We start from the raw sequence: 72,089 nt of genomic DNA, 5'->3' as shown, positions 1-72,089 counted from the left end.
CTCGTCAGTTCTATGACAAGCTGCTCCATGAAGCAGTCCTGTATAGTCCCCTTCATACAGGCTTTTTGTACAGTCACAGCAGAATTATAAAAAGTTTTATTAAATATGTATCAAAACTGAACTTCAGGGCTCCCAAGGGTTTGTTTATCTGAAACTCTAGTGCTTGCAAGATACTCATACTCTGTGGGAGAGCATCATATATATGGTTTTTCTATTCCCCTTTACCTTTTGTTGTCATCTTTTTTGTTCTTCCCCATAATATATTGTAAATCTTTCCTTCCCTTTATAGCCAAATTATTTTTGTTTTGTCATGGTTGATTTACCCTGTTTGTCCTTATTGATTTTATAATTTTTAACCCTTTTCATTGTAAACTGCTTTGGTTTAACAATCTTGTTAATAATTGCGGTATATCAAATAAAGTAACTGAAACTGAAACTCTGGAGTGCAATCCACTGCTGGCAAGTAACATTTTGCTATTTTGTGAATTTAAATGTCTCTATCATATCTCCCTTCTCCCACCTTTCCTCCAAAGTATACATATTGAGATCTTTAAGTCTGTCCCCATATGCTTTATAATGAAGACCATGCACCATTTTAATTGCCTTCCTCTGGACCAACTCCGTCCTTTTTATATATTTTTGAAGGTGTGGTCTCCAGAATTGTACACTATTCTAAATGAGGTCTCACCAGAGTCTTATACAGGGGCATCAATATCTCCTTTTTCCTCTTCCTATCCTTCTAGTCTGCAGGTTGCTGACTACCATAGTAAATGAATAGCGCAGCTTACCTGTTACCCCAAAAGAAACACTATTCCAGCAGCCCAATACTCCTGGTTGGGACTTCCAAGCCAGGTCCTCCACTTATCTGCCAGCCCCCATTAAAAGCCCTACCCTGATCAATAGACCCCTCTGAGCCCCTACTGATTCAGGCCCACCTTAGTAGATGCCTATCCCATATGGAAACATAACTTCTTGTGGTAGTCACATGAGACTACCAACAGAGGCACCATTTTGACAAACATCACTGGAAGATTAGCCCCTATTGGCAGTACCATAAAACTAGTACTAGAGTTTATGGTCACTATTTTATAGCCAGAACAGCCAGGAGCTAGTAGAGTTTGGTCCTGCCTTGATGACCCACTAGACCACTAGTAATGGTCAGGTAGGCTAGTGGGTGGAACTACTGGGATGTGGGGTGATAGTTGCAATGTTGTGTGGTTCTGGAGGGGGATTAAAACTAAATATAAATGCCATCCATTTATCTTTTAGCCTAGCACTGGAACATTCCTGAAAAATGAATTACATTTGGATGACCATCAAAATGTCTAGTCAAAAATTATACTTTTTGGTTTACAAAAAGAAAATTTTTAAATTTGTACGGTTATTTCTTAAATGCATAAAACATTTTGAATATTGACCTTTATTTGTCCTTGATCAATTAAGTCAGTGTCCTACATAGCTTTAACTCTTGCTTAAAATGTAATAATATCAATTCAGCAAATTAAACATAATTTTCAAGTAAGCCATCCACTGTTTTTGTAGGTTTTTTGTCTTTTTTAAAATTAAGACACAAGTTTATTACAATGCCTGGCTTAGTTTTAGGTATTCATATAAAAAAATGTAAACAGGTTTAATCTTAGGAAAACAACAAATCCTAATTTTAACTTTCTTCCATTTTATTAGATTTTTTTGATTTAATTTAACAAATATAAAGTCTTTGTCTTAAATTAAGCTATATGAATCTTACTTTTCCAATTTACCTAATTTCAAAACCACATAGGAAACAAATATTTTGATTAGAGCTACTAAATATGTGATAAAAATGTCATGTAAGATTTGCATTTGTTTTTATACTATAATTAAAATTATATACAATGAGGAAAGGCTATAAGAACAACCAATTATTGAAACTGCTTCACATCATAAATCACAACAATTTACAGTTCCAGACATGTATAACTACTGATTTCACATACTAATAAGTTTTGTAAAGGATCTGGAGGATAAAAATGAAGTTATTGTTGTAATGCTAGCAAAACTTAGTTTTTATGTTGCTTAAATCAATATTTATGATGTTTAACAATTTACGTTATAGGGGTAATGTAAAAACGGAGTTGAGCATGTAGAACAACATTTTACTTGCTTAAGTAGACTCTTAAAAAATTGCTGTGAAGTATATTTACAATCAAAACCGGTGGGCAGGCATATTCAGATCACTATTCAAAAGTACTTATACTGTATATTTAAGAAGTAATGTCCAACCTGTGTTGGTAAGTGGCACGTGTTAGTATAAACCACTTCCAGCCACAGGCCGACCTAACCCGAATATGTCCACTGACCCAGAAGTTAACCAGGGACCAACGATATTCAGACCAGTTCCTGGTTAGGACTTAACCTAGCTGGTTAAGGGGTGGCCAGTTAGTAGTAATACTCAGTGGCACTACCTGGTTAAATGCTGCTAAATATCGATGGCCAGCTAGATCAATATAGTTAACAGGACAGGTTAAACCCTTTTGAATAATGATGGCTTAGAAGTTGCAGCTAAAGGGGAGGTCTATAAAAGGTGCCAAATGCACACCCAAACACATAAGCAGGCATCCTAAGAGCAAGTTTCTACTCACTTAAATCATTTGTGGCTACCTAACTGCCAATATTCAGCAGTACATAACCAGGAAGTACTACTGAATATCAGTACTGAATGGCCATGTTTGAAATGGGCAGGCAATGGGCAGGATAGGGATGGAGTTGGGGAGGAGCTAGCAGTTATGCGAGTGCCATCAATATTCAGTGCCAGTGCCCACATAACTAAGCAGGTATAGGTCTGAAGATTTCCAATACCATCTCCTGGAACATCAACAGGCTCTCTTCCCTCCATCCCACATATCAGAATATCATCAACTCCTCCCCTTTGGATTCCTTCTCCCTCCTCCTGAAACATTGCCTACCATCTTTCTATTTCTCTGGTGTTCTACTGCAGTGTTTTTCAACCGCTGTTCCGCGGCACACTAGTGTGCCGTGAGATGTTGCCTGGTGTGCCGCAGGGCCGCCATCAGGGCAGTACTACCAGTCCTGCATTCAGGGGCCCGGAGCTGACAGGGGGCCCGAGGCAGGGGCGCCAGTAGCTCGCCAAGGCAAAGTGAGTCGATCACCCAGGACTCACTTTGTCTTGGCGATCTAATCTATCGAGCCGATAAGTCTTCTTCTCCCCGACGTCAATTCTGCAGTCAGAGAGGAAGTTCGGGCCAGCCAATCGCTGCCTGGCTGGGCGGAACTTCCTCTCCGATTGCAGAATTGACGTCAGGGAGAGCATGCGTCGGCGTCGGCTTTGGGGCCTGTTATCCATTGGTGGGTCCTGTTCCCCGATGGCAGCGGCAGTGGCAGTGGCTTGGGGAACGGCAGGGAGAAAGAAAGAAAGGGGGCAGGCAGGGAAACAGAAGGAAAGAAGAGAAACAGAAAAAAAGAAAGAAAGGTCAGGGAGAGAGGAAGAAAAAGTTGGGGGAGGGAATGAGGTGTGGAGGAGAGAAAGCATACAGGCTGATAGAAGGGAAGAAAGATTGGATGCACAGTCAGAAGAAGAAAGTGCAACCAGAAATCACCAGACAAGGTAGGAAAAATGATTTTATTTTAAATTTAGCAAAGTGGAGGCAGTATTACCACAGTTTTCAAAGGAATTTGCCCAAATAACTTAATAGTTAACTGGGTAAATTCCCAGAGATGAAAACTTCCCTTCACTTACTATGCACAGTTCTGAATTTATATCTGCTGTCTATATTTTACAATATGGTCCCCTTTTACTAAACCGCAATAGTGGTTTTTAGCGCAGGGAGCCTATGAGCGTCAAGAGCAGCGCTGGGCATTCAGCGCAGCTCCCTGCGCTAAAAACTGCTATTGTGGTTTAATAAAAAGGATGGAGGGTATATTTGTCTATTTTTGTATGCTATAAAAACCAAATACAGAGAGAGACTGAGAGCTGTTGACGAAGAGCTACGTGTGTGTCTTTCTTCCATTCCAGCCAGAATATCAGCTTTGTGTTCAGCCAAACAGGCCCAGGTTTCGCACTGAATAAAGTATTTTATAATTTTTCACTATTCTGTTTACTTAATATTTCATAATAAAGTAATTATAAAATACTTTCTTTGTGTTTATTTGATTCCTATTCAAGAGAATTACTTTATATATAGTCAATATAGGCAGAGAGTTAAATTTTTTAACATTTTCTAATGGTGGTGTGCCTCGTGATTTTTTTCATGAAACAAGTGTGCCTTTGCCCAAAAAAGGTTGAAAAACACTGTTCTACTGCATGTAGATTCTGACATCTTATGGTTTCATCTGTGTATATGAGTACTTTTAGTTTGTGGTCCTGTATTTGCATAGAGGTTATCTGTGTTCTGCATGTGTGACCAAGGCCAGGTGTTCTGGTAGGAAAGTATTACAGAATGACACGGGGAAAAAATTTGTCCTCATCCCTGTGACCACCGTCCCTATCACCGCGACCACTATCTCTGCCCCATCCCCATCCCCGCAACCACTGTCTCCACCCTGTCCCACAACTACTATCCTCGCAGCATCAATACAAGCCTCAGTACTGCAATATTTAGCTTATTCCTTCCTTATAAATCAAAGTTCTGGCTGCTGAACTAGAGAAAGAGATGTTCAGCTGGCAGGGCTTTGTTTATAAATTTTTATCAGCACAACTAATATACTACTTTATCCTAAAGCAAAAAAAAAAAAAAAAAAGGAAATAAATAAATAGAATTATTTTTTTCTACCTTTGTTTGGTTTCTGCTTTCCTCATCTTCTCATTCAATTTCTTCCATCCACTGTCTGTCTTCTCTCAGCATCTTCCATTTGCTCTGTTACTGTGCCTCTCCCTTCACCCTTCCCTCCAATTGGTCTGGCACCCATCTTCTTCTCTCCTCTCCCCTCATAGACTGGCATATCTGTCTTCTTCCCTTCTAGTGTCTTCTTCCCACTCTGTCTTCCCCAATTCCCTTCAGTGTCTTCTCCTCACTCTGCCTTCCTCATTTTTTCCCTTCAGCGTCTTCTCCACACTCTGTCTTCCCCATTTCCCTTCAGCGTCTTCTCCCCACTCTCTGTTCCCCATTTCCTTTCAGCATCTTCTCCCCAATCTGCCTTCCTCATTTTTTCCCTTCAGTGTCTTCTCCCCACCACCGCCCTTCAGCACCCCTTGCGCAGCCCGAGAATCTCCCAACCTCTCCTTTACCATCACGGCGCATTAGTAAAGTAACTTGCTCACAACCGGCTGAACCTACCTGCAGTCGTGTGTGTGTGGGTGGAAGCTTCTCCTCTGATGCGCTCGGCCGCAATGCGCCGTGAATGTAAGAGGGAGGGATATAGATTCAGTAGGTAGGAAGGAGGAAGGGGGCCATGCACGATTGGTGACCGCACGCGTTCCCTCCCTTAACTGCGGGGACAAGGCCATTCACCGCTCCACGGGCGATGGATAACCTTGTCCCAGTGCCCGCAGTGAGCACTTTTTCCCCCTCCACTGTTTTGACGGGTAACAGCCACTGTGTCATTTTCTAGAATGAATGTTGAGAAGCATACAGTGTGCTTTGTGTAGTTTAATTTTGTGGTTAACTATTATGTGTTGTTAATAAGATTATATTGTGTGTATATATGAAAAATAAATGTAAAAATTGGTATTACAGTTAGTTCTATTATGGGGTGGGATCTGGGGCAGAGCTTTTGGGAACCCCCAAACAAAAATAGTGTTCCGGTGCCTATGCCTCAGGTGTAAGCCTCCAGAGACAATTCATGAAGAGCAGCATGCTATTCAATTAACCTCTGTTGCAATAGGTATGTTGAACTCAACCATGTGCCTCATCTTACATCAATTTATTCAGAAGTGCACCAACTAATGCCTGGTTCTCCTTTAGCTGCTGCCTTCCTTTTATACTTTGTTTGAAATGGCTATTTTCCTGCATATTTCCTTCAGCTCTTACAAGATTTTCTTGCCTCCTTTCTTATACCCCATCCTGATGACATGCTTTACTTCCAAATGCAGAAAGTAAATAAGCAAAGCACCAAATTCTCTGGTAGCCCCCATCACTCACATTTTTAATCAAGAAGCGATGCTGTGAAAAGACTTCTAGAGAGAAAGAAAATTTTTACTGGTACTTTACCTGCTGAGAAATTGCAATTAAACATTGGAAAATGTAGACTTAGAGGTAAATAGGTAATCTCAGCATCCTAATTTTAAATTACCCTGATTATTTAGTGAAGGCAGTTTAGGGAATAGTTTTAGCATTTAGAGTCTCTGTTACAGTTTCATACACTGTATAAGCTGTTTTATAATATAGGCTAGCATTTAATGTTACCGTTTCAGAGCTTACCATGGCTTCATTGTAGAGTACATCTAGTGGATAAAGGATAAAGGAAGTTTCTGCTTAGATTATATTACATTAGTATTTGTGAATTGCTAATATGCCCTAGAGGGAGTTCAATGTGATTTACAATTTAGAAGAGCCTAGCCATAGGAGAAGAAAATAAAGATCGATGCACAGGGAAAGGAAGCAAAGACTAAAAATTACCAGGACTTAAATGGCTTATATACTAATGCAAGGAGCCTAAGGAACAAAATGGGGGAACTAGAAGTCATGGCCAAAACTGAGAACCTAGACATCATTGGGGTCTCTGAAACATGGTGGAATGAAGAAAACAAATGGGACATAGCACTGCCGGGTTACAAACTCTATCGCGAGGACAGGTCAGGGCAGAAAGGAGGAGGAATAGCTCTATACATAAAAAAAGCATACACTCGACCAGAGTGAACACAGCAGGGACAACCAATAAATTGGAATCGCTATGGGTTAAAATACCGGGAAGGAAAGGGCCCGAGATAAAGATGGGCCTGTACTATCGTCCACCTGGGCAAAATGAAACTACCGATGAAGAAATGGAAGCCGAGATGAAATGAGAATGCAAAAGCGGTAACACAATCATTATGGAAGACTTCAACTATCCTGGGATAGATTGGAATCTTGGAAACTCATAATGCGCTAGGGAGACCGGATTCCTGGAGGCTATACAGAACTGCTTCATGGATCAGCTTGTCAGAGAACCGACGAGAGGAAATGCCACTCTGGATCTAATCCTTAATGGGCTAAGAGGACCTGCAAAGGAAGTGGAAGTAGTGGGACCGTTGGGAAACAGTGATCACAATATGACCAAGTTCAAAGTTGAAGTAGGAATACCAAAGGGAAAGAGAACCACAGCGACAATTTTTAACTTCAAGAAAGGAAACTATGAAGCGATGAGGGTATTGGTAAGGAAGAAACGTAGGAACAGCACAAAGAAATGGCAGAGTGTAGAGCAAGCCTGGTCTTTATTCAAAGGCATGATGAGTGAGGCGCAAAATCTGTATATCCCCAGATTCAGAAAAGGGAGCAAAAAGAGCCGAACAAAAGACCTGGCATGGATAGCTAAAGAAGTGAAGAAAGCGATAGGTGATAAGAAGAATTCAATCAAGAAATGGAAAAAGGGCAAAACTGAGGAGAACTGAAAAGAACACAGGAAGTATCAAAAAGAATGTCACCTAGTGGTTAGAAAAGCAAAAAGAGAATATAAAGAGAGGCTAGCCAGGGAAGCACGAAATTTCAAACCGTTCTTCAGATATATTAAAGGGAAACAGCCGGCTAGGGAGGAGGTGGAACCGCTGGATGACGGAGATAGGAAGGGAGTGGTGAAGGAGGAGAAAGAAGTGGCGAAAAGACTAAACATGTTCTTTTCGTCAGTATTTACAAAAGAAGACGCATCCAAATCTTCAAAGGAGACCAAGCAGAAAAATTAACATCTATTGAAGTAAGCCTTGAGGACGTACACAGGCAGATAGAAAAATTAGAAAACTGACAAATCACCGGACCCGGACAGAATCCACCCTAGGTTATTGAAAGAACTAAATGAGGAAATAGCAGAACTACTACAGCAGGTTTGTAATCTATTCTTGAAAACAGGCGTGATCCTGGAGGATTGGAAGATAGCCAATGTTACGCCTATCTTCAAAAAGGGATCGAGAGGTGACCCGGGGAACTACAGACCGGAAGTCTGACCTCGGTTCCGGGGAAAATGGTGGAAGCGCTGATAAAAGATAGCATCGAGGAGCATCTGGAGAGGCATAAACTTATGATAACAAGCCAACATGGCTTATGCAAGGGAAGATCGTGCCTGACGAACTTATTGCATTTCTTCGAAGGAATTAACAAACGGATGAACAAAGGGGACTTAGACTTCCAGAAAGCCTTTGACAAGGTACCCCATGAACGCCTACTTTGGAAACTGAAGAACCATGGGGTGGAAGGAGATGTTCACAGATGGATCAGGAATTGGTTGGCCGGCAGGAAGCAAAGGGTAGGAGTGAGGGGTCACTACTCGGACTGGAGAAGGGTTACGAGTGTTGTTCCGCAGGGGTCGGTGCTTGGACCGCTGCTATTCAATGTAATTATAAACCATCTAGAAACAAGGACAAAGAGCGAAGTAGATGACACCAAGCTACTTAAAGATTTACAAAGGGATCTGAACAAACTAGGGGAGTGGGCGACGAGATGGAAGATGAAGTTCACTGTAGAGAAATGTAAAGTCTTACAGTGGGAAACAGAAATCCGAGATACAGCTACACGATGGGAGGGCTGTTACTGAGTGAGAGTACCCAAGAAAGGGACTTGGGGGTAATAGTGGACATGACAATGAAGCTGTCGGCACAATGCGCAGCGGCTGCTAAGAAAGCGAATAGAATACTGGGAATAATCAAGAAGGGTATTACAAGCAGAACGAAAGAAGTTATCCTGCCGTTGTATCGGGCGATGGTGCACCCCCATCTGGAGTACTGCGTCCAATATTGGTCGCCGTACCTAAAGAAAGATGGCGATACTCGAGAGGGTACAGAAGAGAGCGACACATTTGATAAAAGGTATGGAAAACCTTTCATACGCTGAAAGATTGGAGAGACTGGAGAAGCGGAGACTTAGAGTGGATATGATAGAGACTTACAAGATCACGAAGGACATAGAGAAAGTGGAGAGGGACAGATTCTTCAAATTTTCGACAACTACAAGAACGAGAGGGCATTTGGAAAAATTAAAAGGGGACAGATTCAGAACCAATGCTAGAAATTCTTCTTCACCCAACAGGTGCTGGACACCTGGAATGCGCTTCCAGAGGGCGTGATTTGACAGGGTACGGTATTGGAGTTCAAGAAGAGATTGGACAATTTTCTGAAGGAAAAGGGGATAGAAGGGTATAGATAGAGGGTTACTGTATAGGTCCTGGACCTGATGGGCTGCCGCATGAGTGGACTGCTAGGCATGATGGACCTCTGGTCTGACCTAGCAGAGGCACGGCTTATGTTCTTATTTCATAAGGGATCATATCACAGATAATTTGACTTGTGTTTGTGTAGGCATATGCTTATGGTATATGATATGATAGAGTTCTATAAAATACTGAGTGAAGTGGAAAGGGTAGATGTGAATCACTTGTTCACTGAGGCCAAGCAGATCCAAAACAGACCAGACAAACACTTCTCCATACAACATGCAATCAAACTCTGGAATTTGTTGCCAGACAACATGGCAAAATCTGCCTGCCCAGCAGAGTCTAAAAAAGGCCTGGACAATTTTGCAAACTAGAAGTCCACAGGTCTTTATAGAGATGTATTGGGAAAATTCACTGCTTATTCCCAGGACATGCAGCACAAAATCTGTTTTACTACTTGTGATGTAGCCAGGCATGTGGGACCTGGGTCAGCCACTACCAGACACAGACCCTCGGTCTGTCCCAGCATGACAACTCCTATGTCCCTCTTCTCATCTAGACAGAATACAGAATGGTTGAATAAAAAAACAGTTAGTATAGCTGGGTTTAAGGAAAGTTTGAACAATTTCTTGGAAGAAAAGTCCATAGTCTGCTATTGAGACAGACATGGGGGGGGGGGGGGTGTTTCACTGCTTGCCCTGGGATTGTAGTTTGAAATATTGCCACACTTTGATATTCAGAAATCTTGTTACTCTTTGAGTTTTTGCCAGGTACACGTGACCTGCATTAACCACTGTTAGACACAGGATACTGGACGAGATGGACCATTGGTCTGACCCAGTATGACTATTCTTATGTTATATTACATTACATTAGTGATATCTATTATGCCTTTACCTTGTGGTTTAAGGCGGATTACATAAGAATTGTTATGATATTAAGAAGTACATATTATTAAGTTTCAAGTTTCAAGTTTATTAGGATTTTATATACCGCCTATCAAGGTTATCTAAGCGGTTTTTTACAATCAGGTATTCAAGCATTTTCCCTATCTGTCCCGGTGGGCTCACAATCTATCTAATGTACCTGGGGCTGTGGAGGACTGAGTAACTTGCCCAGGGTCACAGGGAGCAGCGCGGGGTTTGAACCCACAACCCCAGGGTGCTGAGGCTGTAGATCCAACCACTGCGCCACACACTCCTCCTTAAGGTATTAAGAAGTACTTAAGGAATAGCTTGAACATTTTCTAATTTGCTAAGGAGTAGTTGATATTGCAGGAGGAGTTCGGAACATGTTTGGTTCGGAACATATTGGTTTTATGTATTTTTTGAAGAGTAGGGCTTTTGTTTCATTTTTGAAGGTTTTGTAGTCTGTGGTCGAAGTCAGCAGATTGGTGAGTTGTCGGTCCAGTTTCGCTGCTCTGGTGGCCAGTAGGTTGTCATACATTTTTCTTCGTTTGACATTTTTGGTTGGCGGGTGCGTGAATATTGTGTGGGTTCTCCTGTGTCTGGTTGAGGTGGATTGAGTTAATCGATTGTTCTAGTAGGTAGGGCTGTCTCCATTCTTATGGCAATTAGGTATGAGGATTTACACCAGGTTTTGGCAAGCCCTAAGTCTTCATGCCCAAAAATTAAGTGCAGAAAACATGCCAAGCTACTAGTTTGTGTAGCACCCTTTACAGAATACTATCTTAGTGTGGATCTTACCAGCACCTAACTTTGGGTGCCATTTTATGAATCTGACCTATATATTTTGCAGGTTAGTGAAGTTAAAAAATATTTCTTTACAAACTCCTGAGGTTTCCAAAATCTATTTGGAATCTGCAAGGTGTACAGAAGAATTTCCATGGGGTACTGTGCAGTACAGTTACCATGGAAGTTACATTGGAAGGAGGGACTCAGCTAGAGGAAGGACCCGGAGCAGGCCTGCAACGTTGCCTCTTTGTTGATGAAGCTTCTAAGAGGCTGGTAGGCCCAAGGCGGAAGGTGCAAAGTGGCTACCCGGTAGGGGAGTCACAGGGTTGTTGAGTTTTTTTGCCATTTGGCATGAGATTGGGAGTGAAGGAGGGGGGTTGTTAGACCTACAATTGGGAGGGAAGGGGACTGCCAGACCTATGAAGGACTGCTGCTGTACCTGTGAAGGGAAGAAGAGGTTGCTTGAGCTGCTGGACCAGCTGGAGCTGAAGGGACGGGAGACAGGTGCTGGATCTGGACTGATGATTGGGGGAAGGGAAAGAGGTGCTGGGCCCATGTGGTAGGGGGACTGGAGTTGGAGGAAAGGGAGAGGTGCCTAACCCATACATGGGTGTTGAAGGGAGGGGATAGAGGAGTTGGACCCATGGGAAGGGGGCTAGAGAGAAGGAAGAGAGGTTCAGGACCTGCAGGGAGGAGGAGAGAGAAGGGAAGGGAAAGAGAAAAGCTGAACCAAGGGTATGAATGAAGAGTGAATGAAATATTGAACATAGTGGAGGGAGGGAAGAAAGAGAGTGTTAGAGACACAATGGTGTAAGGGAGTAAGAGAGGGGAGAAGCTGGACATAGGGAGATATACAAAAGGAAGGAAGATGATGGGCATGAATGGGAGCATAGGAACATGGACCAAAAATAAAATGCTGCATGGGGTGGTATATGGACACAGAGGGGTAATGCCAAACATGGGAGGGTATATGGACACAGAGAGAAGATGGCTAGACATGAGGGAGAATAAGAATGCAGAAGGAAGATGTTGGATTTAGGGGAGCCATAGGGATATAGAGGAGTGATACTGTACACAGGGGGAAGGGATCATAGAATGGTGAGATGACGAAGGCAAGGAGATGGGTGCAGGGGAAATACTAGAAAGGGATGTATAGGAGACATAGAGAGATGCTGAACATGGGGAAGAAGACATATATAGAGATAGAAGATGGATGGTGAGTATGGAGAAAGAAAAAATATCAAATAGTTAGGAGACCCTGGCAAATGAGTTAAGGAAAGATAAAAGAAAACAAAGAGTAGTGCCTGAGACCAACATGAATTGAAGAATAAAAATGACGAGACAACAAAAGGTAGAAAAAAATAACCTTATTTTCTATTTTGTGATTAGAATATATCAGATTTGAAACATGTATCCTGCTAGAGCTGGTGTTAGACATAACTGGGGATTGCAAAGCCCAGGCCATGCTTCTTTAGCTTCCAGCTGGCCTAGAGCTCTCTCTGACTAGGGGACAGTTGCCCTAGTTGTACTCCCCTAACACTATTCCTGCCATGTGTGACTAAAGCATTCTGTACTAATTTGGCTTGTTCAGTTTTCTCGATAGTGGAGGGGATATTTGTGAAGGGGAGAGAAGACAGGGGTTTTGTTGATCCTTGCTTTGTACAGAATATTGTTTCTTTTTATACTTTAATAAACTAAGTTCAATATAAAATCATAACTATTCGAGGCTTGTGCAGATGGAATCAGACAGTTTGCAGGGACAGGGTTGGGATAGGGACCGAGCTTGTGGGGAGGGGGACCATATTTTCCCCTGTGTCATTCTTTTTTAGAAAGTCTGTTTTGAGAATGCCCACTTGGATGTTTTGACTAGAAAGACATCCAAGTGCTGGTTTATGCTGTCTTTTGGACATCTGCCTTTTTTTGAAAATGAGCCCCATTATTTTTTAATGATTTAGACAAAAACAATATTCAAAAATGGAAATATACTAGTAATACCCTGTTGTAATCTGTAAGTTTTTGTTTGTTGTTTGATTAGTGTTGCTTCTGAGTTATGTTATGTTGTTGTTTTTTTTTGGCTACTTTAACCTGCAACAGTAGTCTAACATTTTGTACTGTCTCTTTTTTATACTATTCTTTCACCAGTTGTGTACCCTGCTATGGTGGTATCCTGAATATGCAGACTTTTCTACAAATAACTTTATACAATTAGATATAATATCTTCAGGGTTAATAACCATGCCTACAACATTTATCTGATGGCGAAAAACAGTTATTTCATTTACAATAATAACACTTTTTAAGCGACATCAACTAGAGAAGCCTTTAATTTCTGATTTGACGTAATTTAAATTGATATATAAGCATTATGCTATGTGATATAAAGTATTTATTATCTTGATAAATAGCTTATAAGGCTGCCTAATGCTAATAAACTGTATAGTTGATCATAATAGCATGCATTTATCATTTATACGAGAATGGTTAACTACATTTTTTCTATTATGTATACATTAATGATTTGCAAGTATACAACAATCTATAAAGGCATAAACAAACTCATTAGAAGTCATTTATTGGTAAGTAAATAATAAATGTTCTTCATTTATGTCTGACCACAAAATTTATTCACAAATGTTCTCTAATTAGCTGTTGGACAGAAAAAGCATCCTGAAGTTTAAGCACTGCAATAAATAGCCATGCCAGCGACTGCAAAATGTTAGAATAGAGGTGCAAAATAGCAGAGGAGTTAAGGAAGGGAGAAGCAGCTAAGTGTGATCGTGCTGCAAGAAGCATTGGAAAAATACACTTAGGGCTCCTTTTACTAAGGTGCACTAGTGTTTTTTGCGCATGCAGGATATTACCGCGTGCTACACCGCACGCTACGCGGCTAGAATTAACGCCAGCTCAATGCTGGCGTTGGCGTCTAGCGCGCAAGGCAATGTAGCGTGTGCTATTCCGCGTGTTAATGCCCTAACGCAGCTTCGTAAAAGGAGCCCTATGAATAAGATAGAGGATGCATAGGCAAAGAGATTAAAAATGAAGTTAAAGGACAATGGGAAAGAACCTGCGGAGAGATGATGGGGAAAAACTGAGAAACATTCAAAATGAATAAAATCAATGCTATTTCTGTAAAAGAATAGTTAAAGTAAAGAGCAGAGAAGTCATAGCTGCTCTTATTTAGTGGAAGAGGTGATGGCAACATCATAAAACTGCTGAGGCAACATATAGGGAAACATCTACGCACTACTAGTGGGCTTAACCACAAAAACCCTCTCCCGCCTCCAAGGTGTACAAAATGCAGCCATTCGCCTCCTGAAAAACCTAGGCTTCCGAGACCATGTCACCCCAGCACCAACATCAATGCATTGGTTACCTATCCAAAAACGTTGCGCTTTTAAAGCCTTCAAAACCTTCCACAAGCTGACACCAAATTACATGACATCAAAACTACAAATTTACGTCCCAAACAGATCACCGAGATCTCAAACAGAGAGACGGCTCACACTACCACCTGGTCGCTGACTCAAAACTGAAACAGTCCGCAAACGTTCCAATTCACAGTTTATAGCCAGATTCTGGCACATCATCCTCACAATCATCAGATCGCTAGACAATCTATGGAACTTCAGGAAGGCCGTGAAAATTTTCCTCTACACAAATCCAGCTCCTTAATGTTCAACGCTACTCACCAGCTCCTTAATGACCGACGCTATTAACGGGACCTAAACTGCCAACCACCAATCAATGTACTCGTTTACAACACTAAAACCTTAGTACAATTATATTATGTTCTGTTAGTACAGTGAATGCTGTCCTAAATCTATACTATGCCATGTAATATCTTCAACGAATGCTGCATATTCTTCTAAACTAAACTAAACTAAACTAAACCTTGGGTTTGTATACCGCATCATCTCCGCAAGCACAGAGCTCGGCACGGTTTACAGAGGTTGAGAGGAGAGGAACTACAAAGATGGATATAGGAGAGGGAAAAAGAAGATAGGGAGGGAACAGGGTACTAGAGAACGGGGATGATTAGATTTTTGAAAAGAGCCGTTTTCAGGTGTTTACGGAAGGATTGGAAGGAGCTAACATTTCTGAGCGGGGATGAGAGGTTGTTCCAGAGTTCTGTGGTTTTAAAAGGGAGGGATGTTCCAAGTTTTCCTGCGCGGGATATACCTTTTGTAGATGGGAAAGATAGTTTCAGTTTTTGGGAGGATCTAGAGGAGAGTGGGTTAGAGGAATTCCAAAGGAGTGGGATAACGGGGGGTAGGATGCCATGTAGAATCTTGAAGGCTAAGCAGGCACATTTATAGAGAACTCTGGAGTATACTGGGAGCCAGTGAAGCTTGGAGAGGAGAGGGGAGACGTGATCAAACTTGCCTTTTGCGAAAATAAGCTTGGCCGCGGCGTTCTGAATTAGTTGAAGTCTGTGGAGGTTTTTCTTAGTTAGGCATATATAGATGGAGTTGCAGTAGTCCAGTCTGGAGAGGATGGTGGATTGAACGAGAGCTATGTCTGCCAAAAAGGTCTTTAAATAATTTTGTCCTTCTATACTGTGAATGTACCTTTGTAACCCGATCTGGGCTCCTTTAGGAGGACAGGCTAAATAAATACATAAATTAAAAAAAAAGGCATTGGAAAAAGTAATATGCACAAAAAATATGGTATATCCAAAACAGAGGCAGTAGTATAGCTTAGCAAACTAACCAAGCAGGATGTGATACTTTATAGAAGAGCGCTGAGCATGTATGTACTTAGGCTGACTTCTACAAAGGTGCAGTAGAGGTTTCTAGCATGGGTCAACAAGGTAAATGCTCCGACGCTCATAGAATTCCCATGAGTGTTGAAACATTTACCTCGCTGGCCAGTGGTAGAAACCACCATCATAGCTTTGTAAAAGTAGCCTGTAGTTACTTAAATGACATTATTCTACAAATTAAGTGCAGAAATGTATTTATTTATTGGGATTTATTTATGATGAGATTCACCCAAGCTGGTATACTGCAAGCACATTTTACCATAAAACTTACAATTTTGGTAACAACATAACAATAGTGAAATGACCAAGTATAAACGTAAATGCAATAATCCTCTCTTTTATCAAGCTGCACTGCCGGGCAACTTGAGCTACATACCGAGCCGCCCATTCTGTTCCTAAGGGCAGTTCGGCATTTAGCTCAAACTGCTTGGCAGCAGAGCTTGATAAAAGAGGGAGTAAATGTGATAAATTTGAATCAGCAAATAAAAAAAAAAAATAGAACTACCATGAAACAGCATAAAAATATACATAGAGGAGCATAATTGAAAGGAACGTCTAAGTCCATTTTCATCCAAGTCGCAAGTCGTCCAAAGTAAAAAATAGCTTAGGACACATTTTCGAAAAATACGTCCAAATTTTTTTTCGTTTCGAAAATTGTCTAACTATACGTCCTGCTGATCTGATCGTCCAAGCCACTAAATCGTCCATCTTTATACCACATTTTTGTCCAAGTCCAAAACGCCTAGAACAAGCCCTGTTGGACATGAGAGGGGTCTGCAAAGTGAAGGACTGAACACCCAGGTACCCAAATAATGGGGTACCTTACAGGGCACTGCTGTGAACTTCACAAAAAGGGTGCCATGTCATCATCTCACTACAGCTCCCTTATAGGTCATGGTGAGCTCTCTAAACAACCTCCAGAATCCCCTAGACCCATTTATCTACCACCCCAATAGCCCTTATGGCTGCAGGAGCCACTTATATGCCAGTACAAAAGGGTTTTGGGGGTGTATAGGGCAATGCATATGTTTCAGTATCAATGCCGTGATTACAGGGGCTTATGGGCATGGGGCCTCCTCTCCATGGGTCCCTAACCCACCCCCAAGATGGCTTTAGATGCCTCTGTGCAGGTCGAATAGGCTTTCCTATGCCGGGCTGCCAGGTGATGATGGTCTGGAGGCTGAATTTTAAAGGTGTGATTACAATTTTTATGGGGTGGAGGAGGTCGGTGATTACTAGGGTAGTGTGTGGGGGTCTGTATTATGTGTTTACTGTGCTTATCTGGTGACTTAGGTAGGTTTTTGTGACTTAGACCATGTTTTAAATGGTTTAAGTCACAACGTACAAGTTCCGTTGATCGTGTGCTGTATAACTTTCGGTTATACATGCAATACGACTAAGTCTAAGCCAGCCCACGTCCCACCCTCAACACTCCTCCTGAAATGCCCCGTTTAGCTATGGACATTCAGCGGCACTATGAAGGCCTAGGTCGTTTAGAAATACGTCCAAAACCTGTTTTTATTATCGGCACTTGGACGTATTTGACAGTGTTCGTCCAAGTGCTGCTGACTTAGGCTGGTTTTTGGACATTTTTCTCTTTCGATTATGAGCCCCATACTTAATAGTACTGAAATTCAAATAACAGAGATATAATAGTGTCAGCATAATACTTATGAAACACTTAATAAGCACACATTAGAATATTAAAATAATATAAATATGATGTTAATGCAGCGGGTATAGAAACACAAGCATCCAGTTTATCAAGCAAATAAAAAAAAATTTTCAGAGGGGACAATTTATCCAGGTAAATGTCTTTGAATTGCTTTTCTTGCCTCTGTTTCATTCTTTTTCTTTTTTATAGAGCTTTGTTCTAAGGTCTGAAGATGCCATGACTGATTTTATTTTGATATGCAATAAAGCCTACAATATTCAAAGGCTTATCAGTAAGAACTCATGCTATAAGGAATAGAAAGTTGCAGTTACAAACTGAACAATATCTGTGGAGGGCACAAAGGGTCATATTTAATATGTGTTATCAAAAATATTTTAAAGGGTTTTTTTTTCTGTGAAACATGGGAATGAAACAATAGGTTGGATTACTTAGTCAACGGGTTTACAAGATTACTTTATGCCTCATTGAAAAAGGATATGAATTGAGCACTGCTACTTTAACCTTATTCCAATGCATCTCAATGAGCAGCTAAGACATGAACATTTCTTTCACAGAAAATCAAGCTCATTAAAGTGTTGAATATTGGAAGATGTGTCTCCATTCTTGTGATGCATTTTAGTGCTCCACTGCTATCTTTATCAGAACAGCAATATTTTACATGTTAAGAATATTGGCATCTCCCCCCCCCCTCCACATACATATACACACACTTTTTGGGTAGTCTAATTAGGATTTTTTCTGATTTAACTCGAGTGGCACAAAAGAGAAGGAAATACATTTTGCTTTTTAAACCTGGGGTTCTCAAATTGGGAGCAGCGACATAGTAAGGGGGGGTGGGGGTGCCAGCACTTCTCTGCCTCCCCCCCCATGCCATGCTCACACCCTACCGGTACCTCTTTAATTCTTCCACAATGCAAGCAGCTTCTCAGGCCTGTTGCTTGTGCCAGCCTAGCTGCCCTCTGAAATCACTTCCAGGTCATGGGTCCAGGAAATGACATCAGAAAGGAGGGACTCAGCTGGGGGAAGCCAACATTGATGCAAGCAGCAGGCAGGAGAAGTTGATCTCGCTGGTGAAGATTTAAAGAAGTATGGGGAAGGGAGGGCACAAGTGTTTCTTGGGGTAGGGGATGGAGGGGGTAGGGAAGGAGTGGGGGGTGAAGATGAAGGTGTGAGGGTGCCACCACCCCAGGTGCCTCCTACCCTCACTACACCACTAATTGAAAGCACTCTTTTCCCTAAAATATTCTTGTAAGTGTATTGTAAAATATGTCAGGTAGATACAGGTACTTGTTTTTTGAACCCTCCCAAGTTTCTACATTTATTAGTAGTAGGAAAATTGTTACCAGCTAACCAAAAAGAATGTATGCCATATAGAGCCCCTTTTACAAAGCCATATTAGTGATGATGCCGTGGTAAAAGCTCCAAAGCCCACTCAATTCTTATAAGTTTTGGGGCATTTACTGTGGCAGTATCACTACCGCAGCTTTGTAAAAGACCCCGATAGAATAGTAATTAATTATTCAGGAGTTATCAAAAATATTTTAAAGGGTTTTTTTCTGTGAAACATGGGAATGAAACAATAGGTTGGATTACTTAGTCAACGGGTTTACAAGATTACTTTATGCCTCATTGAAAAGGAGAAGGGATTCTTATTTATGTAAAGAGAATGATGTTATGATTTTCAAGTGATGTGTTAATTGTTGGTATGATTTTTGTACACTTGTTGAAAGATTAAAAAATGAATAAAGAATTAAAAAAAAAATTATTCAGGAGTTCTAGTCACTGACTGCCCGCATCATGATTTCCCTCCTCCTTCGACAGAATCGAGAGGATCCTGTAAGGAGAAGAAACAGAAGAGACAATAGTGATAATCCACGTTGGAACAAATGATGTCAACAGGAGAGATTACAGCAGGACATAGAAACATAGAAAAGTGACGGCAGAAAAGGGCCAAAGCACATCAAGTTTGCCCACTCTACTGACCCTCCCCCCTAGTTACCCTTTGAGAGATCACACACTGATGACCCATCACCTTAACTCTACCCTCTTAGAGATCCGACATAAACATCCCATCTATGCTTAAAATCTGGCATGCTGCTGGCCTCGATCACCTTCACTGGAAGCCCATTCCAATTGTCAACCACTCTTTCAGTGAAGAAGTACTTCCTGGTGTCGCCATGAAACTTCCCGCCCTTGATTTTTAGCGGATGCCCTCTTGTGGCCGAGGGTCCTCTAAGAAAGAAAATATCATCTTCTACCTTGATATGACCAGTGATATATTTAAACGTCTCAATCATGTCTCTCCTCTCCCTACGTTCTTCGAGAGAGTATAGCCGCAATTTATTCAGCCTTTCTTCGTACGAGAGATCCGTGAGCTCCGAGACCATCCTGGTGGCCATTCGCTGAACTGACAACTCTCATCACATCCTTACGGTAATGTGGCCTCCAGAATTGTACACAGTATTCCAGATGAGGCCTCACCATGGTTCTGTACAATGGCATTATGACTTCGGGTTTCCGACTGACAAAGCTTCTCCGGATACAACCCAGCATTTGCCTAGCTTGGATGAAGCCTTCTCCACTTGATTGGTAGTTTTCATGTCTTCACTAATGATCACTCCCAAATCTCGTTCTGCTGTAGTCCTAGCCAAGGTTTCTCCATTCAATGTGTACGTTCTGCACGGATTGTTGTAGCCAAGGTGCATGACCTTGCATTTTTTAGCGTTGAAGTTAAGCTGCCAGGTCGAGGACCAATGTTCCAATGAAAGCAGGTCCTGCGTCATACTGTCGGACAATTTGTTGTTACTTACAATGTTACATAGTTTGGCATCATCGGTGAATAATGTTATTTTACTTTGAAGCCCCTGAGTCATGTCTCCTATGAATATGTTGAAAAGGATCGGGCCCAAGACCGAGCCCTGCGGCACACCACTGGTCACCTCCGAAGTTTTGGAGGGGGTACCATTAACCACCACCCTCTGAAGTCTACCACTCAGCCAATCGTTGATCCATGCAGTTAGTGTTTCACCTAATCCCATCGATTTCATCTTGCTCAATAACCTGCGATGGGGGACACTATCAAAAGCTTTACTGAAGTCCAAGTACACGACGTCCAGGGACTCTCCCAAATCTAGTTTTCTTGTTACCCAGTCAAAGAAGCTGATGAGATTGGATTGGCAGGACCTACCCTTGGTGAATCCATGTTGGTGGGGATCCTCATCTAGGATCGTGTACAATTTTTGTTTGATTAGAGTTTCCATGAGTTTACTCACTATCGATGTGAGACTCACCGGCATGTAATTCGCAGCCTCTGCCCTGCAACCCTTTTTGAGCAGAGGACTACGCTAACTGAACAGTTCAAGATCCTAGAAAGGAAACTGAAGCAGAGGACACAGAAGATAGCATTCTCATAAAAGGGTATAGATAGAAGAATAATGAGGATTGAAAAGTTTTAGTCAAAGGATCACTTACAGGTCATGGACCTGATGGGCCGCCGCGGGAGTGGACTGCTGGGCGCAATGGACCCCTGGTCTGACCCAGCGGAGGCAACTTCTTATGTTATTATGTTCTTTACAAAACCACAAAAGCATTTTTTTTTGTGCAGGCTAGTGCGCTGAATGCTTTATGAGCTGCCAGACAGACTAACACTGCCAACTTTGGGCAACTAGTGACTTACCCCCTCTACTACAAAATCGCTGTAGTGGTTTTTAGCGCAGAGAGCCACGCTGAATGGCTCGCGCTGCTCCCGATGCTCATCGAGTTCCTATGAGCATCGGGAGCAGCACAGGCCATTCAGCGCGGCTCTCTGGGCTAAAAAACACTAGCGCAGTTTCGTAGAAGAGGGGGTTAGGCTCAAAATGGACTTAGATGTTTCTTTCGATTATGCCCCTCCACCTGTCATTATGTGTGCTATCAACTTACCACATTCATTTAAAAAAGTCTGTCAACTTCTCAGTTAAAAAAAGAGCACAAAAGAATAAAGTTAGTTGTCCTAAGGGTTGGATGTCCTGTTGGCCTAGACGTCCAAGTAGGCAATTAAAAAATAGTATTTTGAGGACATCTAGTGGTTCAGCTTTCGAAAATGGACATTTCTGTGCTTCCAAGTTTGGATGTTTAGTGAGAAACATCCAAATCAGACATTCTTTTAAAAAAATGTGTTCATTTTAAATCAACTATTTAGTCAACATTTAGTAGCTTCATTACAGGCCCCCTAGTTCTAGTATTTTTTGAAAGAGTAAACAAGCTACTCACATCTACACATTGCACTCTACTCAGTATTTTATAATAATAATAATAATAATAACTTTATTCTTATATACCGCCAGCAATCTTGCGACTTCTAGGCGGTTTACATTAAATAGAAACTGTAAATACAATAAATAATAGCTGTAGATACAATGAATAGAGCTGTACATACAACGAATTGAAGAGAATAACAGTGTGCATCTGATAATGTCATCATTAATAATAGTACCAACAGTTTGTGTGTAGGGTTAGGGTTAACATTTTACAAGTTCTGGTATATGATGATGTTACAAGGGGGGTTGATGGCCTGGTTCGTTGTCTAGGTATTTCAGGAACAGGTAAGTTTTTAGGTGTTTCCTAAATTCTCCATAATTGTTCGTGTGTGCAATTAGTTTTTCTAGGTCTTTACCCCATGTTGCTGCTTGATACGATAGCAGTTGTTGATGATATCATATCTCCCCTAAGCCATCTCTTCTCCTGGCTGAAAGGCCCTAGCCTCTTTAGCCTTTCTTCATCCCTTTTATCATTTTCATCGCCCTTCTCTATTCTTTTTCTAATTCTGCTATATCTTTTTCGAGATGTGGTGACTAGAATTGCACACAATATTCAAAAGTATGGCCAAACCATGGAGCATGACAAAGGCATTTTCATATTTTCATGTTTTCCATTCATTTCCTGATAATTCCTAACAATCTATTTGCTTTCTTAGCTACCACTATACACTGAACAGAGGGTTTCTTTGTATCCTCAACAATGACACCTAGATCCTTTTCCTCGGTTGTGACTTCCAGTGTGGAACCCTGCATCACATAGCTATAGTTTGGATGCTTCTTTCCCACATGCATCACTTTGCACTTGTTCACATTAAATGTCATTAGCCATTTTGATGCCTAATTTTCCAGGTTCACAAGGTCTTCTTGCAATTTTTCACAATCCTCTTGCGATTTAACAACTTTGAACAACTTTGTGTCATTGGCAAATGTAATTATCGCACTAGTTATTCCCATCTCTAAATCACTGATAAATACATTAAAAAGCAGTGATCCCGGGGGGGGGGCGCTGCTGAGCCCGCACGAGATGGCAGCATAAGACCACAGCTCCCTTAATCTCCTGCCTTAAAACGAAGCAAACGGCAACATAATTTGAGCATTTCAAGAATCGAACGATCGCACTCGATCATAAAGGTGTGGGGCATAATTATAACAAACCTTGCAAGTTCCAAACATCAGCGATGGCGGATAAAAAGGTGGGTAAACGGCACAAGCCAGACCCCGTGTCCCCGTCTAAGACACCACTTCCTGCCACATCGGAGGACACAAATCGCGAGATTTTAAACGAGCTCAGAGAATTAAAAGAATTGGCAGCAGATACTAAAACGAGTACAGACGAAATAAATGAAAAATTGTCTGCTTTAACTGCCGATTTCACCCACATGCAAACACGTGTCTCCACACTAGAATCCAAGATGGAGGCGTCCTCTATACAAATCACTGAGCTCCGCAGACAAACTAATAGAATAAATCTGCTAGAACAAGAGCTGGAAGATAGTAACAACCGCTCCAGACGCTGCAACCTGCGCATATTAGGTATTCCAGAAAATGTGCGCGACTGTGATCTAATAAAGCACCTTGAAACACTGCTGCCCAAACTGCTTGACATCACCTTTCAGCGTGACTTTGAAATAGAAAGAGCTCACCGAGTACCCTCTTCCCGTATGCCTGCTGACCGCCGGCCCAGACCAATTGTACTCAAATTGCTGAGATACCAACAAGTGCTGGATATCCTTCAAAAAGCAAAGATAAAATCTCCGATTCAGCATGAGGGATCCACAATTCTGTTCTTCCCTGACCTGAGCAAGTCCACAGCCTCTAAACGCAAACTGCTCCTCTCCTACAGGCCACAACTCAAAGCTTTGAATGCTAGATTCGGCATGATGTATCCAGCACGGCTAAGAGTGACATTAAACAACCAAACCAAAGATTTTACTGCCCCGGAACAGCTGGCTACATACATTGAACTCCATTCACCAACACCGATTAATCAGGTTTGAATGGCCCCATGATTTTTCTGGTATGACCTCAGTGTCTCATAGAATCTCATATAACTTTATAGTTGCTGCTTTGTACTTGTTTATGGATTTTGCTTTCACCATAGATTATGTGGTGTTTGCTCAATCCACTATTTGCAATGCTCATACTTATATAGAGTTGTGATAAGTTACGTTTGCCTGTTAAAAATACTGACAAGATTGGGAGTTTTGGTTTTTTCCTTCTGCCTCTCTGTTAACTTAGCTGTACTCACGCTGTGTTATAGAGGTGCACACTTTTGCACCATTGCTTACCAGATGTACACCTTACAGATAAAATTGATATGGCTCTCTCATGAACTGCTCAGAACATGTATAATTGTATGGTTTGATACCAGCTCTTTGACATTTTCTCCATCGTTAATATGCATATTTGAATGCCTGCTTGTATATGTTATTATACCACACCATCACAATGTCTTTTAATATCATTTCATTGAACACAAAGGGTCTCAATAATAAAGTGAAAATGAAAAAAATCCAGACATATATGGATACATTTAATCCTGACATAGTTATGCTTCAGGAAACTCATCTTAATAAGGAACTCTCATCGAAAGTCCATTTCTCATGGTCTTTGAATCCATTTTACTCTCCTGCTTATGACCGTAAGGGAGGGGTAATCACCTTAATCCGCAACAGACCAGACATCACAATAATTTCTTCAACCACAGACCTTAATGGAAGATGGGTCAAAGTTAAATTTAATATAACAGGTGAGACCTACTGCCTGTTGAACATCTACGGCCCCAATGTTGATAAACCTGAATTTTTCCATGAACTGAAAGCAACAATTCTAGAAGACATAGACTCACATGTGATACTAGCGGGAGACTTTAATATGGTACTGAATCCAATTAGAGACAGAAAATCTAACTGTGCCTACAAAAAAACCAAAGCTTGGTACGCATTACAAGATCTAATCACTGATTCCTCACTCCTTGACATCTGGAGACAGATGCATACTAATGACAATTCTTTTACATTCTTCTCTCCCCCACATTCATCCTATTCCCGTATTGATATGTTTCTGATCAGTGCCTCTCTCACAAACTCAGTTGTCAAATCCGATATCTCTCCTATCTGTGTCTCAGATCATGCAGCCATTACTATCTCACTTAAATGTTGTTTGACTTCACCTCTACCTAAGCAATGGCGCTTTAACAACTCGTTGCTGCTGGATTCACACTTTTGCACCCTGATGAAGTCCAGGATAGAAGAATACTTTCAACATAATAAACCTGAGCACACTACGTGGATATGTTGGTGGGATGCCTTCAAGGCATATATCAGAGGTATTACTATTACCTACACAGCACATAAACATAAACAACTGAAAGAGAAGACCAGTCTCCTAGAACATGAGATATTAACTTTGGAGAACAACCACCAGAACACACCTTCTGATGTCTCCATATTGACTCAACTAAATAAAGTGAGATTTCGCTACAACTCTCTTTTGAGCCACAGAGCGTCGCAGGAGATAATGCAGCAATCAGCATCATATTTTGCAGGGAACAATAAATGTGGGTCTCTACTGGCCAAATATCTTAAAGGGCGTAGAGAAAAATCCACTATCGTGGCCATTAAAGCGAATACAGGTGACGACATCACTGACCCAACAGACATATCCCAAGCCTTCATGGAATTCTATCGCACTCTTTATACATCAGAAATCCAATCACCACACAGAACTACGGAATTCTTAGAACCTATTCCGCACAAATGTCTTTCCTCAGACGACAATGACATATTGGATGAACCAATAACCCTTGCAGAAATCTCATCAGTAATAAAATCCATGGCACTCAAAAAAACTCCAGGACCAGATGGACTGACTGTGGAATACTACCGAGAATTCCAGGATGTTCTGGCTCCATATTACTTACAATTTATTGAACACCTCATGGAAACTGGTGAAGCTGCCGGATCATTCACAGAAGCGACAATTATTGTCCTCCCCAAACCGGATAAGGATAAGAAAATCATATCCAACTACAGACCATTGTCATTAATTAATGTAGATGCGAAGATCTACGCCAAATTATTATCTACACGTTTGCAAAAAGTCATCACTAAACTTATATCAGCAGACCAAACTGGATTCATTAATGGTCGATACTCCTGTGAGAACACACGTACCTTCTCTCACGTTCTTACACAAGCACATACCCAGCATCAGGACATTCTCGCAGTAGGGCTAGATGCTGAGAAGGCATTTGATCGTATTGAATGGCCCTTCCTCTTCCAAACAATGCGCTGGTATGGTTTCTCTGAGAATTACATTACCAAAGTTAAGATTTTATATTTCAAGCCCTCCACCAGAACATATGTCAATGGTCGCCTATCAACACCTTTTCATCCAACTAGAGGAACTAGACAGGGTTGCCCCCTCTCGCCACTCCTGTTTAATCTGGCACTCGAGCCCTTGTTACAAAATATACGTCACGACCATAGGATTACCGGTCTCAAGATGGAAAGTCATGAACTTAAACTATCGGCGTACGCGGATGATGTTCTGCTGTACATAACTCCTGCCTCATTCCCTCACCTGCTGGAAACCATCAAGGAATATGCTGCGGTATCAGGTTATAAATTGAATACGGGCAAGACGGAGGTGATGTCGATCACATGCCCGGCTGCTGAATTTGACATAACATCACATGGGGTTAAATGGTCTTCTTCCTCTATGAAATACTTAGGAGTGCTCTTTGGTCCTACCATATCTGAATCTATACAACTAAATTGTGCACATCTCCTGGAAATTCTTAAATCGACAGTAACTAAATGGTCTCCCTTGACATTGACTTGGTGGGGAAGACTTGAAACCATCAAGATGATGTTGACCCCTAAAATCAACTATATACTGTACATGCTTCCGTTTCAGTTGCCCTCTCATTTCTACAAACAAGTTGATTCCATACTCACGAAGTTTTTATGGAACTCTAAACAGCCACGCATTGCGTTAAACAAGTTGAAAGCTCCACGTAAATCTGGAGGGGTTAACTTTCCGTCATTCTTTCACTACCATAATGCATTCATCATGAGACAATGGTCGCTGGGGCATTACCTTATGGTCAGAGATCCCAACCCTCCAACATGGATACTGATGGAACGAGAGCTATATGGGGAACATAGACTTCAACTATTGGCGGGTGCGTTAATGCCCAAAATAGACGCCACTGACCCTATTCTTCAGGCCTATAAATCAACCATTCATAATCTTGACTTAACTTTTAAGGATAAATGGGAAACATCGACCCTGATTCCTATTTGGAGGAATGATCGCTTTAAAATCCAAAACTCAAATGTATCCTGGAGAGAATGGCAGGGATGTGACATTTGGACTGTGCAAGATTTAATGACTGAAGCTGATTGGACCCCGTTTCAACTACTTGTTGAGAACAAAGGAATTCCTGCCGCCCAACATTACAGATGGCTACAACTTCTGCATTGCATTCGAAATGCCATACCTAAGATACTCACCTCCAACGTTGACTCTGGTCTACGAAGTTTTCTACATAGGAATAATGGTCAGGTACTCACCGCATCAATATGGTATAAAATACTGCAGATGACAGCTTTTCCTGGATCTACGGAACTAGAACAGAAATGGAATTACAAACTCAGTCTCCCCTCTGATGCTATTGATTGGGAAGAGCTCTGGAAGATCTTTTTCAAATCCATTCGCTCAGCTTCACTATTGCAATCTATTTACTTTGTGATTCACAGAGCCGTATGGACCCCACAATTGTCTCATAAAATCGACACAAAAATGTCCCCTCTCTGCTGGTCTTGCAACTCAGATGAGGGTTCCTTGGAACATTTACTTTTCTCCTGTTCACACGTCCAAATCTTCTGGGATAGAGTTTGGGAAACTGTATGTGCAGTTCTTCAGATACAAGAAACAAGGTCACCTGCCATACTCATTGGTATGAGTCAATCATTATCGACCCCCATATCTAAACCCTCAGAATGTTTACTTACCATTATGTTGGCGCTAGCTTTACAAACAATTTTATACTGTTGGAAGGATCTCACTAAAGTTGAGTTTCACATGTGGTGGAATGCTCTCTGTAACACTGGTAAATATGAAAAAATCTACGCTGAAAAATCTCATCTAATGTCTAAATATTACGATATATGGAAACCATTACTTGATTACTGTTCTGATTGACCTTTTTGTGTCTTTATCATATGTATATTTCATAGGATACATGTACTTGGAAAATTTACTGTGAGCAGGATATAAATTGTATACAAATGCGTTCATGTGCATGTCTGAGTTGTTGGAGAGATAACTGTGATTATATGTACATCTTTTCATATGATATTGTATTTCTTCTTACCATAATCAATAAAAATATTTGAACTTAAAAAAAAAAAAAAAGCAGTGATCCCATTATAGACCCCACTATTTACCCTTCTCCATTGAGAATATTGAGCATTCAATCCTACTCTCTGTTTCTATCTCCAAAGCAGTTCTTAATCAATAGTAGGACATTACATCCTATCCCATGACTTTCATGAGGTACTTTGTCAAACGCATTTTGAAAATCCAGATACACAATATCAACTGGCTCACCTTCATCCACATGTTTATCCACCCTTCAAAGAAATGTAGTAGATTGGTAAGGCCAGATTTCCCTTCACTAGATCCATGTTAGCTTTGTCTCATTAATCTATGCTTATGTATATGCTCTGTCATTTTGTTCTTTATAATAGTCTTTACCATTTTGCCTAACACTGACGTCAGACTCAACGGTCATTTTCTGGATCACCTGTGAAACCCTTTCTCAAACCTGAGTTACATTGGCTATCTGCCAGTCTTTATGTACCATGCTGAATTTTATTGGCCATATGATCTTTATCTTCTTTCATTTTTCTCTGTTTCTGTGGCACTTATTTTTGAAGCTCTATTCATATTTTGAACATCTGAAAACTTGTATTTAAACATCCATATTGCATGGACATCTAAGTCCAACTTTTGCAAAGGTAGGATATGGATATCTAACATTTCAGAATGACCATATAACAAGGGGGCATGGTATGGGTGTATTTTGAATGGGATTAGGGAGAGCCTAAAATAATAACTTCCAAATGTGATTACAGAAGGAGAAGGGATGTCCACGTCTAAAAAGAAAGACAATGGTATTTAGACCAGGTACAGGCATACCCATGTTACAGAAAAGTGCTCCAATTGTATAGCTGTCATTGGAGGGATTAAGGCACAAAACCTCCTTATCCCCCAGTGGTTGCTGCCCCAACCCCCCTTTCCCCTTAAAAAGATCCTCGGCAAAAGATACCAAAGTTTGACAGTCTCAGGGATTATGGGCATTTTTAACAAAGCAGCAAACAAGGCTGAGGAGTAGCTCTGTGGTTAGTGCAATGGTCCATAAACCAAGGAACCTTGGTCCAAATCTTGCTTTAATTCTTTTTTTGTGAGACCCCCAGTGACAGAAAAATATCTACTGTATCCATCCTGGTTTGATGGCTATTGAAGTGGTGTACATTTGGTATAATAGTTATTTTTCATTTCCTAGAGGGCACACAATTAAAAATGTTTGTCAAATTCACAAACATCTGATGTGGGATTTGAATCTGGGCCCCTCATTCTCAACCCACTACTCCAACCATTATGCAATATTTTATTGTTTATTGAAAGCCTCTATACCACTACTAATGACTGGGGAGTCAATTCTGAGCGGTTTACATGAGCTTCTGTAATGGTGTTACAATCCTGGAGTTTCTGTATGGTATTACAATACACAGCTTCTGTAGTGATGTTATAATACATTTACATATCTTTTACATTTGTCTTTTACCATAATTACTAAATCTTCAGCCTAAACATACACTTGAGTAGAATATATTTACCCTATATATACCTCATCTTACGCATTTATACTATTATATATTCATAAGAACATAAGAAATGCCTGCACCGGATCAGACCTGAGGTCCATCCAGTCCGGTGATCCGCACACTCGGAGGCTCAGCCAGGCGTACCCTGACGCATACATTAGTCACTCGTATCCCTCAATGTGTCCTGCAAGAAGATGTGCGTCCAATTTTCCCTTAAATCCTAGAATGGTAGTTTCTTCCACCATCTCTTTCGGGAGAGAGTTCCAGGCGTTCACCACTCGCTGTGTGAAGCAGAACTTTCTGATATTTGTCCTGGCCGTGTCCCCTCTCAGCTTCAGGCCATGACCTCTGGTCCGAGTCTGGGTCACATTCGCCAATGTGAATAAAGCTATTTCTTGCTCTCCATCCTTTCCCCCTGCTGGTGAGTGAGCTTGCTCCATTTTGTCGATTCCTTTTAGCAATTTAAAAGTCTCTATCAGATCCCCTCTCAGTCTTCTCTTCTCAAGGGTGAATAATCCCAGTTTTTTGAGGCGATCCTTGTAGCTCAAGTTCTCCATACCTTCTACTAGCTTCGTCGCTCTCCTCTGCACCTTCTCCAGCAGTGTTATATCCGTCTTCAGGTATGGAGACCAGTTTTGGACACAGTATTCCAAGTGTGGTCTGACCATTGCTCTATGCATCTCACAAAATTACTAGTATCTGCTCTGCATGGAGGACTGTGAGGCCATTTTATAAGATGAATATTCCTATGCTGCCATACATTTATGTTCCTTGTTTTGCCCCATTCATAATTTGCACATTTCAGTTTGTAAAATGGATGTTCATGCAGGATGTTACCAACATGTGGATGTCCCCCTCATGTATTTTTGAAAATGTAAGTGAGATGGATGTCCATTTGTGACAATCTGCCTTGGATGTCTCTATTTTGAGTTGGATATCCTTTTGAAAATGCCATTCTATGTTTCTATCTGGTGTAAAAGAAAGACCCCATAAAATGACCCCAGAGTGCGAGAAGTCTGAAAAAGTAGAGATGTGCCAGAAATCATGGGCACAATAGGCAGAAAAGATCAAAGACCCTGGAAATGAATAGACTTGCATATGAAGGGTCTATTCTATCAAGGTAGGTAGGTGCCTGCTTTCCTTTATGGAATACTTACTTAACCAGGTAAGCATTCACTTAAAATTTAGGTGCAAACACTTCTGCCAGCCATAGATTCATACTCACATATATGTCATAATTCTAAACATTTACACATGTAACCAGCACACAGAAGTAGTAGTACTAATGTTATGGAACTACCCCCTTGGTGATATTTTTATAAAACTTGAAAGCAGGATTACAAGGAAGAAATGGCCAAGAGGATATTTCATTTTACAATTCAACATACATTAAAAAAAATTCTATTCAAATTCTTGTGTTACATCAACACAAACTCCTTCCACTGGCAGACAGCAGGACTTAAGGTGTAGCTCTTACCTAAATAAAATCCACTTACTAATAACACTGCTGAAAATCTGGTCAGACTGCCTTAGCATGCTTACTGCAGGTTAAAAAGCACTACTGCAATGTGTGCTGAGGTGTCCCATGGTAGTTTTGGGATTCTCATGTGCAAAAAAAATAAAATTTAGGGGATTCTTTAAAGCGCACTAGAAGTGTTAGTGTGCAAATGCATTAGCTTGCACTAAAGGCTAAAAATGACCATGATATTCCTATGGGCATCTTTAGTAGTTAGCACGTGGGACAGTATAGACTGCTTTGTAGCCGTGCTTAGTCAAAGTGTCCTTTAATTTGTAATTTTTCAGTTTGTATTTTGCATTTCTTATATGTTCATTATTTTTTATTACATTTTTTAGTGCTGCATTTCAATTAAAATTTGTATTTGTGATGAATTGCACGATTAAAGGTTTTTGCTTTTCAAATGATTTTGGCAGATTGCTCAGCGACATATTCTCAGCATGCCATACAAGAGCAAGCATCAGTTTAGTGTCCCCTGAGGAAGGCATTATTTTTAGACGCAGAAACTAGGATCTTTATTGGGACTACATGTTTGAATAAAGACTGATTTCATTGGTTGATAGGACACCTCTTTTGCTGTACAGTTTGTATTTTGAGGTGAGGTGCTTCTTCTTTTATTCAACAATTAAAGGTATGTCATTCATTTTTTCCCCACTGCAGCTTCTTGTGACCCTGGTCAATGAAGGGTTAAGTGACTTGCCCAGAGTCATAAGAAGCTGCATGGGTGAAAATAAATAAATAACATACTTTCCATAACACAATTAATTATGATTAACATTTTAATTGAAATTCAGTCCTAATTTAAATATTTCATGTTATTTTGTAAGCTACCTAGTAACTAAGATTCATGGAATTTGTCCTTGTGTTTAAGAATTTGTGGAGGGACATAATCGAAAGGGATGTCTAAGTCTGTTTATGTCCATCTCGCAAGTCATCCAAAGTAAAAAAACAGCTTAAGACACATTTTCAAAAAATACATCCAACTTTTTTTTCGTTTCAAAAATCGTCTAATTATATGTCCTGCCAATCTGATTGTCCAGGCTGCTAAATCGTCCATCTTTATACCACATTTTCGTCCAACTTTTTGTCCAAGTTCAAAACGCATAGAACAAGCCCTGTTGGACGTGGGAGGGGTCTGCAAAAGCGATGGACTGCACACTCAGACATGGCACCTAAATAGTGGGATACCTTACAGGCCACTGCTGTGAACTTCACAAAAAGGGTGCCATGTCTTCTCCTCCTTACAGCTCCCTTATAGGTTACGGTGAACCCCCCAAGCCACCTCCAGAATCCCCTAGACCCACTTATCTACCACCCCAATAGCCCTTATGTCTGCAGGAGCCACTTATATGCCAGTAAAAAAAGAGTTTTGGGGGGGTGTATAAGGGAGTGCACATGTTTAAGTATCAATGCAGTGATTACAGGAGCTTATGGGCATGGGTCTTCCTCTCTATGGGTCCCTAACCCACCCCCAAGATGATATAAGCCGCCTCTGTGCTGGACAACTAGGCTTTCCTATGCCAGGCGGCCAGGTGATGATGGTCTGGAGGCTGAATTTTAAAAGTGTGATTAATATATTTATGGTGGTGGGGGGGGGGGGTCGGTGATCACTGGGGTAGTGTGTGGGGGTCTTTTTTATGTGTTTGCAGTGCTTATCTGGTGAGTTTAGGTGGTTTTTTGTGACTTAGACCATGTTTTACATGGTCTAAGTCACAACATCCAAGTTCCGTTGATTGTGGGCTGTATAACGTTCGGTTATACATGCTGTACAACTAAGTCTAAACCAGCCTACGTCCCGCCCAACCCCCGTCCTTGACACTCCTCCCGAAATGCCCCGTTTAGCTTTGGTCATTCAGCGGCACTATGAAGGCCTTGGTCGTTTAGAAATACATCGAAAACCCATTTTTAGTATCGGCACTTGGACGTTTTTGAGAAATGTTTGTCCAAGTGCCAGTTTTTGGATGTATTTCTCTTTCAGTTATGAGCCCCTTAGTATTTTAGAAAAGGTTCTGTAAATGATGTTACCAAAGAATCACATATATTTGTTGTGACATACATCAGAAGTATAGCCACACTAAATGATATTCTTATACTAATGCTATCAAAAATCAAGTGCTACACCTTTTTCATTTGTGAAAACGGTAAAGACCTCAGTGTTTCCCAGGATAAAACCTGTGAAACAAACTATGCCAATAATAATATTGACATAGAGAAATACATCCTTGGTCTTGTATTTTACCGTTACACTTAGCTCTTATATTTTCAGCTTTTTAATGTTTTATTAGCTTTTATACTTTTTACTAACTTTTATATTTTTATAGAGAAGTAAGCACTTATCTTGTTGCCTTCTGATAGCTCAAAATCACCGCAGCTGCAGTTTTAGCGGTATCCATATGCCGCTTTTGAACAGTTTCAGATTTAATCAATTCAGAAATATCCCAACAGGCCCTGTTTCGCCCTACGGCTACGTCAGGGGATTATCTATAAAACAAAATATACTGTTACTTTCCAAACATATATATTTCCCATAAAAACTGCCTAGATTTTAAGACCTTTATAAACCCGGTAGTATGCCGAGCCGCCATTTCGCTGGGAGAAAATCATTGAAGCAGTAGCTCATATTGAAAAGTAGGTAGTCTTAATATCTAGGCAGTTTTTATGGGAAATATATATGTTTGGAAAGTAACAGTATATTTTGTTTTATAGATAATCCCCTGACGTAGCCGTAGGGCGAAACAGGGCCTGTTGGGATATTTCTGAATTGATTAAATCTGAAACTGTTCAAAAGCGGCATATGGATACCGCTAAAACTGCAGCTGCGGTGATTTTGAGCTATCAGAAGGCAACAAAATAAGTGCTTACTTCTCTATAAAAATATAAAAGTTAGTAAAAAGTATAAAAGCTAATAAAACGTTAAAAAGCTGAAAATATAAGAGCTAAGTGTAACGGTAAAATACAAGACCAAGGATGTATTTCTCTATGTCAATATTATTATTGGCATAGTTTGTTTCACAGGTTTTATCCTGGGAAACACTGAGGTCTTTACCATTTTCACAAATGAAAAAGGTGTAGCACTTGATTTCTGTTAGCATTAGTATATGAATATCATTTAGTGTGGCTATAAATTTTGGATATTCGGCTTGTATCTTACATAGTAATACATCAGAAGTAGCCATTTCACAAACAACAGGGTTCAAAAAATAGAGCAGTGTTATTCATACATAAACAGCAAAAGTTTAAGTGACAGATTTTGGAACCCTACATGTCTACAAGGAACTAATTAAGGAGCCAGTGCATCATACACTTATGTACCATCACTTTTAAATATCTGTTCATGAGAAATGACAGTCACAAAACATTTACAGACAGATTTTACATTTATATTCTCTGGTGAAATGTCTGACTTGCACACAGGTAGTGGTAAAGAGGAGTCACAAATGATCAAAGCAAATTAATTCACAAACTATTAAAATTACATTTTTAACAAGAATGAGCATACATATTATAAATGTTTTTATACACATTATGTTCATTAGGTAATGGGATGGGATTTGGATGGATTACCTTTCTGTGGTTACAATCAAAGCAGTTTACATTTTATATACAGATATTTCTTTTGTACCTAAAACTACAGAGGCACAAGGTGCTGTTGTGGGGATTGGACCCACTTCTCCTGGTTTTCAGATCACTGTTCTAATCACTAGGGTATTCCTCCATTTCATGTGATAAAGAGTTTTCTGCAGCAGACTAAGGGCTCCTTTAACTAAGGTACGCTAGCGTTTTTAGCGCACGCAGGATATAACCGCACGCTACATGGCTAGAACTAATACCAGCTCAATGCTGGCGTTAGCATCTAGCATGCGAGGCAATATACCGTGCGCTATTCCGTGCGTTAATGCCCTAACGCAGCTTCGTAAAAGGAGTCCTAACTTTAAAGTAGAATCATTAGGAATAGGTGAACAGATATGTTTGTTTATTAAGAACTTTATATACTGCATAACAGCCTAACAGGATCCAAGCGGTTGGAAAGATTAAGAGCAAAAGTTAATTTTTTTTTCATAAAATATCATAACAAACATCTCAACAATAACAATTCTAATAATAAAACAATCAAACAATCAAATCTCAATGAGCCATGATAATACCTACAGCTAAAACTTATCCATTACAAAATTAATCATCACTTATATACAGAATTAATCATTACATAAACACAGATCACAGTCCCAAACCCTATTCTAAATTGAGAAGGCCAATTGGGAAAATTGTGCTTTTAAATGTCTTTTAAAGTTTATATTGTATATGATTCTTCTTTTCTCAAGTCTATGGGCAGATTATTTCATAACCGCAGAACTAAATAAAAGAATGCACAATCTCTAGTTGACGCAAGATGTACCTTCAAAATCAGAGGGACAACTACCCTATTGTCATTCAGAGATCGTAATAAACACCTTGGGGCATAAAATAGCACCAAATTAGAAAGATTTGAAGGCTGTAGCTGAAATAATGAATATCTCTATAGAAATGGGAAAAAGGGGAAACATCTGGAAAAATGCCTTACTCCCTCTTTTTTCAAATTAAAAAAAAGCAGCTGCCGATCGTGTGGGAAAATTCATGGCGACACCAGGAAGTATTTCTTCACCGAATGGGTGGTTGATCATTGGAATGAACTTCCACTGCAGGTGATTGAGGCTAGCAGCGTGCCAGATTTTAAAAGTAAATGGGACACACTTGTGGGATCTCTAGGGGGGTAAAGTCGAGGGGGGTGGATCATTAGAGTGGGCAGACTTGATGGGCTATGGCCCTTTTCTGCCGTCATTTTTCTATGTTTCTATAAAGAATTGCGCTTCCATGAAAGATAGGCACCGTAAATGTAGGCCAGGGTTTTCTGGGTCTACATTTCAGGTACATATCTAAGCCATGAATCACACCTACATGGGTGCTTTAAGATGCCTAAGGCCACTTATTTATTTCATCTGTTTTCTATCCCGTTGTCCCGAAAGAGCTCAGAACGAGTTACATACATACATAATTTCTGTACAAATTTATGATACAAGTTTTTATCCTAACTTGATACATGCTAGGGGCTAATGATAATATACAGTTTACTGGTTACAATTTGCTATGGTTGTCCTTATGATGCAAGGTTTCGAGTACAGATTATACCTAATTTGACACTAAGAAAGTTACAGTGTATGATACAAGTTATCCTTATGTGACACATATTGGTTCTGACTACATTTCTTTGTAGTCTATCGCTCAAGGGTAGGGGTGTAGGTGAAGAGGCATGTTTTTTTTTGCTTTTCTAAAACTGAGGAGTCCTTCAAGGGATCTTCTGACATTAGCCAAGCCTATAGTGGCATTAAGCACCGTATAGCAGAGTGGTCTCAAACTCAAACCGTTCGCAGGGTCACATTTTGGATTTGTAGGTACTTGGAGGGCCTCAAAAAAAATAGTTAATGTCTTATTAAAGAAATGACAATTTTGCATGAGGTTTATAAATCTTTCCTTTTGGCTAAGTCTTAATAATAATATTGTCATTTATAGCTAAAGAGACATATAATCAAGAAACTGTTTCATTTTACTTTTGTGATTATGATAAACATACCAAGGGCCTCAAAATAGTACCTGGTGGGCCGCATGTGGCTCCCGGGCCATGAGTTTGAGACCACTGGTATAGCACTATGTAGACATGATTCTGATGCCTTTTACTAAGGCACTGGTAGGCAATTTATTTTTACCATTTTTTGCCATTTTAAATGGTGCTTCTCAATTAACTTAGGCATTGGTAGGATCTTACCAGTGCCTAAGGGCTCCTTTTACAAAGATGCATTAGGGCCTTAACGTGTGGAATAGCGTGCGCTAAAATGCCAAACACGCTAGCCGTTACCGCCTCCTCTTGAGCAGGTGGTAGTTTTTCGGCTAGCGCACACACTAATCGGGCGCGTGCACTAAAAACGCTAGCACACCTTTGTAAAAGGAGTCCTAAGTTTCAGAACCATTTATAGAATATCCTCCTATATAATAAAGATAATATCTAAGCAACAAATTTGCAAGACTTACCACATAAGGAAGAGGTGAGGCAGGTTAATTTGAAAAGCGATGGAAAGTCTATTTTCACTGGTGCGATATGCAAGCCTTCTTCACAGGCAGAGGAAGTGGACAGAAATTACACATCAGCATTCAGAAAAGACTGTTTTTTTTTTAATGAAATCTCACTGTTTATTATAAATAAATGTAACTGATTTATTTACAATTCATAGTGGAAATCAGAAGCTTACGCCCCAGGGCAAGAGCCTTTGAATTTTTGATCTCAGTTGCTGAAAGGTGAGACTGGAGTTCTGATGAGGAGTTGTTTATTGCAGAGGTAGAGATATTTGGTGGATGTGAAATAAAATAAAGTAGTTTCAAAAGTAGGATGCTGAGCTTGTGCAATAGGGTGCAAAGCAAGTTCATGACGTTCTGTTGCTGTTCCACTGCTTCCCCTGGATTGGTAGCATGGAATGTTGCTACACCTTGGGTTTTGGCCAGATACTAGGGACCTGGTTTGATCACCGTGAGAAGGGGCTACTGGGCTTGTTGTACCATTGATCTGACCCAGGAAGGCCATTCTTATGTTCTTATGTTCATAAAAATACTGGGTAGAATCCCCCCCCCCCCAATAAATAAATAAATTAGGGTACAAAATTATTACTCTCATTAACTTTAATCAAGCTGGATATGCAAAAAAATATGAAAAATTTCAGGATCAAAAATAAATGTAATGAAATTGACCCAAAAACAAGCCAAAACTTAGGCATATATCCTAAAAGACACCTCTAAGCACATATGCTAAAACCACTGCAGTCAATTTTTTTGCAAACACAGTGAACTATCTTAATTAGAAACTTTTTATTTCCCTGTGACATTATATTGATTTTCTACTTTAAATAGAAGTATGTTTATAAAGCATTACAAAAGTAGAAACATGGTGCAGCAGCGTGAGTGAGGGCAGGACCTAACACCTTGAAAACACAGCCATACAGAGAGTTTAAAGGTGAAACAAAATCACTGGCACCCTCCCCCCCCCCCCCAACAAAAGTTTGCTGGCAGGAGGGCATTAACTGTTCTTACCACAATCTCTGGCAACACATTCCAGAGCTTAACTATTATCTGAGTGAAAAAATATTTCCCTCCCATTGGTTTTAAAAGAATTTCCCTGTATCTTCTTTGAGTGTCCCCTAGTCTTTGCAATCTGTGATGAAGTAAAAAATTGATCCACTTGTATCCATTCAACACCACTCATGATTTTGTAGACTTCAATCATATCTCCCCTCAGCTATCTCTTCTCTAAGCTGATGAGCCCTATCCTCCTTAGTCTTTCCTTCCATGAAAGGAGTTCCATCCCCTTTATCATCTAGGTTGCTCTTCTTTGAACCTTTTCTAGTTCTGCTATATCTTTATTTTTAGATAAGACAACCAGAATTGAATGCAGTACTCAAGGTGAGGTTGCACCATTGAGTGATACAGAGGCATTATAACATTCTTAGTCTTGTTAACCATTCCTATTTTAATAATTCCTAGGATAATTTGTTGTTATATTGTCCCTTGATACTCAACTTCTGGAAATCGATATGGGCACAGGTTAATTTTATACTGGGAACTAGGATTCTGTTGTCCTATGAGGTGGTTATTTGTGGGACATTATTGTATGCTAAACCTCAGTTGGACAGATATAAATGCAGACTTTTGATTATTATGATAGGGATTGCCATACAGATGATTACTAAAAATTTGAAAAATTGGGACCGCCTTAATTTTTCCTTTTGGTGGGAGTCCTTGTGTCTATGCTGTAGATTTGAAAAAATGTATTCAGAAAGAGTGAGACATAATAAAATCTGTAAATTAACATGGAGCCCATTTATTGAGTTTATGAGACCTGATTAAGTGGAAGAACCCTTAATTCCTATAAGATTCCAATATACATCCAGGGAGGGGGGGGGATATATATTTTATATTATCTCCTGTTTGGTTGTAAGTGCTGTTTATTATGTTATTTGTTTTATATTTTTCTGCACTTTGTACACATGTTGAAAATTAATAAAGTTCTAAAAAAAAAAAAATCCTGGCATTCTGTTTGTTTTATTGGCTGCTACCACATATTGGGCAGAAGATTTTAGTGTATTGTCTAAATGGAGGAAAATGGTTAAAAAGAAGCTAAAAAGATTGGTAGCAAAGGTTAGGACTATAAACCAGGTATGGATGTTATTTTAAAATACAATCGTGGAAGCCCAGCCCAGATGTATTCAACGTATTAACAAAGGTGGATAGAAGAGAAAACAAGAGTCGACATTGTTAAAAGGTGAAGTGAAAGAGTCTATTAGAGCCACAAAAATCCTTTAAAGAGTGGAAAAAGGATCCAAATGAAGAAAATAAGAAGAGGTATAAGCACTGGCAAGTTAGCTTTCAGTATCAATGTTTTGCATCTAAGAAAGAATATGAGGAAAAGCTTGCCAAAGAGGCAAAATCTCATTCATAGTAACAATTTTTTTAGGTACATCAGAAGCGTAAAACAGGTGAGGGAATCCGTGGGACCACTGGATGATCAAGGAGCAAAAAGGTTACTCAGGAAGAATAAGGCCATAGCAGAGAGACTGAATGAATTCTTTGCTTTGGTCTTTACGGAAGGAGATAGAGATCTACCTGAACCATTAATGGTTTTCATGGGTGATAATGTGAATGAACTGAAAGAAATCTCAGTGAATCTGGAAGATGTAGTAAGCCAACTTGACAAGTTAAAAAATGATAAATCACCTGGACTATATGATATACATCCTAGGGTACTAAAATAACTCAAACATGAAATTGCTGAGTTGCTGTTAGTGATCTGTATGTCGCTAAAATCATTTGTAGTACCTGAAGATTGCAGGTGGCCAATGTTACACTGATTTTTAAAAAGGATTCCAGGGGAGATCTGGGAAATTACAGACCGGAAAGCCTGAATTCTGTGCTGGGCAAAATAGTAGAAACAATTATAAAAAATAAAATTGTGGAGCACATAGACAACATAATTTAATGGGACAGAGTCAGCATGGGTCAAGCCAAGAGAGATCTTGCCTCACCAATTTGCTTGACTTCTTTGAAGGTATAAACAAACACATGGATAAAGGTGAGCCAGTTGATGCAGTGTATCTAGATTTTCAGGAAGCTTTTGACAAAGTTCCTCATGAGAGGTTCCTGATAAAATTAAAGTATCATGTTCAGTTGTGGATTAGGAATTGGTTATCGGATAGAAAACAGAGGGTGGGGTTAAATGACCATTTTTCTCAATAGTGGAGTTCTGCAGGGATATGTACTAGAACCGGTGCTATTTATCTTATTTATAAATTATCTGGAAATTGGAACAATGAGTGAAGTGATTAAATCTGTAGACAACACTAAACTGTTCAAAGTTGTTAAAACACATGCTAATTGTGAAAAATTACAGGCATAGCTTAAGAAATTGGAAGACCGGGCTTCCAAATGGCAGTTGAAATTTAATGTGGACAAATACAAAGTAATGCACATTGGGAAGAATAACCCAAATCATAGTTAGCAGATGCTAGGGTCCACCTTGGGGATCAGCGCCCAAGAAAAATATATGGGTGTCATTGTAGACAATACTCTGAAACCTTCCACCCAATGTACGTCTGTGGCCAAAAAATCAAACAGGATGTTAAGAATTATTGAAAAAGGGATGGTTAAAAAGACTAAAGGGTCCTTTTACTAAAGCGCGCTAGCCGATTTAGCACGTGCTAAATGCTAACATGCCCATAGAATTTAATGGATATGTTAGCATTTAGTGTGCTATTTAGTGTGCGCTAAATTGGCTAGCACGCCTTAGTCCCTTCTCCAAGATCTGGGGTTCCACATCAACTACAAAAAGTCTCACTTGATACCTCCCTCCCCCCCCCCGAGTATTACGTTCATCGGGACAGTCATCGACACCACAACATCGACATTGATGCCTTTCTACCGGATTAATGGATCAATGCCATAACATCTCTTGCCTAGCGCTTCCTGGGCCATATTGCGGCTGTGTTCTTGGTCGTCCAGCACACCAGTCTGCACATGAGACCCCTGCAAGGGCACCTCAGACATCACTGGAATCAACCTACCCAACCACTGGCCACTCAGATACCCATCCACTGACCCAATCACAAGTCTCTCAACTGGTGGATGGCCTGAGACAACCTAGAGAAGGGGAAGCCATTCAGACCACCTCCTCACCAGTTGGTGGTCACCACAGATGCCTCCAAACACGGATGGCGGGCACATTTTCTCCACCTTCGCCCAAGTTTCCACACTCCATATCAACCTACTGGATCTCAGGGCCATAGGGAAGGCCATCAAGACCTTCAAACAATGAGTGGCAGGCAGAACAGTACTCATTCAAACGGACAACCAGGTGGCCATGTACTACATCAACAAGCAGAGAGGGACGGGGTCAGCATCACTCTGCAAGAAAGCTTGCTGCATATGGGAGTTCGTCAACTCCATACACTACTTTGAATGCTTCTTTATCGCTAGTAGCTGGTAAACCTTTTCAACTGTCACTGTATAAAAAAGATTATATTCTATCCAATTGACATGCCTCAATTGTATATTATATGTTAAATCTACAACCTTGTTGAGTAGATTTAAATGAACATGTATTTTCTCTACTTTATTTTCAAAGGACTGAGCTAACATTTCTTTTAAAAGGAGCTAATACTATTTTGTCTAATGCTTCAGTTGAGATTTGATGCCATTTATCTATTAAATCTAGTGAAGAATAATCACCCCCTATATATTTTAATTCTATAGCATTCCAAAAGGGCACTGAATTTATTTTTCCACATGAATTAATAGCCCTCCTTTCTTTCAGTTCTATCTTTTTAACTTACTTCTCCTTCCAATTAATAAGTTTCCAAGTTTATTGTTTTTTGATATACTTTTTATCTAATTGACTAAATGGTTTACAATAAATTTAATAAAATATAATTTAAAATAATCTTAAAATAAAAGGCATCATAAAAGTAAAAAATAAGAAAAAGGGGGGTCGTAAGACACACATAACACACCTGAATAATAGGGAAGAACACCAGGGAGTTAAAAATACATCAAGATGAAAATAAAAGTGGGAGGGGGAGAGGGAGAGGGGGAGGAACAGGAGGGAGGGAGGTCACTTTCTTAGGAAACATTTGTGGTTCTCTGCCAAAACATTTATGCATATCAAGAGGTTTTAAGTGTTAAAGGCGTCCTTGCAAAGAAATGTCATAGCTTTGGATCACAATTTGTCTATAGATGATTCTAATTTAGGGGATCTTTTACTAAGGTGCGTTAGCTGATTTAGCATGCGCTAAATCAGCTAGTGCGCCTTAGTAAAAGACCCCCTTAATGTGTAAGGTGAGGGAGTTCAAAAAGAACAAAGAAAGCAACCCCACGGTGGGTATGCAAAGAGTAGAAAAGTGGGGAGAGAACAGTACACATCAACCTTGTGCAAAAATGAGTTTATTAAATGCAAACATCCATAGAAATATAAAATCTAAGATACAATCAATATGTCTATGGATGTTTGCATTTAATAAACTCATTTTTTGCACAAGATTGATGTGTACTGTTCCTTCCCCACTTTTCTGCTCTTTCTAAGGGGAGGGAGTTCCATAGTGAGGGAGCAGTAGCTGAGAAGATAGCCTTTCGAGTAGTGTCATAGAATAGTTCCTGGACTGATGGTATTACTAGAAGGTGATGGTTATTGGATTGAAGCGCTCGGACAGGAGAATATGGAATCAGATGTTTGTCAAAAAAAGCTGGGATATGTGTGTGTATAGTTTTGTAAGTGAGGAGGAGTATTTTAAATTTGATTTGGTGTGTAATTGGTAGCCAATGGGCATCACGGAGGAGGAGGGTCACATGATCAAACTGTTTCACTTTATAGATGAATTTTACAGCTGTGTTTTGTAGATTTGTTTCTGTGTAATTGCTTGGTAAAGAGAGTTACAGTAATTGATATGTGAGATGATTAGTGAGTGGACAAAAATGTTTATAGAGGGAGGAGCGAGGAATGAGGTAATCGAACGTACAAGTTTTAGTTTGTGAAAGCACTATTGTACAACTGAACTGATGTGATCATGGAAGGTAAGATTATTATCCAAGATTACCCCCAATATTTTAAGCTTTGTTTCCATTTGAATCGATGTGTTGTCTATGCAAATTAGGGATGAAAAATATTCTTTGTCAGAGGTTGGGAATAGGATGCCTTGTTTTTGAGATATTAAGGGCAAGCATGTTTTCCTGTAACCAAACACTGACTTTAGTGAGTTTTGAACATCTTTTTTTGCTTTCTTCTTTGTTTTTTGGGTTGATAGGGTGGAATAATTGAATATCGTCTGCATAGGCGAATGCTGTGAAGCCAATGGATTGAGTAAGTGTTAGGAGAGGAACTAGAAAGAGATTAAAAAACAGAGGAGAGAGAATAGATCCTTGAGGAATCCCATAGTTTTGAGAAATAATAATAATAATTTATTTATATGCCGCCATACCAGGAAGGTTCTAAGCGGCTAACAACAGGAAAGCAATACATACAATTCTAATAAATACATCAAGATAAAATAAACATGTGAATAAAATTGGAAAGATATGTTAAAAAAGCAAAGAATGTTAAGATCCCAGCTCGTTGAATAGTTGTATCTTTAGAAATTTTCTAAAATCTAAATAAGAAGAAGCTTCTAACATCATTTTGCCGAGCCATGTATTCAGTTTGGCGGCTTGAAATGAAAACGTTCTCTCGAGGAACCTCTTGTAGTGACAAGATTTTATGGAAGGGTATGTAAACAGATGTACTCTCCGTGTATTCTTGTTAAAGTGACTCAAAGAAAAATGAGGGAGAAAGTAGCCTGGTGACATACCAAAAACTACTTTGTAACAAATACATGAAAATTTAAACATAACTCTAGATTCCACTGGCAACCAGTGCAATTTTTGATAGAAAGGAGTACGGTAATATGCTCCCATTTTTTAAAATTAGTATCCTACTATATTTCACAGATATTATAACTATACATTCTTATCCTTTCATACTTTTGTATAAAAGATTTTTTTGGTGATGTGCTCAGACCTTTAACCCAATAAATAGTGTAGTCACTGTATTGAGTTTAACAAGGGGACCATCATCGCAATCACCTGTCCCCGACCCTCCCTGATAGAATTTAAACTTATTCAGATTCAATAATAGTACTTATCTGAATGGAGAGTCGGGGGGACGGGGATTGATGACTACATAAATTATCACCATTGGATTTTAAGTATCACTTTATTTGTTTTCAACACAGTCACCATTGAGATTTAACCAGCTTAAGTTTAACAACAAACACCTCTCCATTCAGATAAGTACTATTATTGAATCTGAATAAGTTTAAATTCTATCAGGGAGGGTCGGGGACAGGTGATTGCGATGATGGTCCCCTTGTTAAACTCAATACAGTGACTACACTATTTATTGGGTTAAAGGTCTGAGCACATCACCAAAAAAATCTTTTATACAAAAGTATGAAAGGATAAGAATGTATAGTTATAATATCTGTGAAATATAGTAGGATACTAATTTTAGTTATTCACAGAGTAATATTGTATATTTCCCAATTATTGTTCAGCCCATTTTTTTAAAGCCATAAATGAGGCGAACAGCAGTATTCTGGACTACTCTTAATTTTCTAAGAATTTTCTTACAAACCCCTACATATACAATATTACAGTAGTTGAGAATACTTAAGATTGAAGATTGCACCAGCAAATGAAAGGAAACTTTGTCAAAATACTTATTAATGGTACGGAGCTTTCAGAGCACTAAAAAGCATTTCTTAATCAATAAATCGGTATGTTTCTCCAGAGTAAGATGTTTATCCACCGTTACTCCCAATATTTTTATAGATTGGTCTATGTTATAATCGAAACCATTCACATGAATCTTTATTTCTTTGAGCTTGTCATTGGGCGATGCTAAAAAGAATTTGGTTTTTTCCATGTTTAATTTCAGTTTAAAAGCTGTCATCCAGAGCTCAATCTGGCTTAGGGTGGATGCAAGAAGAGTTGTGAACTCTGGTGTCAAACAAGTTAATGGGATGACAATAGTAATGTCATTGGCATAAATGTAGAACTTGAATTTTAAGCTTTGCATCAGGTTTCCCAAAGAAACAAGATAGATGTTGAACAGAGTGGGGGAGAGAGGGGAACCCTGCGGTATCCCACAAGAATTTTCCCAGCAATATGACAAATTGTCATCCTTGAACCCTGATATTTTACCCAGAAATCCATGAAACCAATTCAGGATATCTCTTGAAATTCCAATGGATTCCAAGCAATCCAGAAGTGCAGAAAAATATTAAACAAATAACATAATAAACAGCACTTACAGCCAAACCAAGCAATCCAGAAAAAGGCGCTGCTTAGATCGAGCTGCAAAATTAAAGCACTTACACCTTGGCTAAAAAGTGAGTATAAGTGATCTAACAGGGAGGCCATAATAGTTTCGGTACTAAAACCTGACCAAAAACCAGAGTGTTTGTCATGCAGAATACTGAATTTATTTAGATGTATATCAAGTTCAGCATTTACCCCTCCCTCCATCAATTTAATAGCCAAGGGAATGCTAGCTATGGGTCTGAAATTGGATGCAATGCTAGCGGGTTCTTTAATATTTTTCCTAATTGATGTAATCACAATTTGACCCTGTTCCTCTGAGAACATCCCTTTGGATAGTAAAAAATTAATCCAAAGTAGCAGTTTGGCCTTAAAATTAACTGGAGCAGCTTTCATGACATTTGGCAGAAAGCTGTCAAGTCTACAATATGATTTTACATACTTTTTGGTAGAAGACAGTGCATTGTTAAGGTTTACACCAGTGGTTCTAAGGAACTTGACTTGGTTGCTGATTGCCTTTCTTCAAACAAATTGAATCAGAACTCCAACAAATCTATTGCAACATTCTCTTCAAATTCCTCCCCATCTCTTCCTGTTTTTACCATTAAAGGTACACCTCTCCCATACCAGTGAAATTTTCATATTCAAAATCCCAAATCACTCATGCTAAAGGATATTGTGGTCAATCTTATAGCCAGAATATACACTTTCTTAAGGCTATGAAAACACCTTGTTCAAATTTTTCTTGACCCTCAGTGGCACCACTCAGGACTCAAACTTCTCATCGTCCTAAGCTTTGTGTGTCAGTTCGTCATAGACCCGATGACAAACTGACACATAAAGCTTAGGACGATGAGAAGTTTGAGTCCTGAGTGGTGCCACTGAGGGTCGAGAAAATTTGAACAAGGTGTTTTCATAGCCTTAAGAAAGTGTATATTCTGGCTATAAGATTGATCTGAGTATACTGGCACCTTGATAAACTTCTAAAAAGTGTGCATTGATTTGATTTAAAGGATATTGTGGGTCATAGTTTCAGTAATATTTTTATTATACCAGGTAGATGGACTTCGGTTACTTGGTCTGATCATTTTTGTTGGACTTTATTAGTCTTTAATCAAGTCTCATCCTTTCTAGAAAAACCAAATACCTTTCACCCCAAACCGGTTTTTGACAACATTATTCTACAGAACTTTCGCTAATTGGTCTAACAAGTACAATTCACTACTTCAGAGATCATTGGAAATCAGTCCTCACAATGGCCTCACAGTGTCCTCACAGTGGCCTTCGATACAATTGATCATACTCTACTTCTTAAGAAACTTCAATCAGCTGGGATTTCTGATATGGATTTAAATTGGTTCACTTCGTATTTCCAAGATCGAAGTTACTGTGTAAATCAGTGGTTCCCAAACCTGTCCTGGGGGACCCCCAGCCAGTCAGGTTTTCAAGATATCCCTAATGAATATGCATGAGAGAGATTTGCAATACCTGTCACTTCAATTAAATCTCTCTCATGCATATTCATTAGGGATATCTTGAAAACCTGACTGGCTGGGGGTCCCCCAGGACAGGTTTGGGAACCACTGGTTTACACAGTAACTTCGATCTTGGAAATACGAAGCAAACCAATTTAAATCCATATCAGAAATCCCAGCTGATTGAAGTTTCTTAAGAAGTAGAGTATGATCAATTGTATCGAAGGCCACTGTGAGGACACTGTGAGGCCATTGTGAGGACTGATTTCCAATGATCTCTGAAGTAGTGAATTGCACTTGTTAGACCAATTAGCGAAAGTTCTGTAGAATAATGTTGTCAAAAACCGGTTTGGGGTGAAAGGTATTTGTTTTTTCTAGAAAGGATGAGACTTGATTAAAGACTAATAAAGTCCAACAAAAATGATCAGACCAAGTAACTGAAGTCCATCTACCTGGTATAATAAAAATATTACTCAAACCATGACCCACAATATCCTTTAGCATGAGTGATTTGGGATTTTGAATATGAAAATTTCACTGGTATGGGAGAGGTGTACCTTTAATGGTAAAAACAGGAAGAGATGGGGAGGAATTTGAAGAGAATGTTGCAATAGATTTGTTGGAGTTCTGATTCAGTTTGTTTGGAGAAAGGCAATCAGCAACCAAGTCAAGTTCCTTAGAAACAGAGCTTATACTAGAAGAAGGTGAATCAAGAGACAAAAGAAACGTACCATCTGCATAAATAAAAAAATGTGAATCCAAGTTGGAGAAGAAGAGTTAGAGGGGAAAGAAAAATGTTAAATTGTATTGGCCCAAGATTAGAGTCTTGTGAGACACCTGAATATAAGGGTCAATATGAACAGGTAAAACCTGAATGATGAACCACAAAAGAGCGACCAGTGAGGTATGAATGAAACCAGTGAAGGGCAATACCTGAGATGTGAAGCAGAATAAAGTGGTTGAATGTGTCAAAAGCAGAAGTCATATCAAGAGAAAACAGAATAACATCCCTACCTCTACTGAAGATCAATTTCACATAGTTCACCAAACCAAGAAGTGTGTGTTCTGTGGAATAATGAGAACAAAATTCTGTTTGAAAGGAATGTAATGCATTGGTCTGATCCAGATAATCAGACTACTGAAATGCAACAATCAGCCTAAAATTGGCAACTGAGAAAGGGTTGCCCTTAGAATCCTTAATGAAGTGCAATACAACAGCCTGTTTCCATGGGGCTGAAGAAACACTAATGGTCAGACTCTACAACCACAGAGTGAAGAAATGGCAGCAGAATTTGAAGAAACCAGACTAGGAGAAAAGCAGACATGGGTCATTGAAGAGTGACAAAGATTTAAATAAAGAAGTTGTTTTATCCAGAAGAGAGTTTATTTTAACAATATTTTTGCATTCCACAATCACCTTATAAATTCTGTGGAGATTACAAATGAAGGAAACAGACAGTTACTGAGAATACCAATCCAATTTAGCCAACAATATATACATAATGCTTTTTACATTTACATAAATATTTCTTAAATAAGTTTTTGACACCTTCCCAAATGTTAAGTAATTATTTATTACTCTAACTCTGAGTAGGAATAGAATTCCACATAACAGGATCTTGATTAAAAAAAAGTGTAGAAGTGAGGAAAGATTTGTATCTTATCACCTTTGAGGCAGGAAAATGTTAATATCATGCCGCCTGATATTCTGCATTATTTAACTGGCCAGAAACAGCTCCTGGCTGGTTACATAGAGGTCCATAATAAAAAAAATTTGGACATAAGGCGCTAGTTGCCCAAAGTTGGCAGTGGCAAAATGTCCATTCTCAAAAAGTACGCCTAAAATATGATTTTTATGAAAATCGTCTATCTGTACGTCCATGCATTTGATCATCCAGACCACCACTACTTCTATCTTTATATCACATTCTCGACCCAAAATTTCATCCAAGTCTCAAACACCCAGAACAAGACCATATTGATGTAGGAAGGGCCAGCGTTCTGATGGACTGGCCACCCAGACATGGCAACAGAGTAGTGGGGCATCTTAAAGGGTACTCCTGTGAACTTCACAAAAAGGGAGACAGATAAACTCTCACCAGTACTCCCTTATAGGTTATGGTGAGCCCCCCCAAAAAACACACCCCAATAGCCCTTATGGCTGCAGGTGCCACCTATATGGTAGAAGAATGGGGTTTGGGGTTTTTTGGTGGGCTCACATTTTCCACTATGAATGAAGTAGTTAGAGTGGCTTTTGGGCCTGGGTCCTCCTCTCTATGGTTCACAAGCCCACCCTCCAGACTATTTAAACCACTTCTGTGCAGCTCTAGTAGGCTTTCCTAAGTCAGATACTGATGTTCCAGAGGCAGGTATGTATGTTTTTATTCTGAACTTTTTGGGGGTGCGATGGGATCAGTAAACATGGGGGGAAGCATATGTCTCTAAAGTGGTTATCTGGTCACTTTGGATACCTTTGGGGCACATATACCTGTCTTTACATCGTCTAACTCAAAACGTATGTTTCGTCTAGGCAGTCTTGTCAAACATTCAATTATCCCTGCAGGATGATGAAGTCTAGGTCAGCCCACATCCCGCCCTAACCACTCCTCCAAAAATGCCCCTTTCAGCTCTTGATGTACAGCAGGATTCAGGGGCCTAAAATGTCCCTAGATACATCCAAAAAGCTGTTTTGATTATCAGCACTTGGACGACTTGTCTTTTAGGATGACCAAGTGCTGACTTGGGCAGGTTTTTAAACATATTTAAGTTTCGATTATGAGCCCCATAGCATTTAGGGCTCCTTTTACAAAGCCTTGATAGCAATGCTGTCATGGTAAATGCACTGAAGCCTATTCAATTCTTATAGGCTTCGGTGCATTTACTGCAACAGCATTGCTACCGCAGCTTTGTAAAGGGAGCCCTTAACCAGCTAAGCACTAATATTCAGCAGGAAATGGTCACTGAATATTAGCGCTCAGAGGCTAGCCTGGTTACCAGCTAAGTCATACAACATAGCTGGTTAGTACCAATATTTATTGACTGACCAGCTACGTTTAGTGGCCAGATAGACCTGCATAAATAACAGTTCTGTTTTGACCACCATAACTTAGTCAGCCAGCTGATGAATATTACCTTAAGTGACTGTTTCTAGCAGCTAAAAAAAAAAAAAAAGACATTTCAACGCTAGTCACCAGATATGGCCTAGCATTGAACATCCAGATTTGCCGCTGTCTGCAGTAGATAGCCAGACTGCTTCCCATGATCTGAATATTGGGCCCGTGATGTCTCAAAAACATCTATTATTAGAAGACTTCTGTACCAATTTAGACAGATACAGCGGAGCCTGACCTTGAAATATTTGAAAAATTATTTTACATATCTTAAAACAAATATAGGCCTCAATCAAAACCAATACAAACCTAAGAAAAGAGGTTGTGTGAGCATGGTATATTAAGCATGTTGCTGTATTTCAAACTATCTTTTTGACTTTCTGCATAGATGCTATTGTGGTAATCCAGCAGTGAGAAGAGCAAGCACCACACACTAGACCAGAAACTGGTTGATCAAAGATATGATGAATCCTTCTTAGTTTTCTCATCACAGTGAAGGATTTTTTAACAAGCAGATTTAATTGAGCTTCTAATGTCATATATGTCATAATGTCTATATCAAAAGTGACCTCCAAGATTTTATTGTTGTTCTGAAAGTGGAAATTCTAGTCACTCACTTTTAAAATCTTTTCAGTCTATGTACTGTCACTGTGCACTAACAGGAGTTTGGGAGGGGGAGGGGGCTTAAATGGTGGTTATGTACCCATGTTTTAATGAGTTGAATTCCATCTGTTATTTGGATAGACATTTCCTCTGCCAATTTATGTATTGGTAAAAGAATAGTAATGTCATCTGCATAGGTACAAATACTGCAACCCACGTTTTCTAATATTGACCCCAATGAAGACATAAGGTTATTAAACAGCACTAGGGAGAGAGGAGAACCCAGAGGGATTCCACATCTCATTTTCCACATATCAGAAAAGAAACCTTTCAACTTCACTCTATATGTTCTGGATGTCAAAAAGCCATTAAATCTATCAGGCACATTCTTCCAAGTTCCAAATCACCTAAAATGGATAATAACATATTATTCACCAAATCAAATGCACTCAATAGATCAAATTGGAGCTCAATTGCTCTCTGTACAATACATTACCTAGCAACAACCTGTCTTCTGCCTGCAATGTTGCCAATATTCAGTACAATACTTCCCATGGAATCTTTAGTAATTGTACCAGAGAAACTGAAGCAAAATCCTCAGCTGAAATTTGGGAAAATGTGGATGAACAAATGAAATACTTCAGTGTGTTAAAGAGTTTAGAAGAGTGTTCATTGCATTGAAATAAGTTTAAGGTAAATATTCATATTTAGCTTTCACAAGGCAATTCTCATATTCATTTATTTTAGTATTTATATGCCACTTATAGCCTAAGTGGTTCACATTCAGGAACTCAAGCATTTCCTGGTGGGTTTATACTCTATCTAATGTAGCAGGGTCACAAGGAGCAGCATGGGTTTGAACTCACAACTTAAGGGAGCTGAGGCTGTAGCTCTAACTACTACACCACTCTCAGAGTTGACAATGTATAAGGTGACCATACGTCCCGTTTTTGGATCCCCTGTCCCTTTATTCCCAAACACAGCTTTGGGACGCCGCAATGTCCTGTTTTCAGGGTCAGCGTCCCGAAGGTGTGCGCGGGGACAACGGGACAGGCAATCGCTTCCTGTCCCTCCCTGCGCACAAAAAAAAAAGCCTCTTTTTCTGGCCTCTTGCAGTGCTGGAGGGAGAGAGAGAAGGGCAGAGATGAGGGCTGAGTGACGAACGGTCTTCAATCCCTTTCAGTGCTGATTGGTCAGAACGGTTCCTGGGATGGGGAGAGTCATAGAAGGGTCCGCCCTCTAGCTCTGATTGGGGGAGAACAGAAAAAAAGGCATCACTCTCAGCTCCTTCTGCTACTCATAGCTAGGACGGGAGGAGGAGCCAGGGCTTGGACATGCAGCTGGGAAGATGGGCGCTTGATTTAATCCCCCCCACCCCGTCGGCCGCCGCCGCTGTTCTCTTTCTTACCTCCCTGCTGCTGCTGTTGGTAATCGCCACCCAGAAGCCTTCTTCCCGACGTCAGTTCTGACATCGGAGAGGACGTTCCGGGCCAGCCAGGCAGCGATTGGCTGGCCCAGAATGTCCTCTCCGACGTCAGAATTGACGTCGGGAAGAAGGCTTCTGGGCGGTGATTGCCAGCAACAGCAGCGGTGGACGGGACGGGGGGGTGTTAAATCGGGCGCTGGAGGGAGGCTTTTTTATTTTGCATAGCAGAGAGGGAAGGAGATAGGCAGGCAGGCAGGCTGGCTTCTGGGTGGGGGTGGGACAAAGTCTGGAAGGCAGTGAGGGGGACATGGGTAGGAGGTACTAGGGGCACTAAGGAAGGAGGCACTGGGGGCACTAAGGACATGTGAATGAGGTATTGGGGGCACTAAGGGCATGGGAATGAGGCACTGGGGGCCTTAAGGATATAGGATTAAGGCACTGGGGGCACTAAGGACATGGGAAGGAGGCACTGAGGGCACTAAGGACATAGGAAGGGGGCACAAAGACATGGGAAGAAGGCACTGAGGGCACTAAGGACATAGGATGCACTGGGGGCACTAAGGACATGGGAAGGAGGCACTGAGGGCACTAAGGACATGGGAAAGAGGTACTGGGGGCACTAAGGACAAGGGAAGGAAGCACTGAGGGCACTAAGGACATGGGAAGGAGGTATTGGGGGCACTAAGGGCATGGGAATGAGGCACTGGGGGCCTTAAGGATATAGGATTAAGGCACTGGGGCACTAAGGACATGGGAAGGAGGCACTGAGGGCACTAAGGACATAGGAAGGGGGCAAAAAGACATGGGAAGAAGGCACTGAGGGCACTAAGGACATAGGATGCACTGGGGGCACTAAGGACATGGGAAGGAGGCACTGAGGGCACTAAGGACATGGGAAAGAGGTACTGGGGGCACTTAGGACATGGGAATGAGGCACTGGGAGCCCTAAGGACATAGGAAGGAGGCACTGGGGGCACTAAGGACATGGGAAGGAGGTACTGAAGGTACTAAGGATATAGGAAGAAGGCACTGGGGGCACTAAGGACTTGGGAAGGAGGCACTGAGGGCACTAAGGACATAGGAAGAAGGCACAGGGGGCACTAAGGATATGGGAAGGAGGCACTGAGGGCACTAAGGACATAGGAAGAAGGCACAGGGGGCACTAAGGATATGGGAAGGAGGCATTGAGGGCCCTAAGGACATGGAGGGAATAGAAAGGTACAAATGTTGGGCCTGAGTGCAGAAAGAAATGAAAGAAAGGATGCGCAGTCAGAAGGAAACACAACCAGAAACTCATGAAATCACCAGACAGCAAAGATAGGGAAAATGATTTTATTTTCAATTTAGTGATCAAAATGTGTCAGTTTTGAGAATTTATATCTGCCGCCTATATTTTGCACTATATTTGTCTATTTGTTTATCGTTACTGCCTTGATATTTTTGAACCCCCCCCCAAATATAAATGATAATTAACATTTTCTATGCGTATAGTGTGCTTTGTATTTTAAAAAAAAATTTATGGTTACCATTATGAATTAATAAGATATTATGTGTACATGAAAAATGAATGGAAGAAATTGGGGCTAGGGTGGGATTGGGGCGGGGCTAGGGCAGGGTTAGGGCGGGATTGGGGGCGGGTCTGACAATTAATAGATGTCCCCTTTTGATGGAAAAAAATAAATGGTCACCTTAACAATGTAGGATTTTTTCACTAGAGATGTTCAGCTCTGTGAAAATGAGGTTTCTAGAGGTGTAGGCCATAATGTTTTGATACATAGGAGAGCAGGAGATAACTGGACCAATGATGTACTGAGTGTAGTATTCTAAACAGAGATTTGTTCATTTAAAGGCAAGGAAGAACCTCACCAAATAAATCCCTGACATCAGCGAGAACCAGCCAATGGCAGTAAAGGTCAAATAAGCCACGCCCCATTGAGGAGATAGAGCAAAAATATGAAAATTCAATACAAACGGACAAAAAGTTTGTTCCCCTTTATATTAGGACATTTGATTCCAATCCATATGAATGTTAAGACCCCTGGAGGGGCATAATCGAAAGGGACGTCTAAGTCCGTTTATGTCCATCTCGCAAGTCATCCAAAGTTAAAAAGAAAAGAGCTTAAGACACATTTTCAAAAACTACGTCCAACTTTTTTTTCGTTTCAAAAATCATCTAATTATACGTCCCGCCAATCTGATCGTCCAAGCCACTAAATCGTCCATCTTTACACCACATTTTCGTCCAACTTTCCGTCCAAGTCCAAAACGGCTAGAACAAGCCCTGTTGAACGTGAGAGGGGTCTGCAAAGTGATGGACTGCACACCCAGACATGCCACCTAAACAGTGGGGTACCTTACAGGGCACTGCTCTGAACTTCACAAAAAGGGTGCCATGTCTTCTTCTCCCACAGCTCCCTTATAGGTTACAGTGAGCCCCCCAAACCACCTCCAGAATCCCCTAGACCCACTTATCTACCACCCCAATAGTCCTTATGGCTGCAGGAGTCACTTATATGCCAGTACAAAAGGGTTTGGGGGGTGTATAGGGGAGTGCACATGTTTCAGTATCAATGCAGTGATTACAGGGGCTTATGGGCATGGGTCGCCCTCTCCATGGGTCCCTAACCCAACCCCAAGACGGTTTAAGACACCTCTGTGCAGCATGACTAGGCTTTCCTATGCCAGGCGGCCAGGTGATGATGATCTGGAGGCTAAATTTTAAAGTTGTGATTAAAATTTTTATGGGGGTGGGGGGGGTCGGTGATCACTGGGGTAGTGTGTGTGGGGGTCTGTTTTATGTGTTTGCAATGCTTATCCGGTGACTTTAGGTGGGTTTTTGTGACTTAGACCATGTTTTACATGGTCTAAGTCTCAACGTCCAAGTTCCGTCGATCGTGGGCTGTATAACTTTCGTTTATACATGCTGTACGACTAAGTCTAAGCTGGCCCACGTCCCGACCAACTCCCTCCCTCGACACTCCTCCCGAAACGCCCCGTTTAGGTTTGCTCATTCAGTGGCACTATGAAGTCCTAGGTTGTTTAGAAATACGTCCAAAACCCAGTTTTATTATAGGCACTTGGACGTTTTTGAGCAATTTTTGTCCAAATGCCGACTTAGGCCGGTTTTTGGATGTTTTTCTCTTTCGTTTATGAGCCCCATAGGCTCTTCAGTATTGAGGGTATGGATCCAAAATAACTCACGTAGTAGTAGACACTGTTTTCTGTTGCGTATTGATTCTGGAATATGGTCAATTATACAACATCTGAGATCTTTAAAAGTGTGACTATATTCTAAAGCAGTGGTTCTCAACCCAGTGGCATACCTAGCATATGTGCACTCAGGGCCCTTCATTTTTTGACACCCCCCCCCCCCAGCTGTATGAAAAACATGATTTTTAGTAACAATCCACACGTCACACAAAAGTGTACCTAGGAAAAGGCAGCATCTTACATACTGCAGTGAAAAGTACATCAATAAACCCATTGAAACTCTAAACAAGCCAGACAAATACAGATCAATCCTACAGTCAATCCTAACAGAAATCCATGTCTTTTCGAACACAGAAAACACCTTCACCTAGTATGTAATCACAAATTAACCCCTCCCCCTTTTACAAAACTGTAGTATGGTTTTTAGCCATGGTGGTAACAGCTCAGATGCCAACGCTAAAAAACGCTCTACAGTTTTGTAAATGGGGAGATAGAATAAAAATACGTAGACAAAGATTAAACTGAAGCACCAAGAAGCTGAACTCTGCATACAATGCAACACCACAGAAACAACAATGCATCTCCCTTGTCTTCTCTGGTTTCTGCTTTCCTCATCTTCTTGTCACTCTCTTCCTTTCATCCACTGTCTACCCTCTCTCTGCCCCTTTATATGGTATCTTCTCTCCTTCTATTCACTTTCCAAAAACTTTATGCATCCCCCTTCCATCTCTCCCACACCCCCATGGTCTGGCATTTCACTCTCTCCTCTCCCTTCCCCTCCACTTCCATCAGAATCTGCCCCCTTTCTCACCCTTCACAACACTTCCATACTAACCTGACCCCCTTTCAAACCCTTCACCACACTACCATACCACTCTGACCCCCTTTCTCACCCTTCACGATGCTTCTATACTACCCTGACCACCTTTCTCACCCTTCACCATGCTTCCATACCACCCTGACCCCCTTTCTCTCCCTTCACCACACTACCATACCACTCTGACCCCCTTTCTCACCCTTCACGATGCTTCTATACTACCCTGACCCCCTTTCTCATCCTTCACCCTTCAGCCGGATCATTTAAATCTTTTGATAAATTCAATATATGCAAGGCAAACCTAGTGTTGTTAGAAGAATGTCTTTGAGCAACGAATCCAGTTTGGTGCATTCCAATAATAAAAGGGAGAGCCTTAGCCAAACGTATAGCCAAAGTTTTAGCTAAAAGTTTTCCATCAACATTAATTAAAGAAATAGGCCTGTAGTTTGAAACCAGAGTGGGATCTTTATTTGGCTTTGGCAAGACTATAGTTAATGATTCCGCCATGATACCTGTAATACAACCATTAGTTAGTTGATTCTGATATAAATTTAATAAATATGGTAATAGGGTAATTTGGAATGATTTATAGAACTCTACTGTAAAACCATCTCCACCTGGAGCGGATCCAACTCTAAGGGACTTCAATGCTGCTTGCAATTCCTTAATTGATAATGGCTTTTCTAAGCTTTCTTTTATATGCTCAGGAATTTTCGGTCCCTTAATTAAATTTAAAAATTCCAATCCATCCTTTTCTTTATCTAAATAAGGCTCAGAAGAATACAGATCTTTATAAAATTGTAAAAATTGTTTTAAAATAGAATCAATTTGTGTACCAGAATTTCCTTTTTCATCTTTTATCGCCACTACATTTGTTTTTCATTTTTTTGCTTTTAAATAATTTGCCAGTAATCTTCCCGCCTCATTTGAATTTGCATAATACAATGCTTGTTGAGAAAATAAATATTTCCTTATCATTTTAGAAGAAATCTCATTATATTTCCCTTTAGCTTTCAAAAGATCTTGTAAAATAGAATATTCCCATTTATCCTTTAATTTTGAGTCCAATATCTTAATTTCTTGTTCTAACCTAGAAAATTGATATTTAATTTGTTTTTTAGTATACGCCGAGAAAGAAATAATTTGGCCTCTTATGGTTGCCTTAAAAGCATCCCATAACGTCTCCACTGAGATATTTTCCATATTATTTATTTGAAAATAATCATTTATTTTTAACTGAATTTTCTCAATAAAATTAGGTTCTACAAGCAAAGCATTATCAAATCTCCACAGAGATCTTCTAACCTCCTGATCACTTATTTTAATTTTAATCCACACCCACCATGATCAGATAAAATAATTGAATCAATGGAGGCTTGTGTTACTTGCTGAACTAATGCATTTGAAATAAATATATAATCTATTCTTGAAAATGATTTGTGGACATGGGAGCAGAACGAAAATTCCCGATCATTAAAATGAAATATTTGCCATATATCTTTTAAATAACAATTTTGAACCAGATTATCCAACCCTAATGATTTCATAATTCTACTAGGTTTTTTTGTCCATTAAAGGATCTATAACAGCATTAAAATCCCCTGCCACAACTAAATTAGAAGCAACTAGTGGTAACAATAATTGTTGTAGAGATTTGAAAAATTCAATCTGATTCAAATTAGGTGCATAAACATTGAATAGCACCATGGCAATATTTCCCAGATTCATGTCTACATGTATCCACCTTCCCAAGGGATCAGCAGCAATTAATTTGAACGTAGCATTACATCTCTTATTCACCAATATAGCAACATCTGCTTTTTTCTTTACAGCTGAGGCATAAAAGCAATGTTTCACCCAGTCTCCCTGAAGCTTTTGAGACTCTAAAGCTGATACGTGAGACTTCTGGATGCAACATATATCAATATTATGTTGTTTTCTTTTTATTGGATGGTTGAGGCCATTTACATTTAGCAAAAATAATTTAAGCTCCATTGAGATATTTACCTACTGTACACATAAGCCACATCAAATATTTTGTTTTAAAATACTTGAAAGTATTCAGTATATATCCATCTTCCCTTATCTCATTCTGAGTAACATCCCTAAAATCCCTTATTCTATTAAATATTGTAATTCTAAGATCCCCATAAACCCTCCCTTTCTATATTGCGACAACTTGAAGACATAAAATCAGACTGGCCTCCTTACCCCTCCCCCAAACATCATAAGATATATAATTTCCCCCTTTTTAAAAAAAAATAAAACTTATCTTTTCAGCATTTTGCATAAAATACCTGTATGAATTCATTACCGTAAACAAGCGTATAAGTAAATGCTTTATTACTTTCATTACATCAATTGTCTAAATACATAAGAACTCCCTTTATAATTTTCCCTTAACAGTACTAAAGTTAATTTAAAATATAAGATCATAATAATATTTCATTCAGTTAAAATCAATTAAAAAATACTGTATTTTCACGCATATAACGTGCGCGTTATACGCGTTTTTACCTACCGCGCATACCCCTCGCGCGTTATATGCGTGAGCGCGGTATACAAAAGTTTTTAAACATAGTTCCCACCCCGCCTGACGCCCGATTCACCCCCCCAGCAGGACCGCTCGCACCCCCACCCCGAACGACCGCTCGCACGCGCTCCCACCCGCACCCGCATAAACGATCGGAGCAAGAGGGAGCCCAAGCCCTCTTGCCCGGCTGACTCCCCGACGTCCGATACATCCCCCCCCCGGCAGGACCACTCGCACCCCCACCCCAAAGGACCGCCGACTTCACGACAATATCGGGCCAGAAGGGAGCCCAAACCCTCCTGGCCACGGCGACCCCCTAACCCCACCCCGCACTACATTACGGGCAGGAGAGATCCCAGGCCCTCCTGCCCTCGACGCAAACACCCCTCCCCCCAATGACCGCCCCCCCCCCAAGAACCTCCGACCGCCCCCCCAGCCGACCCGCGACCCCCCTGGCGACCCCCACGACCCCCCACCCCGTACCTTTGGTAGTTGGCCGGACAGACGGGAGCCAAACCCGCCTGTCCAGCAGGCAGCCAACAAAGGAATGAGGCCGGATTGGCCCATCCGTCCTAAAGCTCCGCCTACTGGTGGGGCCTAAGGCGCGTGGGCCAATCAGAATAGGCCCTGGAGCCTTAGATCCCACCTGGGGGCGCGGCCTGAGGCACATGGGCCCAACCCGACCATGTGCCTCAGGCCACGCCCCCAGGTGGGACCTAAGGCTCCAGGGCCTATTCTGATTGGCCCACGCGCCTTAGGCCCCACCAGTAGGCGGAGCTTTAGGACGGATGGGCCAATCCGGCCTCATTCCTTCGTTGGCTGCCTGCCGGACAGGCGGGTTTGGCTCCCGTCTGTCCGGCCAACTACCAAAGGTACGGGGAAGGGGGGTGGTGGGGTCGTGGGGGTTGGCCAGGGGGGGTCGCGGGTCAGCTGGGGGGCGGTCGGAGGTTCTTGGGGGGGGCGGTCGTTGGGGGGGGGGGGGGGTTGCGTCGAGGGCAGGAGGGCCTGGGGTCCCTCCTGCCCGTAATGTAGTGCGGGGTGGGGTTAGGGGGTCGCCGTGGCCAGGAGGGTTTGGGCTCCCTTCTGGCCCAACTACACAAAGGTACGGGGAAGGCGGGTGGGGGTGTCGTGGGGGTCGGCAAGGGGTGTCGCGGGTCGGCTGGGGGACGGGCGGAGGTTCTTGGGGGGGGCGGTCGTTGGGGGGAGGGGGTTTGCGTCGAGGGCAGGAGGGCCTGGGATCCCTCCTGCCCGTAATGTAGTGCGGGGTGGGGTTAGGGGGTCGCCGTGGCCAGGAGGGTTTGGACTCCCTCCTGGCCCGATATTGTTGGGGAGTCGGCGGTCCTTCGGGGTGGGGGTGCGAGTGGTCCTGCCGGGGGGGGGATGTATCGGGCGTCGGGGGGGGCATCAGGCTTTCAGGATGGGGACAGACCTTCAAGGGGGGACAGGACTTCAAGGGGGGACAGTGCACGGAAAGTCAGGGGGGGTGAACGGAGAGTCGGGACAGCGCACGGAAAGTCAGGGCAGTGCACGGAAGTCAGGGGGGGTGAACGGAGAGTCGGGACAGCGCACGGAAAGTCAGGGCGGGCGAAAGGAGCGTCGGGCATCATGCGCGGTATACCCGTGAGCGCGGTATACAAAAGTTTTTGTACATATCATCGTGATTTCTGCGCGCTATACCCGTGTGCGCGTTTTACACGGGTGCGCGTTATTTGCGTGAAAATACGGTAATAATAATAATAATAATAATAATTTATTATTGAATATTCAATTTTAAAAAATTTGTATATATTAGAAACTTCATTTAGCTAAAAACCTATTACCCTTTATTCATGAATTAGGATTAATAATACTAATTAGAATAAAATATCAATTTCTGCACAACAAGAACTGTGTTAACAACACCCATTCTCTGGACGTAATGTATCAGAACCAGCACCATAAATGTCAGAATCTTGAATGACGTCGCAATTCAAATATCAATGAAGGCTCTGATGAGAGAAGAGGCGTTCCCAATGCTGTTCGCGCTTAACAAAGTCTGTCACATACTGTGGAAGGCTCTAACAATGTGTCATAGACCACACTAGGAAACTTAGAACCCCAAGCATTTGAAGGTGACACCTCTGCCGCACTGTCAAGAATGTCATCCAGTTCCTCCAGTTTTCAACTTCCGGTCCAAGGTCAAGAGCCACTCCGGCCTTCCTGGCATTGTAGCGCCACAAATCCTCAGCCTGAATCTGAGCCAGAGAGGAGACAGCCCCAGGGATCCCATATAAACAGAGATCACGGCCCAGTCATTCAGACTTTCCCTCTTCTGATCCAGCCGCACATTGACAATAAGGACAGTGTCTACCACGAACGCGATCGCACCCATAGCTCAGTCATTAAGTAAAAGCAGATGCTGGACTCGGGCCCACCCTCAACGCATCCACAGAGCTCCTTGTGGAGCGGAGAGCCCCCATCGCGCAGGACTCCTTGCAAGTCTGTCAGCCTCAGTGCCCCAAAAAGTGCCGTCCCACAGTCAGGCCGATAAGAAGGTGCCGTCCACACATGTATGGGGACCGGGGCAACAGTACAACACCAGTTGCGCTGTTAAATTTCCCTGATCCTGCTGCACACAGCTCCAGGCCTAGAGAAAGAGAGGAAAACTGTGCCACCCCTTCCAACAAGTCAATGAGACAGCCCAATCTCTCCTTCATTGATGTGAGTGTCTCGCTCTGCACTAGGCCAGGAAATTTCAGCCATTCCCTAGAGAATTGAGCTGTCGCTCAACCGTTGATCTCACGGGCGAATTGGACATGGAAAAAGAGACAACCAACATGGCTACAATAATCAGTCCCGATGCAACAGATCCTGCACTGAGGAGAGCAGACAGAGCTAACAGAAAGGTCAAAACTGGATCACCAACACTAAAATAGAGAAGAAGCACAGCATGCCTCCAGCTCTGAGCAGCACTCCCAATTCTACATGGGAAGAATGTTTCTTTCTCTGAGTTCTTTTGACGCCAGGCACTTTTGAATATATTAAGTAAATCATCTGTAAATTTATTTATTTTTTCCTTTTTTTCCCCTTCCTTCTTCCCTTCCTTCCGAGTGTAGAATCTTCCTCTTTTTTTAAATTATAACTAATCCATTAGTTCCATTTCAGTTAGACATCAGTTGCGGCAGCCATTTTAATATCAAATAAACTTAATAACTTAAATGTTTAAATTTTCCTGTAATTTTAAAAATATTCAGATCAATGTAAAAAACAAAATCCATAAAAAGTAGTATTTTTCAATATTAAATATTCTCTAATTCATAGGTATTTCATGGGATGACAAGAAATCTTTAAGTTTTTCTGGATCTTCAAATTGATGAACTTTATCTTTATATGTAATTCTCATCAATGCAGGATAGTACAGTCCATATTTGGCACCAATGTCTCTTAAAGGTTTCCTCAATTGTAGAAATTGTTTTCTTAGCTGAACAGTTTTTTTAGCAAGATCTGGGACAAAAATCAGTTTAGAATTTTTGCAAGTTGGATTTTTTGTTTCTTTTGCTGCTTTTAATATTTCAAGAGTCTGCTGAAATCTTAGTAATCTTATGATTACTGGTCTAGGTCTTTCTTGAGGCTGAGATCTTTTTTCCTCCAATTCTGTGTGCTCTCTCTATTTCTAATGGCGTTTTTAATTTAATAGGTAGTATTTTTGGTATTGCTTTCTCCAAGAAGGCTAAGATATTTTTCCCCTCAGCTCCTTCTTTCAAACCAAAAATTCTTTAAATTCTGTTTTCTAGATCTATTCCCCAAATCTATCATTTTTTTGTTCATTTCTTTTAGTATATTATAATCTTCTTTATGTTTCTGATGTACTTGTTCAATCTTTTCCATTCTAATTTCAATTTTATCCATTCTATTGTATACTATATCCAATTTATTATTCATAAGATTCATCTCCTTCCTCATTTCAGTTATATTTAAATTGATGTTTCTAATTCCTTCCAATACCTCTATAATATCTAAGGCATCAAATGGCAGAGGAATCTCACTTGAAATCTGTGGATCTTCTTTCATTCTTTTAATTTTTCCTGTAGATTTTGCTGGTATTTATTGGATCTTCTGCTTATTAGAAGCCATTAACTAAGGTTTTGTCTTAATATATGAGAGAAATTTTAACTTTAGAATCTAAAAATGATGTTCAGAGTAGGGAGCTTAACTGCTAACCAGCCATCTACTAGGTCCTCAAGTTCCGGAATTCAGGCATTGCAATTTTTAATTTGATAGCTGAATAAGTTGATCTTAGTCTTTAGCATTTGGCCTGTTTCACCAATGTAGCACCCTTCTTTGCACTTTTTGCCAGATAATAAACACTAGGATTTACTTTTACAATGCTAACCAGGATGCCACCTCTGTTGTACAGCGGCAAAGGTACATTTGGAAAAACTAACCACTGCTTTCTTTCCTTCTACAAAGACACTGTTAAGTGGGAGACAGAGAGATGTCAAAACAATTTAAATGACCTTGGCTTTCTTTCTCACTACAAAGAAATTCAAACTGTTTTGTCATCTCTTTGTCTCCAACTACTATTGAGATGCTTTCATGTTTCCCTTATATGCTGTTGTTGCCAACATTTGCTTATTTCTGATCTGAGGAAGAAGGGGATACCTTCAAAAGCTAATCATAAACTACATTAAGTTAGACCAATTTAAAAAAAAAAATTTCCTTTATATTTTTATTTTATTTCTACATATTACTTATTACGGAGAAAGGCAGTGATAGTAGGTATAAAGGCAGAGGTAGATCAAACAGCCCATAGGTATTCACAGGCTCTATAAGTTAAAATTTACAGTGAGCATCAGGTCAAACTTTCAGTGCTAGCAGGCTGGATTTGTCAAATGCACTTTCCATAGCATCTCCATTTCAAGCCCTGATCTTCTTCATGGCACTGGATATTACTGTTGCTAAACCATCAGATTGTCCATGTGAAAGCTTCTTTATGAAAAAAAAAATATGCGTGACCACAATGTCAGAAAATCATAGCTTTTAAAGAAAAGTGTCAGCATACAAACATTTCCATTGGCATTGAAATGCAAATGAGACCATGTCTTTTAACTTTTCTTTCCTTCCTTCTGAGGGATCAGTACCACTACAAAGTACATAACATTTCTAAGCAATCTGGAACTATTCCCAAAGAGATGTACAAATCAGTCCTTACCCGACAGAAGTTGTAGAAACAAAGAACTACAATTGTGACACATTAATTTAAAGCGAGTATGACATGCCACTATTCTGCATTGTTCCTAGGAGAAATAGAACAACTTCCTATAATTTGCATTAACCCAACTCTGAATTACTGTGATGGAGCAGAAATAAAAGTGCCATTAACTATACAATTGTTGCTGTTTTCTGTACCTTAGAATATTAAAGGCTTTAAGTCACACTGGCAGTACTACCATGAAATTTCTTCTTGTGGTAGTGCTAAAAGAAACCTTTTATTAAGAATGGAAATTAGAAAAGCTGAATTTCTTCAACTGCTTCTCATGAATTACAATTAAATGAATATATTTTTCAAAAGCTAATGAAAAAGCTGTGCTGACAAACAACTCTAAAAGGGTGCACAGTACAATAATACGCTGCAGCTCAAAATTTCTTTGGATAGTGCAAGTCTCACTTTTAAAAGGAGTATAGGGACTCATTTTCAAAGCACTTAGACACGTGAAGTACTTTGTCTACATGCTTTCAAAATGAGCCCCATAGACTATGAGGGGCCACTGAAAAGTTCTCAGCCCAAACAACAAAGTTGGGGCAGTCTCCATCATGAGCTATACACTTAGTATAGCAATTTTCTACTTTTTTTTTGTTCCGTATGTTTCTGACAGAACAAAAAAAAGTGGAAAATCACTGGACTAAGTGAATAGCCCTTGATGGAGACTGCCCCAAGTTTGTTGGTTGGGCTGTGAACTTTTCAAATTCATGGGAGCCGGTCAAAGAACCTGCTTATCGCCAAGCAAGAGCATCAAAGCATGTTCCTGCTCATTGCCGCTCAGCAGCAGAAGAAACCAGTCACGACTGGCCGGGTTAGCAGCGGGACAGGAGCTGGAAAGTTTGCTCCTGCCCACTGCACCTGGGTAGGAGAACAGGGCACAGACAGAACGAGTGAGCGAGGGATGGGGTCTGGGTGCAGAGTTTGACAGGGAAGGGATGGAAGGGAGCTGGGTGCAGAGTCTGTCAGGGGAAGGGGAGGGAATAAAGGGGGCTGGGTGCAGAGTCTGACGGGGGAGGAAAGGGGCTAGGTGGAATGTCTGATGGAGGGGGGAAGGGGGCTAGGTGCTGTGCCTGACGGGGGAGGGAGGGAAGGGGGCTGGGTGCAGAGCCTGGCAGGGAGAGGCTGGGTGCAGGGGGTAGGGAGTTGGGAAGGCAGGAAGGACAGATGCTCAGTGGTTTTGGAAAAACAGATACTGCACATACTGGGAAAGGGTTGGGAAGGACAAATGCTGGTCTGGGGGGTTAGGAAAGGAGGGAAAGAAAGATGCTGCACAGGTGGAGTAGTGGGAAGGGAGAGAAAGAAATGCTGCTGGTGAGGGAGGGAAAAGGAACGGAAAATTGTTGGACATAGGTGTGTGGCATGAGAGGGAAAGAGAGATGATGTATATGGGGAAAGGAAGAAAGAGGGAGAATTGTTGGACATGATAGTGGTGGAGAGGAGTGAAGGAGATATGTTACACTGGGAGGGAGGAAAGATGACCCAAAGAAGGGAGTGATATCAGACCACTGGAATGGGAAGGAGAGAGAGAGTGATGCCAGACCACAGAATGGAAGGAAAGGAGGGGAGAGAGAGATGCCAGACTGCAGAAAAGAGAGGAGACAGATGTTAGACCTTGGGAAGAGGGAGGGAAGGAGAGAGAGATACCAGACCACGGGAGAGGAGAGAGATTCCAGGATATGGGAAGGAGAGGAGAAAAATGCCAGACCATATGAGGGGGGAAGGGGGAAAACAGAGATGTCTGACCATGGGAGAGGAATGAGATGGTGCATAGGGATAGAGGGGAAGGGGAGACAGAGGTAGGAGATGGTGCACAGCAATGGGTGTGATAGGGAAGAGATAAGAAGAAATGCTACTCATGGATAGATGGGAATAGGGGAGAAGAAAGAAGGAGGAGATGGTACACATAGATAGATTGGAAGGGAAGGCATGGAAAAGTAGATTTTGAAAAGAAAGCAGAAAAAATGGAAGAAAGTTGAATGTTAAAAGTTAGTACGGCAGAAAGTGAAGGAGAGAAAAACAGCAAATGGATAAGGTGCCCTGGATACACAGTTAAGAGCACAGACAGAAGGAAGTGCATCCAGAGACTGGGAAAGATGATTTAAAAACCAAAATCACCAGGCAGCAAAGGTAGGGGAAATAATTTTATTTTCAATTTAGTGATTGAATTGTGTCAGTTTTGAAAAATTACATCTGCTGTCTATATTTTGCACTGTTCAGGAAGAAATGCATTTATTTATATTTCTCTGGGAGTTGTACTGCATGCAGAGTCTTGCACCTTAGGGTTTTGTTTGTATAAATTAGTACTTTTAGTTTGTGGTCCTGTATTTGCATAGGGGTATCTGTGTTCTGCATGTGTGACCAAGGCCAGGTGTTCTAGTAGAAATGAATATTGAGAAACATACAGTGTGCTTTGTGTAGTTTAATTTTGTGGTTCACCATTATGTATTGTTAATAAGATTATATTGTGTGTATATATGAAAAATGAATTGAAAAAATGGTATTACAATTAGTACTATTATGGGGGTGGGGTCTGGGGTGGAGCTTGTGGGGACCCCTAAACAAAAAAGCATTCTGTTGCCTATGAATACAAATATAGTCTGGTCATATTCAAAAACATTTTAAATGGGCAGGGAAGGGGCATGTTGGGATGAGCCTGGAGTTATGTGAGTGCTGGCTGTATTCAGTATTGGTGCCTGCATAGCTAAACCAGGCACGTAGTACGGCAAAGCTAACAAGACATTTAGGACTGCTATGTAGGTATCTTAGCTATACGAGTGCCAGCATTAAATATCTACCAGCACCCACATAGTTGACAGTTACAATTACAGTTATTTTATTTGATATGCTACAATTTTTAACAAAAAAGTTAAGTCAAAGCAGTATACAAGAATAAAATCAAGGGCAAAAGTTAAAATTAAATTTAAAAAAACAACAAAAAAAACCAGACAGGGTATGGAGACCAAAACAAGGGAACAAACTGAGCACAAATGGACTAACAGGGGAAAGAAAGTTTTACAAAGCTTAAGGAAGAACAGAAGGAAAAACAAAAAATGGAAAAGGTTCCATATATATATATATATATAACCTTTTCCATATAAAATACCGTGTTTCCCCGAAAATAAGACCTACCCGAAAAATAAGCCCTAGTCATGAGATTCGACAGCAGCAACTCTTCAACTCACCCCGCGCCACTGTCACCACAGAACCCCTGCTGACCCTCCATCCTTCCCTCCCTGCCGACCGCGAATGAGCCCTACTTTCATCCAAAACAGCGTCGGGCCAGCAGCACTCTAAACAGGCTGCTTCGGTCTTGTTCATTGGAGAATTCACTCTGCCGTGTTACTGATGACATCATCAGTAACGTGGTAGAGTGAATTCCCCGATGGACAATGCCGAAGTAGTCTTTTTAGAAGGCTGCCCGCCCGATAATGCTTTGGATGAAGGTAGGGCTTGCTCGCGGTTGGTGGGGAGGAAAGGATGGAGGGTCAGCAGGGGTTCGGCTGCGCGGTGGGGGCAGGGGTACTCAAAGTTCAGCTGCACAAGGGATGGGAGGGTGGGAAGGATAGAAGCTGGACAAGAGTTATGCTGCACAGGGAGATGGGAAGGGAGGAAAGATGCGCCAGATGTGGGGGAGAGAAAGGAAAGAGGAAGAAGTGGGGTAAAGGAGAGCAAGGGAGAGATGATCATATGCAAACCCCGAAAATAAGACCTAGTGTGTTTTTTGGGCCCAAAATTAATATAAGACACTGTCTTATTTTCAGGGAAACACAGTAGATATTAACCGAAATAAGAATAATCTAATTAGGAGGTCATGTTGAATGCCATTTTAAAATACTAGACTTTTAGTTGAGACTTAAAGGTCTTGAGAGATTTTTCAGACCTCAAGTATAATGGTAATGAGTTCCATATTGTAGGTGCTGAAACCGGTTGGTCCCACCCCTGCTCCCCTCAGAGCACCACCAATTTCCCTCCTGCTCCCCTGTGACAGGGAAGATATGCAGCACAGTGAAAATTCTCAATAACTAGATCATGATGAGGAACCTTCCCTTGTTACCAAAGGAGAGAGACACCTGCACCTAGCTGATAACACTAGACTATACAGAAAGGGGTAGAAGGCGCAGCATTTCCTCCATAGAAACATGACAGCAGATGAAGGCCAAATGGCCCATCTAGTCTGCCTTCCACAGTAACCATTATCTCTTTATCTCTCTGAGAGATCCCAAGTGCTTATCCCAGGCCCTCTTGAATTCAGACACAGTCTCTATTTCCACCACTTCTTCCAGGAGACTGTTCCACACATCTACCAACCTTTCTGTAAAAAAAGTATTTCCTCAGATTACTCCGGAGCTTATCACCTATTAACTTCATCCTATGCCCTCTCATTGCAGAGTTTCCTTTCAAATGAAAGAGACTCAACTCATGCACATTTATGTTACATAGGTATTTAAATGACACTATCATATCTCCCCTCTCCCGCCTTTCCTCCAAAGTATACAGATTGAGATCTTTAAGTCTGTCCCCATACGCTTTATTACGAAGACCACACACCATTTTAGTAGCCTTCTTCTGGACTGACTCCATCCTTTTTATATCTTTTTGAAGGTGCGGCCTCCAGTATTGTACACAATATTCTAAATGAGGTCTCACCAAAGTCCTATACAGGAGCATCAATACCTCCTTTTTCCTACTTGCCATACCTCTCCCTATGCAACCTAGCATCCTTCTAGCTTTCACCGTCACTTTTTCAACCTGTTTGGCCACCTTAAGATCATCACATAATAATAATAATAATAATAACAGTTTATATACTGCAGGACTGTGAAGTTCTATGTGGTTTACAATGATTAAAAGGTATTACAGATTGAGTGGAATAAACAAAGTTCAGAGTTAGTGAATAACAGTTCTAAAGATCATTTGTTGAGGACTATGATTGTATAGGTCAGTTACTTAAGTACTTCATGAACAGATGTGTTTCCTGAATTCCCTATAAGTTGTAGGCACAAGCAGTTGTTCCAGCTCTTTACCCCATAATGCTGCTTGATGTGAGAAAAGATGTTGGTGATGACTTTTAAATTTACAACCTCTAACCGGTTGAGAAACAAAGTTTGGATGTGAGCTTCTCCTATGTCTGTTGGTTGTGAAAGAGAAAAGGTCTGTTATATATTTAGGGGCTAAGCCGTAAAGTACCTTGAAGCAAAAACAACCAAACTTGAATTTCACATGTGCCTCCATCGGCAGCCAGTGTAGAAGTTGATAGGAAGGTGTTACATGATCAAATTTCTTCAGTCCACAAAGTAGCCTAACCACTGCATTTTGTACGTTGCAATCGCCGCTTATTCTTCTGGAAGAGTGCCAAGTAGGCGATGTTACAATAATCAAGTTGACTCAGTATAAGGGATTGTACCAGAATTCTAAATGATGAGACATCAAAATAAGCTCTAATGGATCGAAGCTTCCAGAGGGTGAGAAAGATCTTTCTAATCAAGGAGTCTACCTGGTCTTTCATGGTCAGACACTGGTGCAGTGCTACTCCCAATACCTTCATAGTGGGTTGAATGGGATAACTAAGGTTATTGATACACATTGATGCTTTAATGTCTAGTGGGTGTGGCGATGCTATAAAAAATTTTCTTTTCTCTGAGTTTAGCTTTAGTCTGAATTCAGTCATCCATTTCTCCATCTGATTTAGTACTTCTGTTGCTTTGGGGATGACATCTGAGATAGAGGTAGTGAATGGGATAATTATCTTGAAATATTCTTTATTGAATCACAGCTCTTTTTTAAGCTATCAAGCTTACACATTAAAAGCAAACGCTTATTATTCACAGCAATATATTGATTCAGTTTCCAATAACGCTGAAACAATTCATGTGATTAGATGATAAAACACATTATCTTCTTCAAGTTCCAGCCATCTAATACAAAATGGCGGAACAAATGTAAAAGTCAATAGCAGCGTTAATGGATTGTGCAACTAGTGCAAATAGTGCAAATAATTGTATAATGTGCTGAAGTGCTATTAAAGTGCTGTTTAAAGTGCCATGTGCTTTTAACTTCAATGCCCGACCCAGGTTTCATGTTCTTCGTCAGGTGCCAAAAAGGGCTCAAACTTTGATCACCGGAGGGATTAAGTAATTGTATTACTATTTAAAAAGGCTTACCAAAGACCTTCAGTCACTTTCATCACTGGACAGAATGCCAGGAAATCAAAATAGTATACAAATTAAGTTTTATTACATATATACAATATTTCTAGCCATAATCATTGATTAAGTACAGAGTTTGAATCAATACATTACCGGTTATTGCATCATCACTCCGTCGGGGGACCACGATCAGGAGGCTTATTCAGAATGTCATCACACAGCTCGTCAGCAGTGGAAATGTCCCTCCTTTACAGGTAACTTTCCTCCCTTAAATTGTACTTTTTCCCCATCCCCTTTTTCCAGATTGGATATACAAACGCGTGCTTATCTCATGTTGAGAGTGTAATCCCCAATCAGCATGTCTTGAAAACATCTAGCTTAGCTCGTGGGTTGTATACCCAGCCCCTCTTTATGGATTGGATACTTTTTCCCCCATCCCCTTTAGCCAGATTGGATATACAAACGCGTGCTTATCTCATGCGGTGAGAGTGTGTTTCTGTCAAGCACCTATCATCAGGTGCTGAAAACTTCTGGCTTTGCTCGTGTGCTGACAGTGACCTGCTCTCATAATAGGCAGTTTATCAGCAGGTGCTGAAAACTACTGGCCTTGCTCGTTCTCATAATACTTGTGTTTCCCTGTAACAGCTATCATGGATCCTAGGCAGTGTCACTAAATATCAGTCACATCATATATTTCTCATTCGTATCACAGTAATGACCCCCCCACACACACATCCTCCAGTGATCACTGACCTCCCTCCTATCTCCCACCTCACAAATTTCTAAATAAGATAGTTCTTACCTGTCTAAAGAACAGCAGTACCTGATATGGCAAATCCTAGCAGAACATCACAGAGGTGTCTTAAGTAACCTACTGGGTGAGCTAGTGAACCATAGAGAGAAAGAACTAGGTCTATAAGCAACTCAAACTACTATATTTATGGTAAAAAGTATTAGCCCCCCCAACCCATATGTGTGCTATCTACAGTCATAAGACCTATTGGAGTAGACAGGCAGGTATAATGGGTTTTGGAAAGCTCATCTTAAATTAGAAGGGAGTAATGATAGAATACTTAACTGCAACCCTTTATATGAAATTCACAGCAGTATTATCTAAGGTAGTGGTTCCCTATCCTGGAGGACCACCAGCCAGTCAGGTTTTCAGAATAGCCCTAATGAATATGCATGGAGCAGATTTGTATGCCTGTCATTTCCATTATATGCAAATCTCTCTCCTACATATTCATTAGGGTTATCCTGAAAACCCAACTGGCTGGTGGTCCTCCAGGATAGGGTTGGGAAACAGTACTCTAAGGTACCCCACTGCTTTGTTGGCATGTCTATGTGACCAGTTATAGCAGGGTACATATCCCTTCACATGAAATAAAACATCTCCAGAAAAATTTATTTAGGAGAATATTATATACAAAGACAGCCTGGGTCTGAGGCTAGGTCTTGATAGGTCCTTTTTATTATCGGGGTTGAGGTGTTCAATGCTCTGCCAGCAGGTGGAGGTAGCTAGTCAGGCTAAGTGGGATGTGGCAGGAGCATCCTATCCAGAAATATTGACCCAAATTAATTCCATGAGACTTAGAATTGACTGAGTGATTTCTACTGCTGAACAGGAGGACATATTTTGAATACTAATTTGCACATATTTTCTTCATGGAGAGAATTGCTGTTTGAAAGGCATTTTGAACCTTTTTGGACTTAAAAGAGTTTGAGGTCTGATTAATTTGACTCTGGCCCTGGTATCAGGGTAAAGAGGGCCAAAAGATTGCACCTTAAGTGGGGGTAATTTTTCTCTCCCTAATTTTAGAAGGAGAATTGAGGAAAGACTTTTGGCTGGTTTTATCTTTTTTTTTTTTTTTTTTCTAAAAGTGGTCTTTGAATTTTCATAGTTCATGGGGATGAAATAGGTCTGAAACAGAGAACAGAGTGAGCTAGAGACAATTACAAATACTAGAGGTGATCAAAGCAGTTCCTGGTGTCT

This window comes from Geotrypetes seraphini, chromosome 1, assembly GCF_902459505.1.
Source record: "Geotrypetes seraphini chromosome 1, aGeoSer1.1, whole genome shotgun sequence".
NCBI classification, from domain to species: domain Eukaryota; kingdom Metazoa; phylum Chordata; class Amphibia; order Gymnophiona; family Dermophiidae; genus Geotrypetes; species Geotrypetes seraphini.
This window is presented reverse-complemented; position numbering follows the sequence as displayed.